Raw genomic sequence first — 72,089 nt, forward strand, 5'->3', positions numbered from 1 at the left:
GAATGACAGTAACGGACATTAAACTGTCACAGAATGGTTATGCAAGCACGACTTTATGTTTTATTACCAAAGTAAACTCATATGACAGTAGATAGCTTCCGTCATGTCATTTACATTACTGTCAGTGGGAACAAACACAGAATCAGTCGGTGAAAGTTTAATGTCCGTTACTGTCATTCTATAGCAGAAGACAGCAATGGACAATATCAATGGTAGTGGGAACTCCTCCTAATGATAAGATGTTACATGTGAAAATATCTTCTGCAGTTTAGTAATGAAATAATGAAGATGTTTATATATTATATATAACAGTATCACACCATATACATTACATAGTGAGGATCTGGATTCTTCTTTGGGTCACACAGCTACATGACGTCTTCTTGTCCATGTAACACACAGGACATCGGGATATTACTTGTTGTAGATTTTATAGATGAAATATTACAGAGATTGTGGTAACAAGGCTGGAGGGATCTCAGTAATGGTCTCTGGTGGGAGCAATCACAGAGATACATTTATAGATCTAATAATGATCTAGAAACTTAATATTTAGAATAATTCTTAAGACAAATTCACTTTTAATTTCACAGATTTCCTTTTTGAATATTGTAACTTCTGGTGATTCCAAAAAACTCATTGTCAAAGAAAAGGATATTGGGTAATCTGTATGATTGAGAGAATTTTCTAGGCTCCTGACTTATGGAGTCCAGTCTTTGTGTGCTTTCATGCTCCATACAGTTTCTTACATCTAGGCCTAAATGACACTGCACACATAGGGTATCACAGCTAGCAATATATGGACCAAACCCAGACCAGGTGTGGTTCCATACAATCTAATGAAGAGGGCTTTGTTTGCCTTCACATTTATGGACTCTCAGGTCTCCTCACTTCCCGTAAACCTCCCACTTGTGATAGTTTTATTGGAAATGTTGGACTTTTGATCAGCAAGCTCTGTTGCCCCAATGTCTGCAATGATCAGCAATCCTGGCCTGATTCATTAGAATTATCTACTGATACATCATTGCAGTCTTCAGCAGCTGAACAACATTATGCAGGTGCTGGGATGCAGAGCTGGTTTTGACTACAGCTGAAGCTCCCCACCAGTAAGCAGGAAAGGTTCACTATTGTCCCTGCCTTTGCCCTCACGGTGTACATATCGCTCAATGAGTGCTGTATACACCGCTTTGGGCGCTGCCATGATGCGGACAACTCTAGAAAAGAAAAGTTAAAATAAATAGATAAGTAAATAAAACAATCCACCATTAATACGCCTTTCTCACAGGTTCGAGCTCTACCACAAAGACACTATTCAAAGTTTTAAAAAATCTTTAGCAGAGAGGAAAACATATTTTAAAAAGTTTGTTAGTAGCACTTTGTGCTATTAAATAATAATAATAATAAAAAAAATTAAAGCTGAAAAAACAGACATTTTGGTTTTAGATCGGACTTCAACTCTCTCAGATGCACTGTTCCTGAGATACAGTATCCCCCCCCCAAAAAAAAAAATAGCGGCATTAGCCGATACACAGCTCAGTACAGAGTATCACACGTTGGAGGACTAGATACACAGCTCAGCACACAGTATCACACATTGGAGGACTAGATACACAGATCAGTAAACAGTATCAGATGTCGGAGGATTAGATACACAGCTCACCACACTTCTTCACACATCAGAGGATTAGATACACAGCTCAGCACACAGTATCACACGTCAGAGGATTACACACACAGCTCAGTACACAGTATCAGACGTCGTAGGTGTAAGGATTGGAGTCAGGGTCAGGCAGTGTAAAGTGACACAGCTGGGAAAGCAACACTGTGCAACTAATGACAAAAGGGGTCGCAGGCCCTGCAGCTATAACTATGCTGTAATATCTCAGATGAGGCAGACCAATGCACTTCCTAATTGAAGTGCGCCTACCACGGCTACTACACTTCTATCCGGCGGCTAGGATAAGGGGAGAGGAGGCCCTGAAAGTCCTAGGGACTGGAGTCACGGGGGTCACACCTAAACAGAAAGCACAGTGTAACTGCAATGCAAAACAAAAGACTAAAACAGCATGGAACCAGGGAGGACCACAAGTCCCAGCAAGACACAGAAGAGAAGGCGAGGTCAGACGAGCAAGAGGTCGAGCCAGGAGATATAATAAAGGTACCAAATCAAAAGACAAGGGATAGTCAAAAATACAAGCCGGGCAGATTAACCAAGAAAACAGACCGAATATTAACAGACAGGGAATCAGACTGAGCAGGGGGACCAGGAAACACAAAGTGAATGGCTGGCAAGGATCCATGCCTGGGTGGAGCTTAAATAGCAGCAGAGAACACACCTGATGGCTAATGACATGGAGACTGAAAGCAAGGAAAAGATTAACCCTTAATGACCTAATCACACCCAATAGAACTCCTAACACGTCTCCCAGGGAGACGCCGCGCAGCAAGGAGACCACGGCGACTCCGTATCCTGACAGTAGGATTACATACACAGTTCATCACACATCAGAGGTTTAGATACTCAGCTCAGCACACAGTATCACACATTGGAGGACTAGATACACAGATCAGTAAACAGTATCAGATGTCGGAGGATTAGATACACAGCTCACCACACTTCTTCACACATCAGAGGACTAGATACACAGCTCAGCACACAGTATCACACGTCAGAGGATTACACACACAGCTCAGTACACAGTATCAGATGTTGTAGGATTACATACACAGTTCATCACACTTCTTCACACATCAGAGGATTAGATACACAGCTCAGCACACAGTATCACAGATTAGAGGATGAAATTCACAGAATTTCACACGTCCGAGGAATAGATACACAGCTCAGTACACACTTTCACATGTTGTAGGATTAAAATATGGTTACCTGGCTCCTGTCTGGTGGTAATAGTAGACTCCAGTCAGGAGTCCACCAGGCCAATTGCAGCTCTTTCCCGGACACTGTCCCACACAGTGGGTGGCGATGCAAAATAGAAAGGATATATAGAAAAACCGGGAACTGGCAGAGTGCTAACGGCAGAAAAATCCGTAATAAACTTGAAAATAAAAATAACGATGTGCAAGGTTAAGATAAATTGGTTCTGTTTTATTGCTCCAAGGACATGAACAACAGCTTAAAACGGCTAAGTGTTTCGACACCGGGTGGGGGGGGGGGGTGTCTTCTTCAGGCCACTAAAATATGCAGTAACAGACAAATACTAGAATTACAATCAATCAAAACATGATAAAACCTAATCATAGATAAATACATACATAGATAAATAGAATAAAACAGTGGTAGTAATTAGAGATGAGCGAACAGTAAAATATTCGAGGTTCGAAATTCGATTCGAACAGCCGCTCAATGTTCGTGTGTTCGAACGGGTTTCGAACCCCATTATAGTCTATGGGGAACAGATACTCGTTAAGGGGGAAACCCAAATCCGTGTCTGGAGGGTCACCAAGTCCACTATGACACCCCAGGAAATGATGCCAACACCTCTGGAATGACACTGGGACAGCAGGGGAAGCATGTCTGGGGGCATCTAACACACCAAAGACCCTCTATTACCCCAACATCACAGCCTAACAACTACACACTATACACACTCAATACCACCTCTCTGACAGTAGGAAAACACCTTGAAACATGTGTATTTGGCACTTGCAGTGAGGAGAGCTTGTCACCAGCAGTGAATTTGGCCCTTGTAGTAAGTTGAGGTTGGCACCAACATTTGTTTTGAAAATCAGGGTGGATTGAGCCTCTAACCAGCAGAGTTTGGGCAAATTCATGGTGGAGGGAGACTCTAAAAACCCCAGTTTGGACCAATTCATGGTGGAGGGAGCCTCTAAAAACCCCAGTTTGGACCAATTCATGGTGGAGGGAGCCTCTAAACAGCCCAGTTTGGACCAATTCATGGTGGAGGGAGCCTCTAAAAACCCCAGTTTGGACCAATTCATGGTGGAGGGAGCCTCTAAACAGCCCAGTTTGGACCAATTCATGGTGGAGGGAGCCTCTAAAAACCCCAGTTTGGACCAATTCATGGTGGAGGGAGCCTCTAAAAACCCCAGTTTGGACCAATTCATGGTGGAGGGAGCCTCTAAAAACCCCAGTTTGGACCAATTCATGGTGGAGGGAGCCTCTAAACAGCCCAGTTTGGACCAATTCATGGTGGAGGGAGCCTCTAAAAACCCCAGTTTGGACCAATTCATGGTGGAGGGAGCCTCTAAACAGCCCAGTTTGGACCAATTCATGGTGGAGGGAGCCTCTAAAAACCCCAGTTTGGACCAATTCATGGTGGAGGGAGCCTCTAAAAACCCCAGTTTGGACCAATTCATGATGGAGGGAGCCTCTAAACAGCCCAGTTTGGGCAAATTCATGGTGGAGGGAGCCTCTAAACAGGCCAGTTTGGGCAAATTCATGGTGGAGGGAGCCTCTAAACAGCCCAGTTTGGGCAAATTCATGGTGGAGGGAGCCTCTAAAAACCCCAGTTTGGACCAATTCATGGTGGAGGGAGCCTCTAAACAGCCCAGTTTGGGCAAATTCATGGTGGAGGGAGCCTCTAAACAGGCCAGTTTGGGCAAATTCATGGTGGAGGGAGCCTCTAACCAGCCCAGTTTGGACCAATTCATGGTGGAGGGAGCCTCTAAAAACCCCAGTTTGGACCAATTCATGGTGGAGGGAGCCTCTAAAAACCCCCAGTTTGGACCAATTCATGGTGGAGGGAGCCTCTAAAAACCCCACTTTGGACCAATTCATGGTGGAGGGAGCCTCTAAAAACCCCAGTTTGGACCAATTCATGATGGAGGGAGCCTCTAAACAGCCCAGTTTGGACCAATTCATGGTGGAGGGAGCCTCTAAAAACCCCAGTTTGGACCAATTCATGGTGGAGGGAGCCTCTAAAAAACCCAGTTTGGACCAATTCATGGTGGAGGGAGCCTCTAAACAGCCCAGTTTGGACCAATTCATGGTGGAGGGAGCCTCTAAACAGCCCAGTTTGGACCAATTCATGGTGGAGGGAGCCTCTAAAAACCCCAGTTTGGACCAATTCATGGTGGAGGGAGCCTCTAAACAGCCCAGTTTGGACCAATTCATGGTGGAGGGAGCCTCTAAAAACCCCAGTTTGGACCAATTCATGGTGGAGGGAGCCGCTAAACAGCCCAGTTTGGACCAATTCATGGTGGAGGGAGCCTCTAACCAGCAGAGTTGGTGGAAATCAGGGTGGAGGGAGCCTCTAACCAGCAGAGTTGTGGGAAAGCAGGGTGGAGGGAGCCTCTAACCAGCAGAGTTGGGGGAAATCAGGGTGGAGGGAGCCTAGTATTAGCAGAATTGTGCAACGCTTATGGTGGATGAGTATGAGGATGCGGAGGAATTGGAGAGGTTGAGTACAGACATGGAGTTTCATGTTGGGGTGCTTTACACAGGTGGGCCCAAAAATGAAGGCTCTATCCAGTGGTGGTTCATTTTTATCAAAGTGAGCCGGTCGGCACTCTCAGCTGACAGACGGGTGCGCTTGTCAGTGATGATGCCACCGGCTGCACTGAACACCCTCTCAGATAGGACGCTGGCGGCAGGACAGGACAGCACCTCCAAGGCATATAGGGCAAGTTCAAGCCACAGGTCCAACTTCGACACCCAATACGTGTAGGGGCGCAGAGGGGTCGGAGAGGACAGGGCTGTGGTCGGAAAGGTATTCCCGCAACATGCGCCTATACTTCTCACGCCTGGTGACACTAGGACCCTCCGTGGCGGCACTTTGGCGAGGGGGTGCCATCAAGGTGTCCCAGACCTTAGACAGTGTGCCCCTCGTTTGTGTGGACCGGTGAGAACTTGGTTGCCTACTGGAGGAACTGCCCTCCCTGCCGCCAACGTCACATGCTGGAAACATCTCCATCATATTCTGCACCAATTGCCTGTGGCAAGCATTGATGCGATTGGCCCTCCCCTCTACCGGAATAAAAGACGAGATGTTGTTTTTATACCGGGGGTCAAGGATAGCAAAGATCCAGTACTGGTTGTCCTCCATGATTTTGACAATACGCTTGTCGGTTGTAAAGCACCCCAACATGAACTCAGCCATGTCTGCCACAGTGTTAGTTGGCATGACTCCTCTGGCCCCACCGGAAAGTTCAATCTCCATTTCCTCCTCATCCTCCATGTCTACCCATCCGCGCTGCAACAATGGGACGATTCGAAGTTGCCCGGAAGCCTCCTGTATCACCATCACATCATCGGACAACTCTTCTTCCTCCTCCTCCTCCTCCTCCTCCTCCTCCTCCTCCTCCTCCATTAAACGCAGTGAAGCGGACAGATGTGTGGACCTACTCTCCAGCTGTGACGGATCGGATGCTATCCCTAACTCCTCTGTGTGATCTGAGTTATCCCTGATGTCAATCAGGGATTCTCTCAGAACACACAAGAGCGGGATTGTAAGGCTCACCATCGCATCCTCAGAGCTCACCCTCCTTGTGGACTCCTCAAAGACCCGTAGGATGTCACAAAGGTCTCTCATCCATGGCCACTCATGGATGTGAAACTGAGGCAGCTGACTTTGTGGCACCCTAGGGTTTTGTAGCTGGTATTCCATCAAAGGTCTCTGCTGCTCAACCACTCTATTCAACATCTGAAACGTTGAGTTCCAGCGTGTGGGGACGTCGCACAAAAGCCGGTGTTGTGGCACATGCAGGCGTTGCTGGAGAGATTTTAAGCTAGCAGCGGCTACTGTCGACTTGCGAAAGTGGGCGCACATGCGCCGCACTTTCACCAGTAGCTCTGGAACATTGGGGTAGCTCTTTAGGAAACGTTGCACCACTAGGTTGAAGACGTGAGCCAGGCATGGAACATGTTGGAGTCCGGCAAGCTCCAGAGCTGCTACCAGGTTCCGGCCGTTATCACAAACGACCATGCCTGGGCCCAGGTGCAGCGGCTCAAACCATATTGCCGTCTCATCGAGGAGGGCATCCCTCACCTCGGAGGCAGTGTCCGAGGTGAGGGATGCCCTCCTCGATGAGACGGCAATATGGTTTGAGCCGCTGCACCTGGGCCCAGGCATGGCCCCTAATCAATTTCGAGAGGCAAATTGTGCAGACAACACTATATCTGTCCTCGGCGCATTCCTTGAAAAAACTCCACACCTTCGAGAAACGTGCCCTCGAGGTGGGAGTTTTTCGGGGCTGGGTACGAACTGGAACATCTTGGGAGATTCCGGGTGTGGCCTGGCTTCGCCTAAGCTGCTGACCTCTGCCTCTGCCTCTAGCTACCCTTTTTGGTGCTGCACTTGCCTCAACATCCACACTACTTTCCCCGCTTGACATCCCCCCTGTCCAGGTCGGGTCAGTGTCCTCATCATCCACCACTTCCTCTTCCAACTCCTGTCTCATCTCCTCCTCCCGCACAATGCGCCGGTCAACTGGATGCCCTGACGGCAACTGCGTCACATCATCGTCGATGAGGGTGGGTTGCTGGTCATCCACCACCAAATCGAACGGAGATGGAGGAGACTCTAGTGTTTGAGCATCTGGACACAGATGCTCCTCTGTTAGGTTCGTGGAATCGTGACGTGGAGAGGCAGGTTGAGGGACAATGAAAGGAGCGGAGAACAGCTCTGGGGAGCAGGGACAGTTGGGGTTATTGTTCTGTGAAGCTTGGGAATTTTGGGAGGAAGGAGGACAAGACTGTTGGGTAATAGGAGGAGAGGAGGCAGAGTCTGACTGGCTGCTGGACAATGTGCTGTAAGCGTTCTCTGACAGCCATTGCAAGACCTGTTCCTGGTTCACGGGCCTACTAAGGTTTGTACCCTGCAGTTTAGTTAATGTGGCAAGCAACCCTGGCACTGTGGAGCGGCGCAATGCTTGCTGCCCCACAGGAGTAGGCACGGGACGCCCTGTGGCTTCACCGCTAACTTACTCCCCAGAACCATTCCCCCGACCTCGCCCACGGCCTCGTCCACGTCCCTTTCCGGGAGCCTTGCGCATTTTGAATTCCCAGTTAGAAATTGGCACTATATACCAGTAGCAAAAATTGTGGGTGCACGTAACCCCAATATATTCTTTGAATTCCCAGTCAGACAATGGCACTATATACCAGTAGCAAGAAATGAGGGTATTTATAACCCCAATATATTCTTTGAATTCCCAGTCAGATAATGGCACTGTATACCAGTAGTACAAATTGTGGGTGCACGTAACCCCAATATATTCTTTGAATTCCCAGTCAGAAACTGGCACTATATGGCAGTAGCAAGAAATGAGGGTATTTATAACCCCAATATATTCTTTGAATTCCCAGTCAGACAATGGCACTGTATACCAGTAGTAAAAATTGTGGGTGCACGTAACCCCAATATATTCTTTGAATTACCAGTCAGAAATTGGCACTATATGGCAGTAGCAAGAAATGAGGGTATTTATAACCCCAATATATTCTTTGAATTCCCAGTCAGACAATGGCACTGTATACCAGTAGTAAAAATTGTGGGTGCACGTAACCCCAATATATTCTTTGAATTACCAGTCAGAAACTGGCACTATATGGCAGTAGCAAGAAATGAGGGTATTTGTAACCCCAATATATTCTTTGAATTCCCAGTCAGAAACTGGCACTGTATACCAGTAGTAAAAATTGTGGGTGCACGTAACCCCAATATATTCTTTGAATTCCCAGTCAGAAACTGGCACTGTATACCAGTAGTAAAAATTGTGGGTGCACGTAACCCCAATATATTCTTTGAATTCCCAGTCAGACAATGGCACTATATACCAGTAGTAAAAATTGTGGGTGCACGTAACCCCAATATATTCTTTGAATTACCAGTCAGAAACTGGCACTATATGGCAGTAGCAAGAAATGAGGGTATTTGTATTCCCAATATATTCTTTGAATTCCCAGTCAGAAACTGGCACTGTATACCAGTAGTAAAAATTGTGGGTGCACGTAACCCCAATATATTCTTTGAATTACCAGTCAGACACTGGCACTATATGGCAGTAGCAAGAAATGAGGGTATTTGTAACCCCAATATATTCTTTGAATTCCCAGTCAGACAATGGCACTATATACCAGTAGCAAAAATTGTGGGTGTATATAGCCCCAATTCTATTGCTAGGGGACTTGCAGGGTATTTCTGAGGTGAAGGTGGGGTGGCTGTCTGTCCCCCAAGCTGATCAGCTTCAGCACAGCCTGCTGACGTCTACCAACGCCAGTGCTGCAACGTTTCCAACTCGTAGCTGGGGTCAATCTAACAGCGGAGGAGGAGGCGGTGGCGGAGGAGGAGGCGGTGGCGGAGGAGGAGGCGGTAGAGGAGGAGGAGGAGGGGGGTGTTCTTCTCGTGTCCCTGCCAGGAATGTTAGGCGGGGAGACGAGGTACACCGGGCCAGTTTGGGAAGCAGTCCCAGCCTCAACTACATTCACCCAGTGTGCCGTCAGTGAAATGTAGCGTCCCTGTCCGCATGCACTTGTCCACGCGTCGGTGGTCAAGTGGACCTTTGTGCAAAGCGCGGAACTAAGGGCCCGCCTGATGTTGAGTGACACGTGCTCGTGCAAGGCGGGGACGACACACCGGGAGAAGTAGTGACGGCTAGGGACGGCATAGCGAGGTGCCGCAGTTGCCATCAGGTCTAGGAAGGTGGGAGTTTCAACAAGCCGGAATGCCAACATCTCCTGGGCCAGCAGTTTAGCGATGTTGGCGTTCAAGGCTTGCGCGTGTGGGTGGTTAGCAGTGTATTTCTGCCGCCGCTCCAATGTCTGAGAGATGGTGGGTTGTTGTAAAGAAGCGCCTGATGGTGCCTTTGATGGTGCAGGAGAAGGAGATAAGACAGGAACAGGGGAGGATGAGGGAGAAGTCAACAAAGTGGCGGAGGCAGATGAAGTGGTGTCCTGGCTCGTCCTCTGGAGTGCATCGCCAGCACAGTCAGCAGTGGCAGAGGCAGAGGCAGTGGCAGAGGCAGTGGCAGTGGCGTGAACGGCAGGCGGCCTTTGTCCTGCCGTTGCTGCCTGCCACTGATTCCAGTGCTTGGATTCCAAATGACGGCGCATTGAAGTGGTGGACAGGTTGCTCTTCTCAGAGCCCCTAATCAATTTCGAGAGGCAAATTGTGCAGACAACACTATATCTGTCCTCGGCGCATTCCTTGAAAAAACTCCACACCTTCGAGAAACGTGCCCTCGAGGTGGGAGTTTTTCGGGGCTGGGTACGAACTGGAACATCTTGGGAGATTCCGGGTGTGGCCTGGCTTCGCCTAAGCTGCTGACCTCTGCCTCTGCCTCTAGCTACCCTTTTTGGTGCTGCACTTGCCTCAACATCCACACTACTTTCCCCGCTTGACATCCCCCCTGTCCAGGTCGGGTCAGTGTCCTCATCATCCACCACTTCCTCTTCCAACTCCTGTCTCATCTCCTCCTCCCGCACAATGCGCCGGTCAACTGGATGCCCTGACGGCAACTGCGTCACATCATCGTCGATGAGGGTGGGTTGCTGGTCATCCACCACCAAATCGAACGGAGATGGAGGAGACTCTAGTGTTTGAGCATCTGGACACAGATGCTCCTCTGTTAGGTTCGTGGAATCGTGACGTGGAGAGGCAGGTTGAGGGACAATGAAAGGAGCGGAGAACAGCTCTGGGGAGCAGGGACAGTTGGGGTTATTGTTCTGTGAAGCTTGGGAATTTTGGGAGGAAGGAGGACAAGACTGTTGGGTAATAGGAGGAGAGGAGGCAGAGTCTGACTGGCTGCTGGACAATGTGCTGTAAGCGTTCTCTGACAGCCATTGCAAGACCTGTTCCTGGTTCACGGGCCTACTAAGGTTTGTACCCTGCAGTTTAGTTAATGTGGCAAGCAACCCTGGCACTGTGGAGCGGCGCAATGCTTGCTGCCCCACAGGAGTAGGCACGGGACGCCCTGTGGCTTCACCGCTAACTTACTCCCCAGAACCATTCCCCCGACCTCGCCCACGGCCTCGTCCACGTCCCTTTCCGGGAGCCTTGCGCATTTTGAATTCCCAGTTAGAAATTGGCACTATATACCAGTAGCAAAAATTGTGGGTGCACGTAACCCCAATATATTCTTTGAATTCCCAGTCAGACAATGGCACTATATACCAGTAGCAAGAAATGAGGGTATTTATAACCCCAATATATTCTTTGAATTCCCAGTCAGATAATGGCACTGTATACCAGTAGTACAAATTGTGGGTGCACGTAACCCCAATATATTCTTTGAATTCCCAGTCAGAAACTGGCACTATATGGCAGTAGCAAGAAATGAGGGTATTTATAACCCCAATATATTCTTTGAATTCCCAGTCAGACAATGGCACTGTATACCAGTAGTAAAAATTGTGGGTGCACGTAACCCCAATATATTCTTTGAATTACCAGTCAGAAATTGGCACTATATGGCAGTAGCAAGAAATGAGGGTATTTATAACCCCAATATATTCTTTGAATTCCCAGTCAGACAATGGCACTGTATACCAGTAGTAAAAATTGTGGGTGCACGTAACCCCAATATATTCTTTGAATTACCAGTCAGAAACTGGCACTATATGGCAGTAGCAAGAAATGAGGGTATTTGTAACCCCAATATATTCTTTGAATTCCCAGTCAGAAACTGGCACTGTATACCAGTAGTAAAAATTGTGGGTGCACGTAACCCCAATATATTCTTTGAATTCCCAGTCAGAAACTGGCACTGTATACCAGTAGTAAAAATTGTGGGTGCACGTAACCCCAATATATTCTTTGAATTCCCAGTCAGACAATGGCACTATATACCAGTAGTAAAAATTGTGGGTGCACGTAACCCCAATATATTCTTTGAATTACCAGTCAGAAACTGGCACTATATGGCAGTAGCAAGAAATGAGGGTATTTGTATTCCCAATATATTCTTTGAATTCCCAGTCAGAAACTGGCACTGTATACCAGTAGTAAAAATTGTGGGTGCACGTAACCCCAATATATTCTTTGAATTACCAGTCAGACACTGGCACTATATGGCAGTAGCAAGAAATGAGGGTATTTGTAACCCCAATATATTCTTTGAATTCCCAGTCAGACAATGGCACTATATACCAGTAGCAAAAATTGTGGGTGTATATAGCCCCAATTCTATTGCTAGGGGACTTGCAGGGTATTTCTGAGGTGAAGGTGGGGGGGCACACCGTTGGAACGGTGATTTGGGGTGTATATATGGGGTATACGGGAATACACTGTCAGTGTGTTCCATTCAGGATCCTGGGAAAGCTGGGTTGCGGCGATTGAGCCCGTCAGTGCCACGTTACACTGACAAGCTTCTCCCTGGAATTTAGCTCTTATAAGAGCTGTTGGTTGTCTTCTCCTTCCTATCCTAGCCTGTCCCTGCCTACCCAGAATCTAAGCCCTAGCTAGCTGGACGGAAACCTCCGTCCCCGGTGAATTGCAAGCTCAGAATGACGCGAACCTGGGCGTCGCTGTTCTTTTAAATTAGAGGTCACATGTTTTCGGCAGCCAATGGGTTTTGCCTACTTTTTTCAACGTCACCGGTGTCGTAGTTCCTGTCCCACCTACCCTGCGCTGTTATTGGAGCAAAAAAGGCGGCAGGGAAGGTGGGAGGGGAATCGAGTAATGGCGCACTTTACCACGCGGTCTTCGATTCGAACATGCCGAACAGCCTAATATCCGATCGAACATGAGTTCGATAGAACACTGTTCGCTCATCTCTAGTAGTAATCAGAATAACAGTCACATGGTACATATAAAATATCAGGTATAGGAGATAGGATTGTCTCAGCAGCTCTAAGCAAAAGTTTTTGGAAAAAGAAACAGAACCATGGTAACATTTGGTAGACAGATAAATAGATACATACATACATGAGTAAACAGATAGATGGAAAGGTGGTAATGGTTATAATAAAAAGTCATATGATAGATATCAAGTATCAGGTATAGGGGAGTATGCTTGTCCCAGCAAGCTCTGAATAAAGGAATTTTTTTTTTTTTTTTTTTTTTTTTTTTAAAGTACAGTCATGTACAGTTCTACATAGGCTAAATCAAAAACTTTGGACACATGGAAAGGTGGGGGGTCCCCAAAACCTAGACCAACATCCTAGTAAGATGGTGATGTGCAAACTTAAAGTTGCTAAGTAAGGTGGTAAAGTGGTAGTATACGGATAAACCAAGAAATCCCCATATAACATGTCATAGGTTGCAATAAACACATTCTTTTACATATTAGTTGTGGTTCCCTATAAGGGCTACAGTGTAATGCTAATGGGTAATGGAGAGTTACTTACAGCAGGAGGTGTCCAGCAATAGTCTTAGAACCAAGTCAGGCCCTGTATTGCCATGAGTGGTATATATATCCTGATGTGGGAGGGGGGAAAAGGAAAGAGGGGTCAGGTATAGGGGAGTAAGCTTGTCTCTGCAAGCTATAAATAAAGACAAAAAAAAAAAAAAAAAAAAAAGGAGGGGAACAGGACCAAAAAGTATCAAATATAATGTATTGCATGTAAGGGCATAAAGTGGATAAATAAGTAGATACATAATGCATGTATCTATCCTTTCCATGTTGTAGGATTAGATATACAGCTCAGAACACACCATTATACGTTACAGGATTAGATACACAGCTCGACATGCACCATCACACATAAGAGGATTAGATAAATAGCTCATTACACACCATCATACGTTAAAGGATTAGATAAACAACTCAGTATACAGTATCACACATCAGAGGATTAGATATACAGCTCAGCAGACTATGTTACGGTTCTGTGTATATACATAAGTCATTTTTTAAACTACAGAACCTCTTAGCTGCAAGTTACTGCAGCGAGGTCCACAGGCCCAATGGTGGGCGGCTGTATGTCCTAACTCAATGTGAACAGCTGCAAAGACACTGCAGCCTGAACTCAATGTGAACAGTGTGTACTGTGTGACACTCCATGTGAACAAGGTGCAACTAAAACCCTGCCAGTTTAGCTCACTGGCCAGGTGCACCAGTACAAGTGAAACACACACGGCTGCCAAGGGTTAACACTCACCCCAGGCCAGCAAACACACACACTTATCACTGCGACAGCTAGGGGCCACCACGGATGTTTAGAACATTCTCCTGCACACAGCTTGGAGTTACCAGGGGAATTAACATGGTCCTGCACACAGCTTGGAGACATCACACACCCATGCTCCCGCACACAGATAGGAGCCATACATGAAGTCAAACAGTACACATAGGCTATCTCACAGACCATACCTGCCGCAGATCTATAAGCTGGAACGGCGTCTACCGCTCCTAGCCCTGGTGTAGCTCTAACGGTTCATGGTTTACAGGCCCTACCTAACAGCACCCAGGAGAAGCAGAGGAACCCCACACAGAGGCCTAGATCTGACAACCTGCCTGAGTACTGGAGCCTATCCCTGCAAACTGCTGTCATTCACTCTGTGGACTTAGAGGAGATTTTAGTCAAAGTGTGAGAACCCAGCGGGTGTCGGCTCACACTATTTAAAGGGAAGTCCAATAGGGGTGGTGGCCATGACCTCACTACTCAGGCTCAGTAGGGGAGAAATGGCACTTAGCTTGTGAGCAGCTCCAATAGGTCTGAGCATGCTCAGTATGGTGGCAGCTGGATGGTTAGACTGACCCGCAGGTGGCGCTGTGCGCTATGATAGAAACCTGCGGGACACAATCCTAACACTGTATCACATGTCCTTCGGCTACTACATTATAAATAGCCCTACTTAGAGTCTCAAATTTAATTTATCAAGTGTTGTATTATTACAGATGGGCTCATAAAAACAGAATCGTCTTATCGGTGACCCCTATTCTCAGGAAGAGAAGATTCAGGCACAAAATTCCAGTCATTAATCCATATGAAATGGGGAGAGATATGTTACCCTTCATACACCCTAGTCCCCAAATTTCACTGCAGTCTTTTCAAGGACAGTCTCTGCTGTATATTACCTTAAATATTTAATTTCCATTTACTGTCACATTTCCAGCCCCCCTAAATAAAGGGGACATTCCTCAGGGAATTTTGTTAACAGGTCTAAGTCAAGAAACAGTTTGACAAATGCTTAACCCTAATTCGGGGGAGTCCCGAGCCCGGTCAATTGTTCAACCCCCTGGTTCAGGGAAACAAATCATCCACACAATGGGAGGACGCTACTCCATTACTACAGTAAATAGTTATGGTAACACAGGAAGGGTTATTGGTAGAGATGAGCGAACGGCGTTCAATCAAATTGATATTCGATTGAATATCAGGCCTTTCAAGGTATTCAATTCCAATCGAATACTACGAGGCACAACTCGCAACGAATATCAAATCTCGAATATTTCACTGTTCACTCATCTCTAGTTATTGGGACATTCCTTATAAAGACATGAGTCACATTTTGGGATATAGGGTAAGATAATATCCCTTCCCATTTAACATGGATTAATGGCAGAAATTTCACGTTTGCCTCTTCTCTTCCTAGGAGTTCAGGGGTCACTGATAAGACGGTTCTGTATTTATGAGCATGTCTTTATTAATATGAGATTTTTGATATTTTATATATGAGACCCTTAGGAGGACTATTTATACAAGTTATAAAAGTTACATTTTAATATTGATGTTATATTGCCGAAAAAATACTGGCACATACCTACCAATTTGATGGGGTTATGAGAAAATCCAGACCTTTTGGTCCCAAGTCCATCAAGTTTTTGCCCTGATATGTCGCCATACATATTTCTGGACCTTTGTCATACCTGTCCCAAAAGATTCCTTATACAATTGTGTTTTCAGTTGCTATCAGCGGCAAAATCCATTATCTTACTTTATTCTGACTCAAATTTCCTTCTCGAAATTTCCAACATACTTAGGAAGATTTCTCAGGTTGTGATTATGGAAGAGTTCTCATAACTGGAGCTACGATCCTACTGCAAATTAAAATCCATCTGGACACCAAAGTATTCCTTCATAGAAAGAGCAGCATGGGGTCATCTGCAGATTGGTCCTACTTAATATCACTCTACACTTCCCCATAACATATACTTATACAACATTTCATTTTACACATCTTTCTCTTCAGTTGGGCCCAACACAACAAAGACGATGAGATGCAAATGGTTGATTATTAGAGATGAGCGAATAGTATTCAAAAACTATAGTTTCAAATACCTCGCTCCATAGGAATGAATGGAAGCGGCCGGGGCCGGCAGCTGGAAATCAACCCCTTGCTGTTCGCCCGCTCCCATTCATTCCTATGGAGCGAGGTATTCAGGGAGGTTCAGGCTGTAGCCATTTAAGCGGAATCAAAAGTTTGGCAGCGGAGAGTCAATGATCTACTAGACCCTTATTGGAGGATCTCACGCAGGGACCGGGTGATCCAAGTGTGATCTAAGCAGGAGTGAGTTTAAAACCGACTCGACTTCAATTCAGAAGTGGAACAATTTAGGGAAAGACCACCCTATGTGTGAGAGAGAGCCAACTCCGTTCAAGCAACGCCAACAGGAATATGTGCATACAAAAACTCACCTGGAAAGTAGCTTAAAGTCATTTTCCTGGATTCTTACACAAAAGGAGAATCCGTGTGAAGTAGTCAACACTAACTTCCTCTCCTCAGAAGCCAAGGTGAGGTCCAATTCTTTTTCCAGGAGTTAATAAAGCCTGGACAAGTAAGCTCTCTCCCTAGAACATACAAACAGCGCAAGTTTGAGATTTTTCTCAACTTAGGTAACAACTGCTGTAAGTCGATAAAGGATGTGCAAGAGGCGTGTTGGGCTGCAAACATGGAGTATAGTTTATTGAAGTGAGCTCGATGGAGGTCAGTGAAGATGCTGAAGCTTTATAGAAGACAGAAGCCATTGAAATCCACAGAAAAGTAAACATTTTGGGCCACAGAGTCCCTAACACCTAAACCCCATGACAGTTTGGAACATTACCTGCTCAGGTTTTGATCATAGTGCATTATAGTTTAACCCGAGCATGAGATGTTCAGTGCAGCCACAAAAGCAGAAGTCACATAAATGGCTCTAACTCCAGAACCACATGGGATAGAGTCGCCTTCTAGGTCTTGTTTTCATCCACAAGTCATCATCAAACCTGTATCTCAAGTAGATCCTAAATCATAACTGGTTATACTGTAGTTGCGTATACATGCAGCATTCACTTCAGTCATTGTGCCGGAGAACACTGGCAACTGCAGGGAAAAGAGCATTATTCTCCTGTCCCTGTAACATCAGATGAATCTATTGGAGGGGGTGGTTTGGACTTGTGCTCATGATATCTCTTCTCATTATCCCCTTTTTTTTATTTAGCTTCCTCATATTGTGGCAGGAAACTCACACAAACACAGGGAGAACATACAAACTCCTTGCAGATGTTGTCTTTGATCGGAGTCAAGCCTAGAACTCCAATGCTGCGGTGCTAACCACTAAGCCACCGTGCTGCCCTTTGGATGCTGCAGTCATTGATAACTTCAGCACCTATGTGGATTTTCAGAAATAAACCAATAATAAACATTTTTTCCTATTACTATTAAAATTAACTACATTATTTATTGTACATGACAAATGCTTTAAACCTTAACTTTCAAATTCTAGAATTTATAGTTTTTGTTACCTCATCTCTCAAAAAAAAAAAAAAAAAGTCAATAAAAAGTCATATGTTACCCCTAAATACAAGAGTTTGTTAACATCAACAGTGATATAGAGTTTTTGAGATGATCTTGAATGACCGAGGGATAAAATGTTATAGGTTTAAGGCTAAAATGCATTAGAAATCTAAAGGGTTAAAATACATATAAGGCACTAGCCACCTGTGACTATGGATGGCTGAATAAATTTGCCACATCCAGAGAGATATGATATAATGTGTTAATGCTTACCAACCAGCACTGAATGCTTTTGGTTGCCCGGCCATTTGTTGGCACTAGGATGGTTATAAAACATGAATTATGACATCCATGCTTTAAAGAGAAGCCCTGAAAACTATAATCATATTACAACTCATTACCCAATAGACATAATGGCTTGTTAACCAAAAACAAATGTCAATTTGTAAGACCAATTTGAAAATTAATTTATTGGAAAAACAACATTTTGTTGCTCTTGAGCTTTATAAAGGCTTGCCTTATATCTCTATTACTCAGGCTGTAGATGATGGGATTGAGCAGAGGAGTTACTACAGTGTAGAACATGGACAGGATTTTCTTTACAGTTTGTGTACTTGGAAATAAATAGATAGTGAGAAGTGACCCATAAAATAAGGAGACCACGGCCAGGTGAGAGCTGCAGGTGGAGAAGGTCTTCTGTCTCCCAGTTACAGATGGGATCTTCAGTATAGTGAGGATTATATACACATAGGACACCACAATGACAGTAAATGGAGTGACTACATATACTACTATCAATATCATGTCTTCTAGTTTTATGAAAAAAGCGTCCGAGCAGGAAAGTTCAAGTAAAGGATCTAAATCACAGAAGAAATGGTCAATGGTGTTAGGCCCACAGAACTGCAGAAAGCTCATAGGTACTGAAAGACTGATAACAAGAACAAAGCTCATCACCCAACACAAGAGAACAGATGTTATACAAAATTTGAGGTCCATGACTAAACTGTAGTGTAGGGGGTGACAGATGGCCTGATACCGGTCATAGGACATCAATGTCAGGGAAAGACATTCTAGTGATTCTGAGGCCAAAAAAAAGTAAAATTGTATTAAGCAGCCAATAACAGTCACAGAACTCCCCTCATACAACACAACTTGGAGCATTATGGGGATTATGGTGGAGGAGAGCAGGATATCTGAGAAGGAGAGCTGTGTGAGGAAGAAGTACATGGGAGAGTGGAGGGATCTGCTGTAGGACACCACCAGGATGATCAGGAGGTTTCCACATAGAGTCACACAGTAGATGAGCAGCAGCAGGAGGAAGAAACAAATCCTAAAACTTTGTAAATTCTGAAATCCTAAAAGCCAAATCTCAGTCACTGTACTGGAATTGTTGTACGGCATATTCTGAAGGAAGAAGTTCTTGAGGGAAATTAAAGTTTCTCCTCTATGGTTTACTAACATGGAAGAATTGGAGAATAAATCTCATAAAGCAATTGACTCAATGTATTATCACATCAAGTATAGAAATCAATGAATGAATATAAAGTTTCTTTTTCTTACCTTTTCCACAAAGCAAGTGAAACATCTGGGTAAAGATAAAATAATAACATAAAATAATCCAGTGGAATGTATTATAATGTGATCTAAGTAATAAATATATGTATATAAACGTATAGATATAGACAACTACACAATATACGACCCACAACATTGCAGAACATGGCACATCATAGTATCAGATTGTTTACAAGTATTAGAAGTAGCAGGTTAATATACAGATGGTAAATGAGTATATATTGTGTACAGTATGGTATTATAACAATCTAAATGTTTTATTGAAAGATTATTGTTTAGAATTCAAGAATATATTATCACAAATCTTCTATATGTAATAGGAGTCACATGATATACATTACATAGTGAGGCTGAAGAGAACAATCTCCATTCTTGTAACACAGCTGTATCACATCTTCTTGTCCATGTAACACACAGGACATCAGGATATTACTTGTTGTAGCTTTTATAGATGAAATATTACAGAGATTGTGGTAACAAGGCCGGAGAGATCTCAGTAATGGTCTCCGGTGGGAGCAATCACAGAGATACATTTATAGATCTAATAATGTGTAAGTAATAATGATTAAGAAAATCATTAGGTGGAAGGGAATTGCTAGCTCTGCAATTCCCTAGTGCTGCTGCAGGAACAATAGAAGAAGGGGAGACAGTGAGCCCTAAACTCGACACAGTCCCTATCGCTAACTATTGCCAAAACTGTCCCAATGACAGAGACAACTGGGTGGTGATCCCTTCTACGAATAAGTGTCACATAGAACAAGACAGGACAAAACAACACAGAAGCAAAGTCAGCAAGCCGAGGTCAAGGGGTGATAATTTTGTTGCACATACTCGTTTGCTTGAAGTGAAAAAAGGATTCTTTATTTCACATGGTGTTGGTGAGCCTACATACAAGTGAGTATGGATCTAGCCAGACAAAGGTCATTGTAACATTTTGATCTATATTTCCACTTTTCTCTGTCTTTCTACATGCCGTGTACCTTAACATATTTGTGAAACATCTACTTGTCTTGGATTGATGAATAAAATAATACTTTTCTCACTTTAAGCAAACAAGTGTGTGCAACAAGATTATTACTCCTTGGATACGAGTTGGAGAACCTTTTATACTCAGCACCACCACCAAGATTATAGAGAGTGTGCGCTTCCACTGACATTACTACAAACAAGGTTCATAGCCAGAGAGACAAGGCAGTACAAAATTGTAATGCAAAAGAGTCGTCACAAAGGAATCCAAAGGTCAGAGGTCAGTAATACAATACCAAGAGCAAGTAGGAAGCTAGCGAGGGCAAAGTCACAGGACAGAGTGAACAGCCAGCAATCCTGTGTGGTCTGATGACTTCCATAGAGGAAGTCCAGGATCTGCACCAGACTTTATTGGTAGACAGGCTGTCCATTACACAGGTGAGGCTAAGATTAACTATTTGATGAACAGTGGAAAACAAGGTGCAGGAGATGGGTGTGGTGGAAATTCAATCACAGAGGAGAGGTGATAGAGCTATGTTCACACAGATCAACAAAAACTCTAAGGCCCTGTTCACATGGGGCAAGAGGAGGTGGATCATGGGGCTGAATCCACGTCACAATCTGCCCCTTACAATGAAGTTCTAGGCATGTTGCCATTCACGAAAAAAATAAATGAGCTGTCCTTTCTTCAGACGGACTCCAGCTGAGTGCAGGCATTATTGGATGATAACTCACTGTATTTGGCTGTAAAAGGCTTGTTGTGTTTCACCTTGTACACACAGGTATGAGTAATGAGCAGCAGTATAGGGGCAGTGAGTATTACAATGTATATTAACTTTCTTTCTGTCAATGATGCTGCAACCACCCCAAATTCTTATTTGATTTCCACCTTATACTTTCCCTACAATCCTCTTTCCCTGACGTTCTATCTGTTTTCTATCCCTGTCCCGAGCTCCTGCTGATGTCTGTCCCTGCAGTAAGAGCGATGTGAAATGACTGCAACTAAAATGGCTGCTGGTTTTTATAGGGCTGTGACATCACCGGAGCGGCTTCTAATTGGCTGCACACATTGAATTGTGGGTGATCCCGTGTTTCCACTTGGGTGGGTGATCCCTGCCACTTGTCCTACATGTGTAGTGGCCATGTTTTAAAAAAATGTGATTTGAAGCATTGAAGTGTGAGGCAATCGGGCTTCTTGGCGAATCAAATCCAACTTCTGCAGAATTGATTCGCTCATCTCTAGTGGCAATGATAGGGAAGAGTATCCAAATGCATTGGAGCAGTCGTTTGATCAAGGTTTTGGGATCTCTATTGGTATTAATTATTGGTTTGTTGCATAGGCTCAGATGGATTTGTGGTAATTCCAGTAGACAATGGTGGGAGGTGGATATTGACTTTACCCCCTTTGAATATGGAGGGCATCTGTGAATCTTGAAATTTAGCCTGCCTGGATTTCTGCTTTGTAGGATCAAAAAGACTGAAGACTTATAGTAGACTTGATCTATTTTGGGAGAGAGACACTCCATTTTATTTACTTTTTTTGGTGAAGGCTTGTGGGTGTTTGAGGTTTCTGTGATGCATTTCAACCAAAATTTCATATTATTTTCTTGGAGATCTAACTGATCCTTATCTAGTTTCTTGGTTTTGCGTTGCAGGCTCTCACATTCAATATTAAGCCTCCTGGTGCACAACACCTATTCATTCTAATACAGTCCGGACGGTGCACGTGTTTTTCTATTTCAGAGACATGATTATTTATCAAAATGTTCAGATTAAAGGCCAAATTTTGACAATTAAATGATAGTCTATCAGGAGTCCTTTACTGCAAATGAATAGATAATCCCATTCTTGTGAAAATATTTAGTCATTGGTAATAGAGTTGAGCGATCAGGATCGGAAAATATCAGATCCTGATCAGCGAGTAAATTTTAGAATTGCGATCGGGTTCCAATCCAACCTAAAAAGATTGTGAACGGAATTCCGATCCCGATTGCTCAACCCTTACCGGCCACTTAACTCAAATCTGAAATTTCCCCAATGTGGGACTATTAAAGGATTATCTTATCTTATCTTAACTGTAACTTAACTGCACAGAACCGATGCTGCTCCCCGGAGCTCCAGGCCGTTGTTCTCTGTCCTCTCCTCTCTCATTCACATGCCGGCAGAGTTCCTGTGCGCACCTCCACCTCCCTAGGCTAGTGTTACTGATGCTGGGAGTAGGTGGGTCTTGTTGTGGCTTAGGAGAGTGTGGGCGGAGAGATGTGAGTGATTCATTAGGGAGGCGGGGCCACGTACGAGACTCTGCTGGTGTCTAAATGAGAGCAGATAGAAACGGACAGAGAACAACGGCCCGGAGTTCCAGGAAGTGGCGTACACACTGGGAGGAGAGGCGGCACCGACTCTGTGCAGGTAAGTGTAAACCAGGGGGGACTAAGTAGCCGGTGGATTTTTCAAAATAAAATTGAAGCCTTCAATTTTGGGACTTCACGCTGTGTAGTGAATAGGATCATTTTTAAAACCTAATTTTCGATCATTAAAAAATCCCATTGACTTGCATCGGGATTGGAATTGGGATCGGGATCAGATGGAAAATGATCAGAAGTTGGATTTTAAAAACGATCGTGAAATCTCAAGATCGCCTCAACCCCACTCGGGAATGCTGAAGATTGGCTTATTTTTTTGCAGTAGCTGAAAAATCAGCTAGAAGAAAAAAAAATGGCATCTGCCTCCCAATCAAATGAATCAGGGTAGATTTCAGGTGGAATTAACCTCATATTCAGCTCCAAATATAACTGGCGTAAAATTTTGCATATACTTATCTTGGGTCGCGGATTGAAACATAGGCTACTTTGTAGAGCCCTACCCCACCGGACTTCACGGTAAATTACGCCGATGTTCGCTCGGGTATCCGCTTGAGGACCTGAGATGACGTCATCCCAGGTCCTTGAGAAGTCAGCAGATTGGCTCGCTCTGCAGTGTGGGCCAGCCTGCAAGCTAAAGAAGATGGCAGTGCTCACTCACTCGGGAGAGGACCGCACATACAGCCTGAGTTTCGGGCCACGTGCTTGGTGTATCAGCTATGGCTTTTTGGTGAGTACGTGGGAGGGGGGACTGGGGGTAGACATGGGGATCACCGAAGGAAGGGAGGCAGAGTGGGGAGGTGGGTGCCACGGTAGGGGGGTCGGAGGTCAGTGTTGAGGCCGAGGGGGGACGGGGGTTGCTGTTGAAGGGGGGCCAGAGTTGGTTGTGGGGCTGCCACGGGAGGGGGTGTGGTGGGGAAAAGGGGTGCCGACGGAGCTGGGAGCCGTGAGAAGGGGGGTAGCCTAGGCATAGCATACCATAACCAGAGTCAATTGCCTACATGTACGCGGGTTAGCGTTGGCGTTGGATGAAGTTGCGGAAAGATGCTAGTTTATTATATTTTTATTAAATGGTGGTTCTGTCTTTGCCACAGTAATTCTAACTTGGGACTTTAGCCTAATTGAGTTTTACTTTCCTGTCTATTAAAGTTGTCCTAGGTGGCCACAGATGACTGTTGCCTCTAGTAGACGTAACTCTTTAAGGCCAGGACCTAATGGGTTGGAAACGCAGCATTTTACAGTAAATGTAAAGTGGATGGAATTCATGAAAATCCCATGCCCACTTTGCGTTTGGACACACTGTGATTTCCAAAACTGGTGCGGTGAAAAATTCTGTGTAGATGGGAAAAGCCAGAATCGCATCCACTTTGCAGGTACTATAATACACAGCGTTTTTTGTCCACCCGCAGAATAAATCCTCACATTGCGGAAACATGTTTTGTTTTTGTTGCTGATTTTTCGGAGGTTTTTGAGCTAAGGCCAGAAGTGGATACAAAATGAATCATACTGGTTAGAATCTCTTCTAGTAGCCTCTAAGGACTATTCCCATCTCACATACTTATGTGCATATAAACCGTGTATGTCAAGAAATGTTTGGTAGGTGGTAATTCCACCTCCTGCACCTTTTTAGGGAAAGCAGTCCCCAGACCCAAGGGTGGAGGTTGCTGTCACATACAAGTGAAGAAAGAGTAGAATAGTGACCAATATTGTGCATGACTATCGCCATTAATGTGGGGATATTGTCACTCCTTAGGGAGAAACCACCATGTAGGTGTGTGGAGTCTTATAAAGCCATTTTCACTCCACTGTGGGGGATTATGGGAAGAATATGCAAATGTTTTTCCCAGGATGTAAATAGGGAAACACTGCCTCTGTATGCTGCCCTCTATTGGAAGCAGCTCCCTTGAACATCATACCTGACTTTCCAACAAGCCTTTAATTGCATTGATGCAGGAATTTGCCAAGTCAGTATCATCCCAAATGTGGATGGCGCTATTTCGATCTGATTGGATCTCATCAGCACAGTTAAAGGCTTGTTGGAAACCCAGGCATGATGTTCAAGGGAGCTGCTTCCAATGGAGGGAAGCATACAGATGCAGTGTTTCCCTATTTACATCCTGGGAAACACATTTGCATATTCTTCCCATAATCCCCCACAGTGGAGTGAAAATGGCTTTATAAGACTCCACACACCTACATGGTGGTCTCTCCCTAAGGAGTGACAATATTCCCATAAACTGGTCTAGAAGTCTCTCACCTCTGCCAAGTCAGTTCTCCCTAGACTGTGCTGATGAGACCTAATCAGATCGAAACGATGCTGTCCACAGTTGGGATGATACTGACTTTGCTAAATCCCGCATCATCGCAGCAAAGGCTTGTTGGAAAGTCGGGCATGATGTTCAAAGGATCTGCTTCCAATAGAGGGCAGCATACAGAGGCAGTGTTACCCTATTTACATCCTGGGAACACATTTGCATATTCTTCCCATAATCTCTCCATTAACGTATAAAGGTATTTATATAGCTCCAATAGAATGGAGAAGAGCAACATACATGCATGGCCAACTCTCCATCTTCTCTCTACGTAGATGTGGCTACCTCGCTAAGGAGCGTGACATTGGGTGGCTTTTCTTATTAAAATATTCTGAGATTGGAGAAAGGTAAACTCCATCCAGACTTCATTGTAAGAGTAAAGTGATCCAGCGAACGCCATCCACACATTACAGAGGAATGCCTGCAGCGGGAATACTGACATTTCCAATAACTGTTGTGTTTTTGGAAATGGCAGCATGCCAATAATATTTATGGAGGTATAAATGAAGAAAAAAAAGTCAGTAGATCAAGTCAGTAGAGGTGGACTTTCTGTGAAAAGCGTTACAGGAAAAAACGTAACTTGTTTTTGGTTCTTCTCGCAGTGCAAAGATCTACTATGTTGGGGCTATAAACAAGTTGTTAGGAGCCTGACGCAACAATAATCACTGTGAGTCTTGGACAACTAGAATCCCAAGGCACTGAATAAGATAAGATAAGATAAGATATTCCTTTAATAGTCCCACAATGGGGAAATTTCAGTGATACAGTTTCATAGATGGTACAGTAGTATATAACAAGAGAGAAACACATACAGCTCATGGCAGATAGAGAAATCCTAGGAATCATAGCAACTAAAAAAGAAAGAAACACAGACACACTGCAGGATCATTTAGTTCTCTGTGCAGATAGATGTTAATAATAATAATAATAATAATAATAATAATAATAATAATAATAATAATAATAATACAGCCGACTTGGTTGTAGGACACGAGGAGGGGGGTCACAGCATGTGGATATAACAAGCAGAAATTTTGCAGAGGTGGGGGACATATCATGATTAGAGATGAGCGAACAGTGTTCTATCGAACTCATGTTCGATCGGATATTAGGCTGTTCGGCATGTTCGAATCGAATCGAACACCGCGTGGTAAAGTGCGCCATTACTCGATTCCCCTCCCACCTTCCCTGGCGCCTTTTTTGCTCCAATAACAGCGCAGGGTAGGTGGGACAGGAACTACGACACCGGTGACGTTGAAAAAAGTAGGCAAAACCCATTGGCTGCCGAATACATGTGACCTCTAATTTAAAAGAACAGCGCCGCCCAGGTTCGCGTCATTCTGAGCTTGCAATTCACCGAGGACGGAGGTTTCCGTCCAGCTAGCTAGGGCTTAGATTCTGGGTAGGCAGGGACAGGCTAGGATAGGAAGGAGAAGACAACCAACAGCTCTTGTAAGAGCTAAATTCCAGGGAGAAGCTTGTCAGTGTAACGTGGCACTGACGGGCTCAATCGCCGCAACCCAGCTTTCCCAGGATCCTGAATGGAATACACTGTCAGTGTATTCCCGTATACCCGATATATACCCCGATACCCGTTCCAACGGTGTGCCCCCCCACCTTCACCCCAGAAATACCCTGCAAGTCCCCTAGCAATAGAATTGGGGCTATATACACCCACAATTTTTACTACTGGTATACAGTGCCATTGTCTGACTGGGAATTCAAAGAATATATTGGGAATACAAATACCCTCATTTCTTGCTACTGCCATATAGTGCCAGTTTCTGACTGGTAATTCAAAGAATATATTGGGGTTACGTGCACCCACAATTTTTACTACTGGTATACAGTGCCATTGTCTGACTGGGAATTCAAAGAATATATTGGGAATACAAATACCCTCATTTCTTGCTACTGCCATATAGTGCCAGTGTCTGACTGGGAATTCAAAGAATATATTGGGGTTACGTGCACCCACAATTTTTACTACTGGTATACAGTGCCATTGTCTGACTGGGAATTCAAAGAATATATTGGGGTTATAAATACCCTCATTTCTTGCTACTGCCATATAGTGCCAGTTTCTGACTGGTAATTCAAAGAATATATTGGGGTTACGTGCACCCACAATTTTTACTACTGGTATACAGTGCCATTGTTTGACTGGGAATTCAAAGAGTATATTGGGAATACAAATACCCTCATTTCTTGCTACTGCCATATAGTGCCAGTTTCTGACTGGTAATTCAAAGAATATATTGGGGTTACGTGCACCCACAATTTTTACTACTGGTATACAGTGCCATTGTCTGACTGGGAATTCAAAGAGTATATTGGGAATACAAATACCCTCATTTCTTGCTACTGCCATATAGTGCCAGTTTCTGACTGGTAATTCAAAGAATATATTGGGGTTACGTGCACCCACAATTTTTACTACTGGTATACAGTGCCATTGTCTGACTGGGAATTCAAAGAATATATTGGGGTTATAAATACCCTCATTTCTTGCTACTGCCATATAGTGCCAGTTTCTGACTGGTAATTCAAAGAATATATTGGGGTTACGTGCACCCACAATTTTTACTACTGGTATACAGTGCCATTGTCTGACTGGGAATTCAAAGAGTATATTGGGAATACAAATACCCTCATTTCTTGCTACTGCCATATAGTGCCAGTTTCTGACTGGGAATTCAAAGAATATATTGGGGTTACGTGCACCCACAATTTTTACTACTGGTATACAGTGCCATTGTCTGACTGGGAATTCAAAGAATATATTGGGGTTATAAATACCCTCATTTCTTGCTACTGCCATATAGTGCCAGTTTCTGACTGGTAATTCAAAGAATATATTGGGGTTACGTGCACCCACAATTTTTACTACTGGTATACAGTGCCATTGTCTGACTGGGAATTCAAAGAGTATATTGGGAATACAAATACCCTCATTTCTTGCTACTGCCATATAGTGCCAGTTTCTGACTGGGAATTCAAAGAATATATTGGGGTTACGTGCACCCACAATTTTTACTACTGGTATACAGTGCCATTGTCTGACTGGGAATTCAAAGAATATATTGGGGTTATAAATACCCTCATTTCTTGCTACTGCCATATAGTGCCAGTGTCTGACTGGGAATTCAAAGAATATATTGGGGTTACGTGCACCCACAATTTTTACTACTGGTATACAGTGCCATTGTCTGACTGGGAATTCAAAGAATATATTGGGGTTATAAATACCCTCATTTCTTGCTACTGCCATATAGTGCCAGTTTCTGACTGGTAATTCAAAGAATATATTGGGGTTACGTGCACCCACAATTTTTACTACTGGTATACAGTGCCATTGTTTGACTGGGAATTCAAAGAGTATATTGGGAATACAAATACCCTCATTTCTTGCTACTGCCATATAGTGCCAGTTTCTGACTGGTAATTCAAAGAATATATTGGGGTTACGTGCACCCACAATTTTTACTACTGGTATACAGTGCCATTGTCTGACTGGGAATTCAAAGAGTATATTGGGAATACAAATACCCTCATTTCTTGCTACTGCCATATAGTGCCAGTTTCTGACTGGTAATTCAAAGAATATATTGGGGTTACGTGCACCCACAATTTTTACTACTGGTATACAGTGCCATTGTCTGACTGGGAATTCAAAGAATATATTGGGGTTATAAATACCCTCATTTCTTGCTACTGCCATATAGTGCCAGTTTCTGACTGGTAATTCAAAGAATATATTGGGGTTACGTGCACCCACAATTTTTACTACTGGTATACAGTGCCATTGTCTGACTGGGAATTCAAAGAGTATATTGGGAATACAAATACCCTCATTTCTTGCTACTGCCATATAGTGCCAGTTTCTGACTGGGAATTCAAAGAATATATTGGGGTTACGTGCACCCACAATTTTTACTACTGGTATACAGTGCCATTGTCTGACTGGGAATTCAAAGAATATATTGGGGTTATAAATACCCTCATTTCTTGCTACTGCCATATAGTGCCAGTTTCTGACTGGTAATTCAAAGAATATATTGGGGTTACGTGCACCCACAATTTTTACTACTGGTATACAGTGCCATTGTCTGACTGGGAATTCAAAGAGTATATTGGGAATACAAATACCCTCATTTCTTGCTACTGCCATATAGTGCCAGTTTCTGACTGGGAATTCAAAGAATATATTGGGGTTACGTGCACCCACAATTTTTACTACTGGTATACAGTGCCATTGTCTGACTGGGAATTCAAAGAATATATTGGGGTTATAAATACCCTCATTTCTTGCTACTGCCATATAGTGCCAGTTTCTGACTGGTAATTCAAAGAATATATTGGGGTTACGTGCACCCACAATTTTTACTACTGGTATACAGTGCCATTGTCTGACTGGGAATTCAAAGAGTATATTGGGAATACAAATACCCTCATTTCTTGCTACTGCCATATAGTGCCAGTTTCTGACTGGGAATTCATAGAATATATTGGGGTTACGTGCACCCACAATTTTTACTACTGGTATACAGTGCCATTGTCTGACTGGGAATTCAAAGAATATATTGGGGTTATAAATACCCTCATTTCTTGCTACTGCCATATAGTGCCAGTTTCTGACTGGTAATTCAAAGAATATATTGGGGTTACGTGCACCCACAATTTTTACTACTGGTATACAGTGCCATTGTCTGACTGGGAATTCAAAGAGTATATTGGGAATACAAATACCCTCATTTCTTGCTACTGCCATATAGTGCCAGTTTCTGACTGGGAATTCAAAGAATATATTGGGGTTACGTGCACCCACAATTTTTACTACTGGTATACAGTGCCATTGTCTGACTGGGAATTTAAAGAGTATATTGGGAATACAAATACCCTCATTTCTTGCTACTGCCATATAGTGCCAGTGTCTGACTGGGAATTCAAAGAATATATTGGGGTTACGTGCACCCACAATTTTTACTACTGGTATACAGTGCCAATTTCTAACTAGGAATTCAAAATGCGCAAGGCTCCCGGAAAGGGACGTGGACGAGGCCGTGGGCGAGGTCGGGGGAATGGTTCTGGGGAGCAAGGTAGCAGTGAAGCCACAGGGCGTCCCGTGCCTACTCCTGTGGGGCAGCAAGCATTGCGCCACTCCACAGTGCCAGGGTTGCTTGCCACATTAACTAAACTGCAGGGTACAAACCTTAGTAGGCCCGAGAACCAGGAACAGGTCTTGCAATGGCTGTCAGAGAACGCTTACAGCACATTGTCCAGCAGCCAGTCAGACTCTGCCTCCTCTCCTCCTATTACCCAACAGTCTTGTCTTCCTTCCTCCCAAAATTCCGAAGCTTTACAGAACAATAACCCAAACTGTCCCTGCTCCCCAGAGCTGTTCTCCGCTCCTTTCATTGTCCCTCAACCTGCCTCTCCACGTCACGATTCCACGAACCTAACAGAGGAGCATCTGTGTCCAGATGCTCAAACACTAGAGTCTCCTCCATCTCCGTTCGATTTGGTGGTGGATGACCAGCAACCCACCCTCATCGACGATGATGTGACGCAGTTGCCGTCAGGGCATCCAGTTGACCGGCGCATTGTGCGGGAGGAGGAGATGAGACAGGAGTTGGAAGAGGAAGTGGTGGATGATGAGGACACTGACCCGACCTGGACAGGGGGGATGTCAAGCGGGGAAAGTAGTGTGGATGTTGAGGCAGGTGCAGCACCAAAAAGGGTAGCTAGAGGCAGAGGCAGAGGTCAGCAGCTTAGGCGAAGCCAGGCCACACCCGGAATCTCCCAAGATGTTCCAGTTCGTACCCAGCCCCGAAAAACTCCCACCTCGAGGGCACGTTTCTCGAAGGTGTGGAGTTTTTTCAAGGAATGCGCCGAGGACAGATATAGTGTTGTCTGCACAATTTGCCTCTCGAAATTGATTAGGGGCTCTGAGAAGAGCAACCTGTCCACGACTTCAATGCGCCGTCATTTGGAATCCAAGCACTGGAATCAGTGGCAGGCAGCAACGGCAGGACAAAGGCCGCCTGCCGTTCACGCCACTGCCACTGCCTCTGCCACTGCCTCTGCCTCTGCCACTGCCACTGCTGACTGTGCTGGCGATGCACTCCAGAGGACGAGCCAGGACACCACTTCATCTGCCTCCGCCACTTTGTTGACTTCTACCTCATCCTCCCCTGGTCCTGTCTTATCTCCTTCTCCTGCACCATCAAAGGCACCATCAGGCGTTTCTTTACAACAACCCACCATCTCTCAGACATTGGAGCGGCGGCAGAAATACACTGCTAACCACCCACACGCGCAAGCCTTGAACGCCAACATCGCTAAACTGCTGGCCCAGGAGATGTTGGCGTTCCGGCTTGTTGAAACTCCCGCCTTCCTGGACCTGATGGCAACTGCGGCACCTCGCTATGCCGTCCCTAGCCGTCACTACTTCTCCCGGTGTGCCGTCCCCGCCTTGCACCAGCACGTGTCACTCAACATCAGGCGGGCCCTTAGTTCCGCGCTTTGCACAAAGGTCCACTTGACCACCGACGCGTGGACAAGTGCATGCGGACAGGGACGCTACATTTCACTGACGGCACACTGGGTGAATGTAGTTGAGGCTGGGACTGCTTCCCAAACTGGCCCGGTGTACCTCGTCTCCCCGCCTAACATTCCTGGCAGGGACACGAGAAGAACACCCCCCTCCTCCTCCTCCTCTACCGCCTCCTCCTCCGCCACCGCCTCCTCCTCCGCCACCGCCTCCTCCTCCGCTGTTAGATTGACCCCAGCTACGAGTTGGAAACGTTGCAGCACTGGCGTTGGTAGACGTCAGCAGGCTGTGCTGAAGCTGATCAGCTTGGGGGACAGACAGCACACTGCCTCCGAGGTGAGGGATGCCCTCCTCGATGAGACGGCAATATGGTTTGAGCCGCTGCACCTGGGCCCAGGCATGGTCGTTTGTGATAACGGCCGGAACCTGGTAGCAGCTCTGGAGCTTGCCGGACTCCAACATGTTCCATGCCTGGCCCACGTCTTCAACCTAGTGGTGCAACGTTTCCTAAAGAGCTACCCCAATGTTCCAGAGCTACTGGTGAAAGTGCGGCGCATGTGCGCCCACTTTCGCAAGTCGATAGTAGCCGCTGCTAGCTTAAAATCTCTCCAGCAACGCCTGCATGTGCCACAACACCGGCTTTTGTGCGACGTCCCCACACGCTGGAACTCAACGTTTCAGATGTTGAATAGAGTGGTTGAGCAGCAGAGACCTTTGATGGAATACCAGCTACAAAACCCTAGGGTGCCACAAAGTCAGCTGCCTCAGTTTCACATCCATGAGTGGCCATGGATGAGAGACCTTTGTGACATCCTACGGGTCTTTGAGGAGTCCACAAGGAGGGTGAGCTCTGAGGATGCGATGGTGAGCCTTACAATCCCGCTCTTGTGTGTTCTGAGAGAATCCCTGATTGACATCAGGGATAACTCAGATCACACAGAGGAGTTAGGGATAGCATCCGATCCGTCACAGCTGGAGAGTAGGTCCACACATCTGTCCGCTTCACTGCGTTTAATGGAGGAGGAGGAGGAGGAGGAGGAGGAAGAAGAGTTGTCCGATGATGTGATGGTGATACAGGAGGCTTCCGGGCAACTTCGAATCGTCCCATTGTTGCAGCGCGGATGGGTAGACATGGAGGATGAGGAGGAAATGGAGATTGAACTTTCCGGTGGGGCCAGAGGAGTCATGCCAACTAACACTGTGGCAGACATGGCTGAGTTCATGTTGGGGTGCTTTACAACCGACAAGCGTATTGTCAAAATCATGGAGGACAACCAGTACTGGATCTTTGCTATCCTTGACCCCCGGTATAAAAACAACATCTCGTCTTTTATTCCGGTAGAGGGGAGGGCCAATCGCATCAATGCTTGCCACAGGCAATTGGTGCAGAATATGATGGAGATGTTTCCAGCATGTGACGTTGGCGGCAGGGAGGGCAGTTCCTCCAGTAGGCAACCAAGTTCTCACCGGTCCACACAAACGAGGGGCACACTGTCTAAGGTCTGGGACACCTTGATGGCACCCCCTCGCCAAAGTGCCGCCACGGAGGGTCCTAGTGTCACCAGGCGTGAGAAGTATAGGCGCATGTTGCGGGAATACCTTTCCGACCACAGCCCTGTCCTCTCCGACCCCTCTGCGCCCTACACGTATTGGGTGTCGAAGTTGGACCTGTGGCTTGAACTTGCCCTATATGCCTTGGAGGTGCTGTCCTGTCCTGCCGCCAGCGTCCTATCTGAGAGGGTGTTCAGTGCAGCCGGTGGCATCATCACTGACAAGCGCACCCGTCTGTCAGCTGAGAGTGCCGACCGGCTCACTTTGATAAAAATGAACCACCACTGGATAGAGCCTTCATTTTTGTGCCCACCTGTGTAAAGCACCCCAACATGAAACTCCATGTCTGTACTCAACCTCTCCAATTCCTCCGCATCCTCATACTCATCCACCATAAGCGTTGCACAATTCTGCTAATACTAGGCTCCCTCCAACATGATTTCCCCCAACTCTGCTGGTTAGAGGCTCCCTCCACCCTGATTTCCACCAACTCTGCTGGTTAGAGGCTCCCTCCACCCTGCTTTCCCACAACTCTGCTGGTTAGAGGCTCCTTCCACCATGAATTTGCCAAAACTGGGCTGTTTAGAGGCTCCCTCCACCATGAATTGGTCCAAACTGGGCTGGTTAGAGGCTCCCTCCACCATTAATTGGTCCAAACTGGGCTGGTTAGAGGCTCCCTCCACCATGAATTTGCCCAAACTGTGCTAGTTAGAGGCTCCCTCCACCATGAATTTGCCCAAACTGGGCTGTTTAGAGGCTCCCTCCACCATGAATTGGTCCAAACTGGGTTTTTTAGAGGCTCCCTCCACCATGAATTGGTCCAAACTGGGCTGGTTAGAGGCTCCCTCCACCATGAATTGATCCAAACTGGGGTGGTTAGAGGCTCCCTCCACCATTAATTGGTCCAAACTGGGCTGGTTAGAGGCTCCCTCCACCATTAATTGGTCCAAACTGGGCTGGTTAGAGGCTCCCTCCACCATTAATTGGTCCAAACTGGGCTGGTTAGAGGCTCCCTCCACCATGAATTTGCCCAAACTGGGCTGTTTAGAGGCTCCCTCCACCATGAATTTGCCCAAACTGGGCTGGTTAGAGGCTCCCTCCACCATGAATTGGTCCAAACTGGGGTTTTTAGAGGCTCCCTCCACCATGAATTGGTCCAAACTTGGCTGTTTAGAGGCTCCCTCCACCATTAATTGGTCCAAACTGGGCTGGTTAGAGGCTCCCTCCACCATGAATTGGTCCAAACTGGGTTTTTTAGAGGCTCCCTCCACCATGAATTTGCCCAAACTGGGCTGTTTAGAGGCTCCCTCCACCATGAATTTGCCCAAACTGGGCTGGTTAGAGGCTCCCTCCACCATGAATTGGTCCAAACTGGGGTTTTTAGAGGCTCCCTCCACCATGAATTGGTCCAAACTTGGCTGTTTAGAGGCTCCCTCCACCATGAATTGGTCCAAACTGGGGTGGTTAGAGGCTCCCTCCACCATTAATTGGTCCAAACTGGGCTGGTTAGAGGCTCCCTCCACCATTAATTGGTCCAAACTGGGCTGGTTAGAGGCTCCCTCCACCATGAATTGGTCCAAACTGGGGTGGTTAGAGGCTCCCTCCACCATTAATTGGTCCAAACTGGGCTGGTTAGAGGCTCCCTCCACCATGAATTTCCCAACACTTGGCTGTTTAGAGGCTCCCTCCACCATTAATTGGTCCAAACTGGGCTGGTTAGAGGCTCCCTCCACCATGAATTGGTCCAAACTGGGGTTTTTAGAGGCTCCCTCCACCATGAATTGGTCCAAACTTGGCTGTTTAGAGGCTCCCTCCACCATGAATTGGTCCAAACTGGGGTGGTTAGAGGCTCCCTCCACCATTAATTGGTCCAAACTGGGCTGGTTAGAGGCTCCCTCCACCATTAATTGGTCCAAACTGGGCTGGTTAGAGGCTCCCTCCACCATGAATTTGCCCAAACTGGGCTGTTTAGAGGCTCCCTCCACCATGAATTTGCCCAAACTGGGCTGGTTAGAGGCTCCCTCCACCATGAATTGGTCCAAACGGGTTTTTAGAGGCTCCCTTCACCATGAATTGGTCCAAACTTGGCTGTTTAGAGGCTCCCTCCACCATGAATTGGTCCAAACTGGGTTTTTTAGAGGCTCCCTCCACCATGAATTTGCCCAAACTGGGCTGTTTAGAGGCTCCCTCCACCATGAATTTGCCCAAACTGGGCTGGTTAGAGGCTCCCTCCACCATGAATTGGTCCAAACTGGGGTTTTTAGAGGCTCCCTCCACCATGAATTGGTCCAAACTTGGCTGTTTAGAGGCTCCCTCCACCATGAATTGGTCCAAACTGGGGTGGTTAGAGGCTCCCTCCACCATTAATTGGTCCAAACTGGGCTGGTTAGAGGCTCCCTCCACCATTAATTGGTCCAAACTGGGCTGGTTAGAGGCTCCCTCCACCATGAATTGGTCCAAACTGGGTTTTTTAGAGGCTCCCTCCACCATGAATTTGCCCAAACTGGGCTGTTTAGAGGCTCCCTCCACCATGAATTGGTCCAAACTGGGCTGGTTAGAGGCTCCCTCCACCATGAATTTCCCAAAACTTGGCTGTTTAGAGGCTCCCTCCACCATTAATTGGTCCAAACTGGGCTGGTTAGAGGCTCCCTCCACCATGAATTGGTCCAAACTGGGGTTTTTAGAGGCTCCCTCCACCATGAATTGGTCCAAACTTGGCTGTTTAGAGGCTCCCTCCACCATGAATTGGTCCAAACTGGGGTGGTTAGAAGCTCCCTCCACCATTAATTGGTCCAAACTGGGCTGGTTAGAGGCTCCCTCCACCATTAATTGGTCCAAACTGGGCTGGTTAGAGGCTCCCTCCACCATGAATTTGCCCAAACTGGGCTGTTTAGAGGCTCCCTCCACCATGAATTTGCCCAAACTGGGCTGGTTAGAGGCTCCCTCCACCATGAATTGGTCCAAACGGGTTTTTAGAGGCTCCCTTCACCATGAGTTGGTCCAAACTTGGCTGTTTAGAGGCTCCCTCCACCATGAATTGGTCCAAACTGGGGTGGTTAGAGGCTCCCTCCACCATTAATTGGTCCAAACTGGGCTGGTTAGAGGCTCCCTCCACCATTAATTGGTCCAAACTGGGCTGGTTAGAGGCTCCCTCCACCATGAATTGGTCCAAACTGGGGTTTTTAGAGGCTCCCTCCACCATGAATTGGTCCAAACTTGGCTGTTTAGAGGCTCCCTCCACCATTAATTGGTCCAAACTGGGCTGGTTAGAGGCTCCCTCCACCATGAATTGGTCCAAACTGGGTTTTTTAGAGGCTCCCTCCACCATGAATTGGTCCAAACTGGGCTGGTTAGAGGCTCCCTCCACCATGAATTGGTCCAAACTGGGGTGGTTAGAGGCTCCCTCCACCATTAATTGGTCCAAACTGGGCTGGTTAGAGGCTCCCTCCACCATTAATTGGTCCAAACTGGGCTGGTTAGAGGCTCCCTCCACCATGAATTTGCCCAAACTGGGCTGTTTAGAGGCTCCCTCCACCATGAATTTGCCCAAACTGGGCTGGTTAGAGGCTCCCTCCACCATGAATTGGTCCAAACTGGGGTTTTTAGAGGCTCCCTCCACCATGAATTGGTCCAAACTTGGCTGTTTAGAGGCTCCCTCCACCATTAATTGGTCCAAACTGGGCTGGTTAGAGGCTCCCTCCACCATGAATTGGTCCAAACTGGGTTTTTTAGAGGCTCCCTCCACCATGAATTTGCCCAAACTGGGCTGTTTAGAGGCTCCCTCCACCATGAATTGGTCCAAACTGGGGTGGTTAGAGGCTCCCTCCACCATTAATTGGTCCAAACTGGGCTGGTTAGAGGCTCCCTCCACCATTAATTGGTCCAAACTGGGCTGGTTAGAGGCTCCCTCCACCATGAATTTGCCCAAACTGGGCTGGTTAGAGGCTCCCTCCACCATGAATTGGTCCAAACTGGGTTTTTTAGAGGCTCCCTCCACCATGAATTTGCCCAAACTGGGCTGGTTAGAGGCTCCCTCCACCATGAATTGGTCCAAACTGGGGTTTTTAGAGGCTCCCTCCACCATGAATTTGCCCAAACTCTGCTGGTTAGAGGCTCAATCCACCCTGATTTTCAAAACAAATGTTGGTGCCAACCTCAACTTACTACAAGGGCCAAATTCACTGCTGGTGACAAGCTCTCCTCACTGCAAGTGCCAAATACACATGTTTCAAGGTGTTTTCCTACTGTCAGAGAGGTGGTATTGAGTGTGTAAAGTGTGTAGTTGTTAGGCTGTGATGTTGGGGTAATAGAGGGTCTTTGGTGTGTTAGATGCCCCCAGACATGCTTCCCCTGCTGTCCCAGTGTCATTCCAGAGGTGTTGGCATCATTTCCTGGGGTGTCATAGTGGACTTGGTGACCCTCCAGACACGGATTTGGGTTTCCCCCTTAACGAGTATCTGTTCCCCATAGACTATAATGGGGTTCGAAACCCGTTCGAACACACGAACATTGAGCGGCTGTTCGAATCGAATTTCGAACCTCGAACATTTTAGTGTTCGCTCATCTCTAATCATGATAACATGTGGTAGTTCCTTTGGTAGGTGGTGAGATCTCCTGCTCACAGCTGATAGTTCAGTATCTTGCATCAGCACTATTGTCCTTTTAACCACAAAAAATGCCCAAAATGTCCTTCATCACAAGCCGTCCTCCTCCTCCTTACCACAGTGTTCTACTGCCCCAAGGAAGTCAGAGACCATCCAGGTATACAGGGTGCTGCTCTCTTGCCAAGCTTCCATAACTCCTGGGGGTAGGTGGGTGATGGTAGGTTCCCAGGCTGTAGCAGAGTCCCACGTGTCCACAGTAATAGAAAGAAATACCAGTTAGCTGTAGCATCTTCACACATCAGCAATTGACGCCAGAAATCATCTCCTTGAACGAAGAAGTCCGCATTTCCATGTAGGTTTCTCTTCCATGCCGCATGTTGAGCCATGCTGTCCTAGCTGGGGGGATGGTAACAGGCACATGTGGAAACCAGCTGAACCAGGTCTTGAGTCCATGCTTTACAATGGAAACAAAAGGAACAAAAAAACTCCACAGGGTCTTCCATTCAATTTATAGTTGCTAAATTCATAGTGCTAGATTGGTTACCGGATTCTTGAAGATACAGAGAAAAAGAGTGAAAAAGGAAAGAAAAAGTTTGCTCCCAGCTTGGAGCACTGCATCAAAGGCAGCCAGCCTCTCAGGGGGCGGCGCCTATGAATGTACTATTCTCTCCTAACTAGAGTGGAACCAGACCCCAGAGTTCCTCACCAGAGCTCCTGATGGTGGAGATGGACTTCGTAAAACCAGGGGTCCGGTTCCACAGCCGCCCAGAGAGCACTGCACACCCAGTGAACCCCAAGTAAGGAGGACCCAGAAAAACCCAGACACTAACCTCAGTGGATAAAAATTCCGGAGAGCAGGCCAGCAACAGAAACAGACGTACAGAGCAAGCAGGTAATCCAGAGGTCAAAGTACGTTCCAAGGGAAGCCAAAGCATAGTCAATCAAGCAAGTCGGTAATAGGAGGTCACGTGATAGCAGAAGGTAGAGGCAGAAGCATAGTCAGGAGCGCCGGGTCATACACAGAAGGTTGCGGAGCAGCCAAAACAGGATCCAAAAAGGGAAGGTCAGGAACAAGCCAAAGGTCTTGCACAGGAGATCAAGAAATCTGGAGATCAAGAAGGAGATGTCTGTAAAGCAAGCTGAAGTCATACATGTGCAGAGGGGGTGATCAGGAACAGCAGGGGCAGGAGTACAAGGCAGGGTGAATCGCAGGAAGCTGATGCCATTAAACAAATATCTAGCGGCCAAAATAGTCCCCCGACTCACCAATCCCAGAAATGGAAGGTCCCATTACTATAAGGAGGCTGGAACTCCCGTAGAGTCAAGCAGAGGTTCCGGCCCCCCTCCACGAGGGACTAGAAGTGTCATTCCGATGCTGAACAAAGAGCGGGCCGGGAGCCTCACCGAGCACAGAGGAGGCCCTGGCCCACTGTAACACAAATTATTGGACATATATCACTTTGCTCTTGAGCTTTATAAAGGCTTGCTTCATCTCTCTATTACTCAGACTGTAGATCAGGGGTAGGGAACCTTTGGCTCTCCAGCTGCTGTGAAACTACAACTCCCAGCATGCTCCATTCACTTCCATGGGAGTTCCCAGAACAGCAGAACCAGTATGCATGCTGGGAGTTGTAGTTTTGCAACAGCTGGAGAGCCATACGTTCCCTACCCCTGCTGTAGATGATGGGATTAAGCAGAGGAGTTACTACAGTGTAGAGCATGGACAGGATTTTCTTTACATTGCCCGTATTTGGAAATAGATAGATAGTGACGATTGACCCATAATATAAGGAGACCACGGCCAGGTGAGAGCTGCAGGTGGAGAAGGTCTTCTGTCTCCCAGTTACAGATGGGATCTTCAGTATAGTGAGGATTATATACACATAGGACATCACAATGACAATCAGTGGTAAGACAGCAAATGGTATGCCCAATAGAATGTCTTCTACTTTTACGAAGAAAGTGTCTGAGCAGGAAAGTTCAAGTAAAGGATCAAAATCACAGAAGTAATGGTCAATGGTGTTTGGTCCACAGAATCTCAGATAACTTATAGATACCGAAATATCTAAAATAGCAACAAATGTCATCACCCAACACAAGAGAACAGATCTTATACAAAATGTGAGGTTCATGACTGAGGAGTAATGTAGGGGGTGACAGATGGCCTGATACCGGTCATAGGACATCAATGTCAGAAAAAGACTTTCCAAGGATTCTGAGGCTGCAAAAATACAAAATTGTAGCAAACAGCCAATAAAAGACACAAAACTCCCATCATACAACACAACATGGAGCATGAGAGGTACAATGGTGGAAGAAAGAAGGATATCTGAGAAGGAGAGCTGTGTGAGGAAGAAGTACATGGGAGAGTGGAGGGATCTGCTGTAGGACACCACCAGGATGATCAGGAGGTTTCCACATATTGTCACACAGTAGATGAGCAGCAGCAGGAGGAAGAAATAGATCTTTACATTTTGAAAATTTTGAAATCCTAAAAGCCAAATCTCAGTCACATTGTTGGAATTGCTGCTCAGCATATTCAGAGAGATTATAACAGAGGACCTAGAACCCCTGGGGTACACCACATATACCAGAGGACCCGGCACTGACCCCTGGGGTACACCACATATACCAGAGGACCCAGCACTGACCCTGGGGGTATACCACATATACCAGAGGACCCAGCACTGACCCCTGGGGTACACCACATATACCAGAGGACCAGCACTGACCCTGGGGGTATACCACATATACCAGAGGACCCAGCACTGACCCCTGGGGTACACCACATATACCAGAGGACCCAGCACTGATCCCTGGGGTACACCACATATACCAGAGGACCCAGCACTGACCCCTGGGGTACACCACATATACCAGAGGACCCGGCACTGATCCCTGGGGTACACCACATATACCAGAGGACCCAGCACTGACCCCTGGGGTACACCACATATACCAGAGGACCCGACACTGATCCCTGGGGTACACCACATATAACAGAGGACCCAGCACTGACCCCTGGGGTACACCACATATACCAGAGGACCCAGCACTGACCCCTGGGGTACACCACATATACCAGAGGACCCAGCACTGACCCCTGGGGTACACCACATATACCAGAGGACCCGACACTGATCCCTGGGGTACACCACATATAACAGAGGACCCAGCACTGACCCCTGGGGTACATCACATATACCAGAGGACCCAGCACTGACCCCAGGGGTACACCACATATACCAGAGGACCCGGCACTGACCCCTGGGGTACACCACATATACAAGAGGACCCTGCACTGACCCCTGGGGTACACCACATATACAAGAGGACCAAGCACTGACCCCTGGGGTACACCACATATACCAGAGGACCCAGTACTGACCCCTGGGGTACACCACATATAACAGAGGACCCAGCACTGACCCCTGGGGTACACCACATATACAAGAGGACCAAGCACTGACCCCTGGGGTACACCACATATACCAGAGGACCCAGTACTGACCCCTGGGGTACACCACATATAACAGAGGACCAGCACTGACCCCTGGGGTACACCACATATACCAGAGGACCCAGTACTGACCCCTGGGGTACACCACATATAACAGAGGACCCAGCACTGACCCCAGGGGTACACCACATATACCAGAGGACCAGCACTGACCCTGGGGTACACCACATATAACAGAGGACCAGCACTGACCCCTGGGGTACATCACATATAACAGAGGACCCAGCACTGACCCCTGGGATACACCACATATAACAGAGGACCCAGCACTGACCCCTGGGGTACACCATATATACCAGAGGACCCAGCACTGACCCCTGGGGTACACCACATATAACAGAGGACCCAGCACTGACCCCTGGGGTACACCACATATAACAGAGGACCCAGCACTGACCCCTGGGGTATACCACATATACCAGAGGACCCAGCACTGACCCCTGGGGTACACCATATATACCAGAGGACCCAGCACTGACCCCAGGGGTACACCACATATACCAGAGGACCCAGCACTGACCCCAGGGGTACACCACATATACCAGAGGACCCAGAACTGACCCTGGGGGTATACCACATATACCAGAGGACCCAGCACTGACCCCTGGGGTACACCGCATATACCATCCAGGCGCTACCTGCCCTCACCCCCCCATCCTTTGAAGTGCATGCTGTTCGTATCTACTCACCCTCCAACCTCCAACTGGCCGTCATATATCGACCGCCGGGACCTACCGCTGCCTTTATCGACCACTTCACCACCTGGCTTACACACTTCCTATCCACAGACACCCCCACCATCATCATGGGTGACTTCAACATCCCCATTAACACAGACCACCCCTCCGCCTCCAGTCTCCTATCCCTCACCGCCTCCTTTGGTCTCTCCCAATGGTCCTCCTCTGCCACCCACATAAAAGGGGGCACACTAGACCTAATATTCACCCGCCTCTGCTCCATATGCAACCTCTCTAACTCTCCATCCACGCTCTCTGACCACAACCTGCTGACATTCTCTGCCCTCTCCTCTCCAATAGACACCCCAACCTCTAAACCAACACGCCCCCACAGGAACCTCAACCGGCTTGACACCTGCACCCTCTCAGACTCTCTCCTACCACTCGCTGACATATCCTCACTCCAGGACACAGATGCCGCTGCTGCCTTCTATAACAACACCATTACCTCAGCTCTTGATTCTGTGGCCCCCTACACATACACCAGAGCTCGACCGATCAATAGACAACCCTGGCACACTGACCTGACTAAAAAACTGAGACGTGCCTCGCGGGTTGCAGAACGCCTCTGGAAGAAAAGCCACTCCCAGGAGGATTTCCTCAGGTACAAAGAAGCAGTTCTCTCATTTAAGAACGCACTCACCTGTGCAAAGCAGGTCTACTTCACCACACTCATATCTGCACTCTCTCGCAACCCCAAACAGCTCTTCTCCACCTTCAACTCCCTCCTCCGTCCTCCCGCCCCCCCCCCCTCCGACATCACTTATCTCCGCTGACGACTTTGCCGCTTACTTTAAAACTAAAATTGACACCATCAGACAGTCTCACCCCACTCCCCCGACAACCCCTCTACCCAACTACTTACTGTTCCTCATCCCTGACCTGTTTCTCCTCCATAACTGACGAAAAACTGTCCTCCCTAATATCCAAATCCCACCTCACCTCCTGCGTGCTCGACCCGATCCAGTCACACCTCATCCCCAAACTCGCTGAAGTCATTACTCCAGCCCTAACCCATCTTTTCAATCTATCCCTAACCAATGGATCCTTCCCCTCAGCCTTCAAGCACGCCACTGTCACTCCTATACTTAAGAAACCATCCCTCGACCCGTCCTCTCCTGCCAACTATCGTCCCATCTCACTGCTCCCGTACGCCTCAAAATTCTTGAGCAGCATGTCCACTCCGAACTCTCCTCCTATCTCTCGTCCAACCTGCTCTTTGACAGACTTCAGTCAGGCTTCAGACCCCGGCACTCCACTGAAACTGCCCTAACAAAAGTCACCAATGACCTGCTAACCGCCAAAGCCAAGCGCCACTACTCTGTCCTCCTCCTCCTCGACCTCTCCTCTGCCTTTGACACAGTTGACCACTCCCTCCTGTTAGAAATTCTCTCATCCCTTGGTATCTCAGACCTGGCCCATTCCTGGATCTCCTCATACCTCACCGACCGCACATTCAGCGTCTCCCACTCGCACACCACCTCCTCACCACGCCCTCTATCTGTAGGTGTTCCCCAGGGCTCCGTCCTAGGACCCCTCCTGTTCTCCATCTACACCCTTGGCCTGGGCCAACTCATAGAATCTCATGGCTTTCAGTACCACTGCTATGCCGATGACACCCAAATCTACATCTCTGGACCTGACATTACCTCCCTGCTGGCCAGAGTTCCAGATTGTTTAGCGGCCGTAGCCTCCTTCCTCTCCTCCCGCTTTCTCAAACTCAACATGGAGAAATCAGAGTTTATCATCTTCAGCCCATCCTGTATGGCCCCTCCACCTGACCCATCTATCAAAGTTAATGGAACCACAATTACCCCTGTCCCACAGGCCCGATGCCTTGGGGTAACCCTGGACTCTGACCTATCCTTCAAGCCACATATTCAAGCCCTCAACACCTCCTGCCGCCTCCAGCTCAAGAACATCCACCAAATTCGCCCCTTCCTCACCCAGGAAACTACCAAGATGCTTGTCCAGGCCCTCATAATCTCCCGCTTAGACTACTGCAACACCCTTCTCCATGGACTCCCAGCAAACACCCTCGCCCCCCTCCAGTCCACCTTAAACTGCGCTGCTCGCTTAATCCACCTCACCCCCCGATCTTCATCGGCTGCTCCCCTCTGCCAGTCCCTCCACTGGCTACCTATTGCCCAGCGAATTGAGTTCAAGCTACTAACACTAACATACAAAGCCATCCACAACCTGTCCCCTCCATATATCTCTGACCTAATCTCACGCTACCTGCCCACGCGTAACCTCAGATCCTCCAATGATCTCCTACTCCGCTCTGCTCTCATCCGCTCCTCACACAACCTTCTCCAAGATTTCTCCCGTGCATCCCCCATACTCTGGAACTCCTTACCACAACACATAAGACTGATCCCCACAATCACAGGCTTCAAGAAGGCCCTGAAGACTCACCTATTCAGGAAGGCCTACAACCTCCAATAACACTATCACCGCACCACCATCTGTACTGTCTCCCCCTCTCCTTCTGTCTCTACCCCCCTTCCCTCATATATTGTAAGCCCTCGCGGGCAGGGCCCTCTACCCCACTGTGCAAGTCGGTCATTGTTAGCATTATATCTACCTGTATATTCTGTGTATTGTATGTAACCCCCAAATGTAAAGCACCATGGAATTAATGGTGCTATATAAATAAATAAATAAATAATAATAATAATAATAATAATAATAATAATAATAATAATAATAATAATAATAATAATACCAGAGGACCCGGCACTGACCCCTGGGGTACATCACATATACCAGAGGACCCAGCACTGACCCCTGGGGTACATCACATATACCAGAGGACCCAGCACTGACCCCTGGGGTACACCACAGATACCAGAGGACCCAGCACTGACCCCTGGGGTACACCACATATAACAGAGGACCAGCACTGACCCTGGAGTACAGCACATATAACAGGACCCAGCACTGACCCCTGGGGTACACCACATAGAACAGGACCCAGCACTGACCCCTGGGGTACACCACATATACCAGAGGACCCAGCACTGACCTCTGGGGTACACCACATAGAACAGGACCCAGCACTGACCCCTGGGGTACACCACATATACCAGAGGACCCAGCACTGACCTCTGGGGTACACCACATATACCAGAGGACCCAGCACTGACCCCTGGGGTACATCACATATACCAGAGGACCCAGCACTGAACCCTGGGGTACACCACATATACCAGAGGACCCAGCACTGACCCCTGGGGTACACCACATATAACAGAGGAGCCAGCACTGACCCCTGGGGTACACCACATATAACAGATGACCCAGCACTGACCCCTGGGGTACACCACATATACCAGAGGACCAGCACTGACTCCTGGGGTACATCACATATACCAGAGGACCCAGCACTGACCCCTGGGATACACCACATATACCAGAGGACCCGGCACTGACCCTGGGGTACACCACATATAACAGAGGACCAGCACTGACCCCTGTGGTACACCACATATAACAGAGGACCCAGCACTGACCCCTGGGGTACACCACATATAACAGAGGACCCAGCACTGACCCCTGGGGTACACCACATATACCAGAGGCCCTGGCAATGACTTCTTGTGTACACCACATATAATAGAGGACCCAGCACTGAATCCTGGGGTACACCACTTAAAACAGATAATGTAACATTGGACACTTGGGTCTATACACCACTTATAACAGAGGACCCAGGACTGAATCCTAGCGTACACTACTTTTAAAAGGGGAGCCAACACTGAACCCTGTGGTAAATCACTTATAGCAGAGGAGCCAGTTGTGATCCCTTTGGGTACATACACCACTTATGAAAGAGGACCCATGCCCTGACACCTAGTGTAAACCACATATAACAGAGGAGACAGCACTGACCCCTGGGGTACACCACATATAACAGAGGACCTAAAACCAAATCCTGCACTGAGCCCTGGCACTTATAATATAGGACCCAACAGAGCACTGAACTCTGGGATACATACACCACTTATCACAGAGGACCCAACAATAAGCATTGTGTTATATCAATTACAACAGAGAGCACTGTATCCTGGGGTACACTTCTTATAGCAATGGTCAACAGTGAGACCCTACTGTAGTGGGAACATCACTATTCAGCAGTTATTGTCTGCGGTGCTGGACAGAAGACTATCAATGCTTTTTATTTGGTATTTATGGCATTGTGGTCTTATTGCCCCACTTAATGATGGTGGTGGCTCATTTGTTAATGACTGACATGTCACTCTGATTACAGTTATGCACTATTGCACGGGCCCTCAAGGTCCAGCAGTGTCCAGTAGTTTGCTGTTCATCCAGGGCAGTCCTGTTTCTCTTTAGGCTTCAGACATGTTATATAGAGTCCTAGGAGCCCTGACAATGTCATGCATTATGTTTTAAGCCAACTTCAATTCTAGTCTATTTTTTTAAACTGAAAAAATCTTTTGGTCAAACCAAAATCTTCGGAAATTCCCCCATCTCTACTTAGGATTAGATTCTCTTTGTATTTCTTGGTATGTCCCACCATAACATTCAAGGTAAGGTTAGATACATGACGTCAATGGAGTCTGTCAGTTCTAAAATACCCTCCAAAATAATAATGGTGTTGATTGGTTGTGACAGTATGGTTGCATGATAGTGAGTGTTAATTGGGTCACAGGTTCCTCACCATTCTTGGAGCTTTATTGCTACTTTGTTTTTAGATTTTTTTTTTTTAATTCAAACGTTTTATTGAAATTTTTGATTTATACAGAAAAAAACTAAGATATAGAAACAGCAATATTAACAAGAACAGAATCTGATAAGTGAAAGTCAAGTCCAAAATTTGCTAAGTCCTGCGAGAGAGCGTTCGACATCCAATTCAGAAGGTGTAATACAGCTTAACCGGAGTTGAGATAACCTATGAAGTGCGATAAGGAACAAATACAAATAAGCATGAAGGCAACAATCAAACATATCATCTGCTCTCTGAACTGGTGAAAATAGCTCATGTGAGTCCAAAAGTAGGCAAATTTCGAAAAAGCGGTGATTCGTCAACCAGTGAAACCGGGAACCAGAGAGTAAAGAAGAAAAAGCGAGAAGGAGAAGAGAAAGAGCAGAAGGAAGATAAGAGAAGTAGAAAAAGAGAGGGGAATGGGAGCAAAGAATGAAGAGAACAAAAAAGAGGGGGAAGACGGTATGTTAGTATAGGGAGACTGGGTTGGGAAGACGGTCCTGTGTATGAGGCTCAACAGAGTATACTACCAACAAGAGAAAAGAAGAAAGATACTAACCACTCAGAATCCACATAGGCCTAGAAGGGCACCCAGATTATAGTATAAAGGTCATACCTGCGGCGCGATTTGCTGAGGAGTTTCTCAAATCGAGACAGTTCACAAATGTTTTCCCACCACAATGATATGGGCGAGGCAGAAGTCTGCAGCCAAAATCTAGGAATCAAACCCCATGACAGTTTTGAACATTTCTTGTCACATTAATGGCTCTAACTCCAGAGCCACGGGGGCTAGAGTCGCAATCTCGATCTTGTTTTAAGCCACAACTCATGTTCAAGTAGATTGTGAAATTTAACTGGTGAAACTGTAGCTGCATGTACTTGCAGCATTCACTTCAGTCATTGTGCAGGAGAACACGGGCAACTGCAGGGAAAAGAGCATTATACTTCATTCGTCTTTGCCTGTAACTACAGATGACCCCAGGAGAGGGGCTGCCATGGACTTGTGTCCATTAAAAATCTTCTCAGTATCAATGAGATAGCACAATAGCACTATTATTCCACACTGCTTTATAGACATTGTACATCACTGTCCCATATAGGGCTCATAATCTACATTCCCTATCAGTATATCCTTGGAGTGTGGGAGGAGGAAACCAGAGTACTTGGAGGAAACCCAAACAAACACACGGAGAACATATAAAATCCTTGCAGATGTTGTCTTTGATTGGAGTCGAGCCTAGAACTCCAGTTCTGCGGTGTTACCCACTGAGCCACCATGCTGCCCTTTGGATGCTGCAGTCATTGATAACTGCAGCACCTATGCAATATTTTTGAGAATTAAAACAATAATAAACATTTTTTCCCATTACTATAAAAAAGACCGACATTATTTATTGTACATGACAAACTCCATAAACCTTATTCTTTAGATGCCAGAATTTATAGTTTTTGTTCATCTCATCTCTCGAAATCTAAAAATAATAAACACTGATCCAAAAGTCATATGTACCCACAAAATACAGTAGGATTGGAAAATCAACCGTGATATAGAATTTTTTGAGAAGTTTTGAGAAGCTATTGAATGAAGAGAAGGATAGAATGTTATTGAGATAAGGCTAAAATGCATTAGAAATTTAAAGGGTTAAAATGTATATAAAGGAAGAAGTCACCTGTGACTATTAGAGATGAGTGAATAGTATTCAAAACTCTAGTTTTGAATACTTAGCTCCCATAGGAATGAATGGAAGAGGGCAAACTGCAATGGGTTAAGCGTTGGGCGCCGACCGACACGCAGCCGCTCCCATTCATTCTTAGGAGCAAGCTATTTGAAACTGCAGTTTCAAATACTATTCACTCATCTCTAGTGACTATGGATGGCTGACTATATTTGCCACATCCAGAGAGATAGGATATAATCTATCAATGCTTACAAACCAGATTTTTAAGGTCACTGAATGCTTTTGGTTCCCTGGCCATTTTTTGACCTATGGATGGTTATCAAACAGGAATTATGACGTCCATGATTTTGATGTTATAATAGTAAAGAGAAACCCTGAAAACTAAAATGATAAGGGCGGGTATTAGACCTCATCACCTAAAAGACATAACAAATCTATATTTGTAAGACCAATTTAGACATTAATTTATTATATAAACAAAATTTTGCTGTTCTTGAGCCTCTTAAAGGCTTGCTTAATCTCTCCATTGCTCAGACTGTATATGATGGGATTGAGCAGAGGAGTAACTACAGTGTAGAGCAGGGACAGGATTTTCTTTACATTGCCTGTATTTGGAAATAAGTATATACTGAGAAGTGACCCATAAAATAAGGAGACCACGGCCAGGTGAGAGCTGCAGGTGGAGAAGGTCTTCTGTCTCCCAGTTACAGATGGGATCTTCAGTATAGTGAGGATTATATACACATAGGACACCACAATGATAATAAATGGAAAAACTATAAATGGTACAACAAATATCATGTCCTCTAGTTTTATGAAGAAAGTGTCTGAGCAGGAAAGTTCAAGTAAAGGATCAAAGTCACAGAAGAAATGGTCAATGGTGTTAGGCCCACAGAACTGCAGAAAACTCATAGATACCGAAAGACTGAAAACAAGGACAAAAGTCATCACCCAACACATGAGAACAGATTTTATACAAAATTTGGGGTCCATGACTAAGCTGTAATGTAGAGGGTGACAGATGGCCTGATACCGGTCATAGGACATCAATGTCAGGGAAAGACATTCTAGTGATTCTGAGGCCAAAAAAAAGTAAAATTGTATTAAGCAGCCAATAAAAGACACAAAACTTCCCTCATACAATATAACTTGGAGCATTACGGGGATTATGGTGGTGGAGAGAAGAATATCTGAGAAGGAGAGTTGTGTGAGGAAGAAGTACATGGGAGAGTGGAGGGATCTGCTGTAGGACACCACCAGGATGATCAGGAGGTTTCCACATACAGTCACACAGTAGATGAGCAGCAGCACGAGGAAGAAATAGATCTTGAAACTTTGTAAACTCTGAAATCCTAAAAGCAAAATCTCCGTCACGGTGTTGGAATTGTTGTACGGCATTTTCCGAAGGAAGAATTTCTTGAGGGAAATTAAAGTTTTGCCTTTCTAGTTTGCTAGCATGGAAGAAAAGTAATGGAGTCATTTGGTTAATGAGACATTCTCCAATGTATTATCACATCTAGTACAGATATCAATGAATGAATACAAAGTTTCTTTTTCTTACCTTTCCCACAAAACAAGTGAAACATCTGAGTAAAGATAAAATAATAGAGTAAAATAACCCAGTGGAATGTATTATAATGTGATCTGACTAAGTAATACATCTAAGTATATAAATGTATAGATATAGACACATATAAAATATACGACCCACAACATTGCAGAACATGTCACATCATAGTATCAGATTGTTCTTGTAAAATCAAAATAATCTGAAGTCGAAGGTCAATGTTCAGATGCCAAATGAGTAAATATTGTTTACAGAATAGAATAATAATAAAAAAGTTTAATTGAAAGATTATTGTTTAGAATTGAAAAATAAATTAGCACAAATCTCCTGTATATATATAATAGGAGTCACATGATATACATTACATAGTGAGGCTGAAGAGGACAATCTCCATTCTTGTAACACAGCACAATCACGTCTTGTGTCACACAGTAACACACAGGACATCAGGATATTACTTGGTGTAGCTTTTATAGATGAAATATTACAGAGATTGTGGTAACAAGGCCGGAGAGATCTCAGTAATGGTCTCCAGTGGGAGCAGTCACAGAGATACATTTATAGATCTAATAATGTGTAAGGAATAATGACTTTAAAAAAAATCCAGTTGAGTGTAAGAGTCACAGTAAAAAGAAAGATTCCCTTCAATTCCATAGCTGTATTTATCAAATATTGTATTGTATAGTCCCAAGTAGAGATCAGTGAATCTATGAAGATTTGTTTTGGGTGGTTCGGTCCAAAGAACAGGAAGCCGCACCAAGTAAACAAATGCAGAAGATGTCAGGAGCTCACAGAGAAACCCAGAATTCACTCAAAACACTGCTAAAGGTATTTAGGCGCACTTATTAACCTAATAATAGCACTAGCAGACATTGTATTAGAATATATATATATATATATATATATATATATATATATATATATATATATATTCTAATACAATGTCTGCTAGTGCTATTATTAGGTTAATAAGTTAAGTTAATAAGTATAATAAGTTAATAAGTATATATATACTGTATATATACTGTATATATATTGTGTTAGAAAATGGACCAATCCCACACTAGATGTGGCTCCAAGAACCCAACGAAGAGGGCAGGGATATCCTCACCTTTATGGATTGTCAAGTGTCCTCATTCCTGTAACATCCAAACTGTGATGTCACAATTTATTTGCAAATATAAGGCTTTTGATCAGCCAGTTCAAGTGCTGCAATGTCTGCAGTAATCAGGAACCCAGACCTGCTAATTAGACCTGCAATGCCTATTATCCGTGGCTGCTAATTAGATAATCACTAATTGAATTAACACCAGAGACCGGTTCTCTCTCAGCTTCCTGGACTGGACATTACAACATCCTTCCCTTATTTTCGTATGATACAATTAGCGATTTATGAGTACGTGACATTGTGGCTCCAAGGCTGAATAAGAGAGGACTATGTGGAATCGGTGGAATCTCCTCTACAGGGTTCTGGAATGAACACACTTATACATAATAATGAATAAATTCTGGTATGGGCGCTACATGTAGATATGTTATCAACTCTGATGAATTTGCAAGCAATGTCTCGGATTTTGTTATCAAAGTGAAAGAACATTGATTGTAACAGTGAAAATGTGATTTACTGTATCAGATGTATAGACTGCGCTAAAGACGATATAGGATGTGCTTCTAGAATGCTGAAAACACGTATCATAGAACATTGAAGGGACAGTAAAAAACGAACAGCAGAAAATGGCTCAGGAGCCACAAAACACTTTGCCTCAGTACACAAAGGCTATGTAAATTAATTGCGGTTTTTTTGGTATTGAGAAAATAAGTAATAGATACCAGAGCGAAGAATAGACATCACAGCATTTCAGGTATAAATGGAGATGTTCACCTGAATAGATTAGATCTAAACTTTGAGTGAAATAAGATTAGATATAAGGCAATATTAAACTGAAAAGAAGGATTGCAATCTATACTAAGGGTCCATTCACACGGTGTAACGCGAGGCGTTTTTTGTGCTTATTTTTACGGCTGTAAAAAGACGTTTCCATTGAGTTCTATAGTAAAATATGCTGTTATTTTACACGTGAGCGCTTCCCATTCACTTCAATGGGAGCGCTCGTAGAGAAAAAAATCAGCCCATTCATTTCAATGGGGAGCGCTCATATGCCGGCTCCCATTGAAATGGGATCTGCTTTATACGCGCTGATTCTGACCGTGTTTTAATGTTCAGAATCAGGCAGCATATCCGTAGTGTGAAGGGGCCCTAAGACTAACTAAGGCAACAGAAAAACAGGCTATGACTAAGGGGTAGTTGTACCCAGAAACGTGTCAGCCAGTCGCATGGGTTTTTAATTCACTTGTGTGCTTTCACCTTCACTTTTTTGGAGTGTTGATTTTTGTATACCCTATTTTAATATGATATATTAAAAGTTAGATTTTAAGGGTTATCAAGGAGTGCGGATAGATTTTTTTTCAAGTTTTCATCATATTTGGAGCTCCGTGAGTCCAGAGCATTCTTGGGCGTGCACCCTGAAGACTCTGGAAGATATGGTGAGCTACAGTGTTTTTTACATTGTTTATTGTGTATCTGTTACATTTGTGTCTATGCTCAGACCCAGAATCTGGACTGCAGACTGCACCACTAAGGGAACAGTGGAAGGAGACTTTCCCTGACACTACAGCGGCTAGCTAGGTCCTGCCTGCGGGTGGTGGTCAGCTGTATCCAAGCTAGCCTTGGCCCTGACAACTCCTGACTCTCTAACACGAAGGCCTAGCCAACAGATAGGGTGAGAGCTACAAAGAGTTAGGGGCTGGGGATACTAAGGTGGTCACCCCTATAGAAACCAAGATGCAATTGCAGACAAAACAGGATAGGATGTGCTGGACAACAGACACGCAGCACAACACAATGCTCAACAAGAGAATGAGGAGAGGGACATTGGAGAGGTGAGGAAAGGGTTACACAGGACTGGGGCAAAACAAACTGGAACCCAAACCTCACAAATGACCAGATAGTGCCAGGCAACCAGAACTGAGGGACAGGGCAGAGGAGAAGTGTGGAGGGACAAACCAGACTCACACAAGGTAACACTCACACCACTTCCTAGTCAGTTGTAATTTCCCAAAACAATCCTCCTCCCTGAGCCACGAATTCCAGTTGGTAACAACGACAAAAGGCAACTAGTGAAGTCAGCCCTCCTCCTAATAAAGGCCCCAGAATCGTCCCATAGGATAATGGTAACAACCAGCACCTGAGGTTCGATCCAAAAACCTCAAGTAAATTCTGAAGGCCGATACTCAATGCCCAAACAGATGGCCCAATGGCAAGGAAACAACCAGAAGACTCCAGACCACCAGATCCAATCCCCACCAGAAACACACACATTTTTTATACAAGTCTTCAGGTCGTGACAGTATCTAATCATTTATGTGTGATGGTGTGTGTTATGGTCAGCAGGGTTATTAAAAAAAACTAATAAACAAAAACCCTGTGGAACCTAACTGGGCTCTGAACCGCAGGAACACCCTAGTGTGAACAAGGTCTGGCAGTTAGTGTCACTGCCAGATCACTACACCAACCGGGTGTGCTCTGTTATATCACAGAGGAGGCCTGTGCAGCTCAGAGCAAGACAGTCTAGTCAGAGCCACTGAGCTAGACAGAGACCAGGACACAGTGTGTGCTACCAGTGCAACCAGAACAAGGCAAACTACTGCCCAACTAACTGTGTGATTCTGTCTCAGGGGTAGATTCTAGCTAAGTCCAGATAAACAGTAATCATACTGGAACCCATTCACACACAACAAAAATGAGGATCTGGAATGAGACTAGGGCAGCGGGCGAAGTTACCAGGTCCCTTAAATAGGGAAATGGCGGTCCCAACCAACCAGCCCAGCTGCCCACGCCAGGTGCACATTGGCTGACACCCTAGTCAGTCAGACAACCAGCCACGCCCCACTGCTGCAAGGGAAGTTAACCCCTGCTAAGCAGGTCTGCATCAAGTAGGGAAATGTTACAGCCGGCAAAACACAACAACCGAAGAGCAGACTGCGACCCGTCCCCTTGGCCGCAGCTGCTGAACTGTCCTAACAGTATGTGCTGAGCTGTGTATATAATCCTCTGATGTGTGATAATGTGTTCTGAGCTGTGTATCCAATCCTTTATGTGTGCTGAGCTGTATATCTAACCCTCTGTTTTGTGATAGTGTGTGCTGAGCTGTATATCTAATTTCCTGATAGTGATGCTGTGTGCTGAGCGGTGAATCTAATCCACTGATGTGTGATGGTGTGTACTGAGTTGTGTAGAGTTGGGAGACTTTTTTTGGAGGCTGATTTGGAGGCCGATTCAGTGTCAAAATCCTCACCAACAAACTCAGGGTGAACTGACCCTAGGTGTTAGCTAACATGTGGGGGTGGGGGAGGGGGCATTCTGGGGTCTGATTCATGCTGTCCTTCTGTTTGTTAGAGTTGAGCAAATCAACTCATTCAACCCAAATACTCCAAATTGTTTGATTTGTAACAAAACCAAATAAATGGCAATTTGTCTCATGTGTCACCTGGCACCAGCTGACAGCCCCAAAGTCAATAGTCAGTGGTAGGTAATGATTCTGTGCGCAGGAACACAAGGTTTTTCAATGATGATGAAAGCATTATCTCATCTATTATTCTAATGAATCTCCTCAACTCTACAGCTCATCAACTAGTAGACACAAAACAAGTGTATTTATGTAAGACCAAGATGGACACTAATTTAATAGAAAAAAAGACACTTTGCTCTTGATCTTTATAAAGGCTTTCCTTATATCTCTATTACTCAGACTGTAGATGATGGGATTGAGCAGAGGAGTTACTACAGTGTAGAGCATGGACAGGATTTTCTTTGCATTGCGCGTATTTGGAAATAAATAGATAGTGAGAAGTGACCCATAATATAAGGAGACCACGGCCAGGTGAGAGCTGCAGGTGGAGAAGGTCTTCTGTCTCCCAGTTACAGATGGGATCTTCAGTATAGTGAGGATTATATACACATAGGACACCACAATGACAGTAAATGGAGAAACTGCAAATGGAACGGCCATTATCATGTCTATTAGTTTTATGAAGAAAGTGTCTGAGCAGGAAAGTTCAAGTAAAGGATCTAAATCACAGAAGTAATGGTCAATGGTGTTCGGTCCACAGAACTGCAGAGAACTTATAGATACTGAAAGAGTCAAAATAACAGCAAATATCATCCCCCAACACAAGAGAACAGACTTTATACAGAATGTGAGGTCCATGACCAAGGTGTAATGTAGAGGGTGACAGATGGCCTGATACCGGTCATAGGACATCACACTCAGGAGAAGACTTTCCATTGTTTCTGAGGCTGAAAAGAAATAAAATTGTATCAAACAGCCAATAAAAGATACAGAACTCCCATCATACAGAACAACATGGAGTATGAGGGGTATGATGATTGTACTGAGCAAAATGTCTAAAGCAGAGAGTTGTGTGAGGAAGAAGTACATGGGAGAGTGGAGGGATCTGCTGTAGGACACCACCAGGATGATCAGGAGGTTTCCACATAGAGTCACACAGAAGATGAGCAGCAGCAGGAGGAAGAAATAAGTCTTGAAACTTTGTAAATTCTGAAATCCTAAAAGCAAAATCTCAGTCACGGTGTTGGAATTGTTGTATTGCATCTTCTGAGAGTTGAATCATAAGAGATAACTCTGTAGATATCTGGAGTGTTTAAGCAGAGATTGGGTTATTTGGATCATTCTCCTTATTCACATCATATACATTACATAGTGAGGCTGAGGAGGACAATCTGGATTCTTCTTTGGATCACACAGCTACATGACGTCTTCTTGTCCATGTAACACTCAGGACATCAGGATATTACTTGTTGTAGCTTTTATAGATGAAATATTACAGAGATTGTGGTAACAAGGCCGGAGAGATCTCAGTAATGGTCTCTGGTGGGAGCAATCACAGAGATACATTTATAGATCTAATAATGTGTAAGTAATAATGACTTTAAAAAAATCCAGTTATTTAATTAAGTAAAATCTAGTTAAGTGTAAGAGTCATGTTAAAAAGAAAGATTCCCTTCAATTCCATAGCTGTAATTATCAAATATTGTAACTTCTGGTGATTCCAAAAAAACGTAACTCCTTATGACCTTTGTGGACATCGTCTATGTGGTCTCAATCTGGCCGCCAAGCAGTGACCCGTAAGGAGTGTTGATGTTGTTACCTTTGTCTGATTTGTCTCCTTTCAACAACTTTACAAGACAATGATTGAGAATTATTGGACACATCACTGTTAAGCTACTTATGAGATATGGCAGGATGATAGACCGTCATAATAATCTCATATATGAGGCAATAACAACATCAGGCGATAGAATCCATCATGTCATTATCTTCTGGATAACTTTATCGGTCTCTTAGAGAATATTGGCCACTCTTCTGTACAATGTTGCTGATTTTCATCGAGGTTTGTCGACTTTTTTTTTCTGCACGTTCTCTTAAAACGCTCAGCATCGTTGTACTGCCGGTCTACTGTATTGAATGTTTCTTACTGTATAATGGCAGACCTATACTCATTCCCAGACTGATAAGCAGCAGCTATTTCTTCTTTAAGATCATTAATGATGTCTTTCCTCCTTGACATTCTTTTCTTTTTTAAAATGTAATATTTATTACATTTTTCAAGAAAATATTCTAATAAATACACAAGGGGCGGCCCAGAATGGTATACAGCGCAAGTGGGTAGCCCAGTAATAATGTAGAAGATGTGGGACCCCGAGACCGCCCTCAGCCTTGCCTGCCAACATAACAGGGGGAGCCTGAGCCACACGGTGGCTCAATGGTTAGCACTGCAGCCTTGCAGCGCTGGAGTCCTGGTGTTCAAATCCCACCAAGGACAAAAAAACATCTGCAACAAGTTTGTATGTTCTCCCCGTGTTTGCATGGATTTCCATCCCATATTCCAAAGACATACTGATAGGGAAAAATGTACATGGTGAGCTCTGTGTGGGCCTACAATCTACATGTAAAAAAAAAACAAAACAAAAAAACATAACAGAGCGGGGGATGTGGTGACGCTTCCTATTCCATATAAAATGAAAGACGGCCTTCTGAAGGGATCAAAGTTCAGAGCAGGGAACAGTGACAGGAGGAGTCTCAAAGAAATATAGAAGCTTGGGAAGAAGGGTAATTTTAACCGCCGTACTATGACCAATAAGGGAAATACAGTGTTGGCCAAAAGTATTGGCCCTCTGCAATTCTGTCAGATAATACTCGTTGTCTTCGAGATAATGATTACAAGCACAAACTCTTTGGTAATATCTTCATTTATTTTGCTTGCAATGAAAAAAAAAAACACAAAAGAGAATGAAAAAAAAAGTCAAATCATTGATCATTTTACACAAAACTCCAAAAATGGTGCGGACCGAAGTATTGGCCCCCTCAGCCTAATACTTGGTCGCACAACCTTTAGACACAATAACTGCGCACAACCGCTTCCGCTAACCAGCAATGAGTTTCTTACAAGGCTCTGCTGGAATTTTAGACCATTCTTCTTTGGCAAACTGCTCCAGGTCCCTGAGGTGTAGAGGACATCCCCTTGTCACTATCACTGATCTAGGTGTAGAGGACATCCCCTTGTCACTATCACTGATCTAGGTGTAGAGGACGTCCCCTTGTCACTGTCACTGGTGTAGGTGTAGAGGACGTCCCCTTGTCACTATCACTGATCTAGGTGTAGAGGACATCCCCTTGTCACTGTCACTGGTCTAGGTGTAGAGGACGTCCCCTTGTCACTATCACTGATCTAGGTGTAGAGGACGTCCCCTTGTCACTGTCACTGGTGTAGGTGTAGAGGACGTCCCCTTGTCACTATCACTGATCTAGGTGTAGAGGACATCCCCTTGTCACTGCCACTGGCCTAGGTGTAGAGGATGTCCCATTGTCACTGTCACTGGTCTAGGTGTAGAGGACGTCCCCTTGTCACTGTCACTGGTCTAGGTGTAGAGGATGTCCCCTTGTCACTATCACTGATCTAGGTGTAGAGGACATCCCCTTGTCACTGTCACTGGTCTAGGTGTAGAGGACGTCCCCTTGTCACTGGCCTAGGTGTAGAGGACGTCCCCTTGTCACTGGCCTAGGTGTAGAGGACGTCCCCTTGTCACTGTCACCGGTCTAGGTGTAGAGGATGTCCCCTTGTCACTGGTCTAGGTGTAGAGGACGTCCCCTTGTCACCGGTCTAGGTGTAGAGGACGTCCCCTTGTCACTGTCACTGGTCTAGGTGTAGAGGACGTCCCCTTGTCACTGTCACTGGTCTAGGTGTAGAGGATGTCCCCTTGTCACTGGCCTAGGTGTAGAGGACGTCCCCTTGTCACTGTCACTGGCCTAGGAGTAACAAGATCCTTAGAAAGTTCTTTGTATTGTCCCTTCATGTATTTGTACATTGTTATTAGATCTCCCCGTAGACGTCTTTTCTCTAAACTGAATAACCCCAAATTTGTTACTCTATCATTGTCCTCCAGTCCACCCATTCCCCTAATCATTTTGGTTGCCTGTGTTTGCAATTTTTCAAGTTCACTTATGTCTTTCTTGGGCTCAAAATTGTGTGCAATATTGTAAGTGTGGCCGTACCAGTGATTTGTACAGAGGCATAACTACTTAAAAAGCTCTTAACAGATTTTGTAGATTAGCACAAGATGTATCTATTAAGATGGCAGTTGGTATGTATTAAACATTAAATTAATATACCTTTTCTCCTCCCCCCCAAAAAAACCCTAAGAATTATTCTTCAATACCGGGACTGATTTTTCAGTCAAAACAACATAAAACATTGTTTGGACAGTCACAGATGGAATTGCTCTATTGCAAAACAGATTGTTGTCAATGGAAGGGTTAACAGTCCTTTGTCAGTCAGTATTGCTGTAGGCTCACTCAGACTAGATATTCTCCTTCATTCCTATATGAGATTTCTATTATTGATCTTCCTGCCATTACTTCTATGTGACTAAACTTGGTTCTACTTCTCCTACTTCTCTGGTTCTGTAGTTCTATTCCCAGGTATCTCTGCTGTGTATTGTAGTAGAGGAGAAATCGCTTTGGGTCATGCAGTATAGAATATGAGAAGCAGCAGCTGAGAGATGGTATAGGGAATGTGGGGGATTATTGAGTGTCCTGTAATGTGGGGGCGCAGTGTATATTATTATTATTATTATTATTATTATTATTATTATTATTATTATTATTATATGTATTTATTATTAAGTATATAGAAGTGTAGCGATATATCCAGCCGGCACAATCACACCTGATACCCATTGGGCAGGAGAGTTGGACACAATTTGATCTCTTTGCTTCCACATTACTTTGGAAACTTACAGTCATGGAAAAAACAATGAATTTGACTTCTAGTATTCTGGTGGGTTAAGCTCAGGATGCCGTGTTATTATTTGCAGAAGGAGACAATAACGTCTATCCCAGTTCCCAGTAATGAATCCCTCAGGTCACTCCCAGCCCTCTAATCTCTCATTTGTTGATCAATGTATCACTAACAAGCAGATGAAGTTACTGTACATCTGTATATTGTACCCTCTATAGGGAATAACAGGTGAGAGAAGAGATTCCCATATGTGACAGTAAATGGTTGTTTGTAGACGGAACCTACAATGTAGTGAACATGTCTCTGCTCTTATGGAGCTTCTGGCTTTCTATTGACCTCATCCAGTGTGATTTCAAGGTTATTTGCACCACCAATTTAGGGCACGGAATAGAGGTGGAGCAAAGAAATAGGAAATACAATTAATAATATCTAATAGGGATGCAAATATTCAGAACACAGGAGTTTTTGAGAATTTTTTCAAAATATGGCACCCATGGTCTACATACATAAACTCCCTTACCCTAAGTGCGTCTTCCAGCCACTCCTAGACTCTGAATGCATTTCCCCACTTTTTATCCAGCATAAGATACACACTATCCCTATGCTAGTCCCAAACATGGGCAGGGCCTCTCTATAGAACACTCTCTGATGATGGAGGTTTTTTTGTACTCTCTAGAAAGCTGTGTTACAGATTTATTGAATGACCAGCTCTCATATTTTTGTTGTAGTAACTGTGTCTGATTTCTTTATGTATACCTATTCTAGTCATTAACCCTTATACTGGGGAACAAAAAAGTACAGGCCCAAAAAAATGGAAGTTATGGTATCTATGGTAAGGAATAGTGTTGAGTGAATAGTATTTGAATCCTAATTTCGAATACCTCCGCTCCCATAGGAATGCATTGAAGCCAGCCGGCTCTTAACCCCTTCGCGATCGGCCGCTCCCATGCATTCCTATGGGAGCGGAGGTATTTGACTTTTGGATTTGAATACTATTCGCTCAACAATAGTAAGGAAAACTCTTTCTCCATGCCTTGCCACATGGATGTAATAAAGTCATCTGGTTATTTTGTTTTTTTTCTTTAGTAAAACATTTCGGTTATGTCGAAAGTATCAGAGGTCTGGCCGTGAATATAATTAGAGATGAGTGAACACTAAAATGTTCGGGGTTCAAACTCCGATTCGAACAGCCGCTCACTGTTTGACTGTTCGAACGGGTTTTGAACCCCATTATAGTCTATGGGGGAAATGCTTGTTTCAGGGGTACGCAACATTTGATCAAATTCTACTTACCAAGTCCATGAGTGAGGGTCAGGCTGGATTCTTCTCCCTGCGCAGCGTCCCCGTGTCCTCTTCCGGCCTTGAATTCACTCTGCTAGGCATCGGGCCTGGGTAGAGCCGACTGCGCATGCCCGCACTACAAGCGGACATGTGCAGTTGGCTCTGCCCAGGCCGGATGCCTGGCAGAGTGAATTCAGAGCCGGAAGAGGACGCGGGGAAGATGCGCAGGGAGAAGACTTCTAAAGGTAGGAGAAGAACCAGCGTTGATTGGCAATGTATAGCATTCTGCCAATCAACACTGGTTCTGCATCGAATCTTAACTTCGAACAGCTAGTAGTACTCGATCAAACACTACTCGCTCATCTCTAATTATTGTGTTTAACATCAAAATAAAGCACGGAGTAACTTTTAACACTTTGTGAACATTGTAAAAACAGTTTTTTCTTCATTTACACCCCAATAATCTTTTTTCTTTTGTCCAGAGACCCAGCACATTGTATGGAATATTACTTTTTTTATGTAGATTGTGAGCCCCATATACAGCCCCACATAGAGCTCACAATGTACATTTTTCTCCTGTCAGTATGTCTTTGGAATATGGGATGGAAATCCATGCAAACACGGGGCGAACATACAAACTCCTTGCAGATGGTTTTTTGCCCTTGGCGGGATTTGAACACCAGCACTCCAGCGCTGCAAGGCTGCACTGCTAACCACTGAGCCACCGTGTGGCCCCCATGGAATATTACTTTTTGTCATTGGAAATATAACTCGCTCTACACAAAAAATAAGCTCTAATACAGATGTATGAATGTAATTTTTTAAAAAAAGTTATGGCTTTTTGAATTCTTAAAATTACAAATGGCTGTCGCAGGAATGACAATGTTATGTAAAAAATGTGACAATCTGAAGATAAAAACAAAACATTAATAGATTATTTTAAACTATGGAGAACCTGGACAGTGTCAATGGTTGGTTCCATACTAATGTCTATAAATATTGCAATATGTATCCATAACATTACATTCTCTGGCACGACCCAAACTCTCCCCAGATAGATACAAAGATTTAATTTCCATATTTATTTCTTTACCTTCTGGCCAGCCCATAAGGTGGATTTGGGTATTCAATATCTAATGCAATAAATTATTTTGCTCATTTTCTATAAATATATTATATGTTATATCTCACAAAACATTATATAGATATTGATGCTTAAGACATATCATGCACAGTCAATAACCATATGACTCCCCCTGATAGGAGTCTTCTGGTTTCAGAACCAAGTGGTGTCATATATGTCCTTCAGACCCATCAACTGGAACCAAATGCCAAAGTCCCTGTAAGGGAATTGCTAGACCAGCAATTCCCCAGTAGCTGGTGGTTAACCCTGGGGGAAGGGCACAAGACATAGTGAGCCCTAAGCTGAAACCCCCCGCTGTCCCTTCCTGCTTGCTGGTCCTATCCTAAGTAGAGATGAGCGAACACTAAAATGTTCGAGGTTCGAAATTCGATTCGAACAGCCGCTCAATGTTCGTGTGTTCGAACGGGTTTCGAACCCCATTATAGTCTATGGGGAACAGATACTCGTTAAGGGGGAAACCCAAATCCGTGTCTGGAGGGTCACCAAGTCCACTATGACACCCCAGGAAATGATGCCAACACCTCTGGAATGACACTGGGACAGCAGGGGAAGCATGTCTGGGGGCATCTAACACACCAAAGACCCTCTATTACCCCAACATCACAGCCTAACAACTACACACTTTACACACTCAATACCACCTCTCTGACAGTAGGAAAACACCTTGAAACATGTGTATTTGGCACTTGCAGTGAGGAGAGCTTGTCACCAGCAGTGAATTTGGCCCTTGTAGTAAGTTGAGGTTGGCACCAACATTTGTTTTGAAAATCAGGGTGGATTGAGCCTCTAACCAGCAGAGTTTGGGCAAATTCATGGTGGAGGGAGCCTCTAAAAACCCCAGTTTGGACCAATTCATGGTGGAGGGAGCCTCTAAAAACCCCAGTTTGGACCAATTCATGGTGGAGGGAGCCTCTAAAAACCCCAGTTTGGACCAATTCATGGTGGAGGGAGCCTCTAACCAGCCCAGTTTGGGCAAATTCATGGTGGAGGGAGCCTCTAAACAGCCCAGTTTGGACCAATTAATGGTGGAGGGAGCCTCTAACCAGCCCAGTTTGGACCAATTAATGGTGGAGGGAGCCTCTAACCACCCCAGTTTGGACCAATTCATGGTGGAGGGAGCCTCTAACCAGCCAAGTTTGGACCAATTCATGGTGGAGGGAGCCTCTAAAAAACCCAGTTTGGACCAATTCATGGTGGAGGGAGCCTCTAAACAGCCCAGTTTGGGCAAATTCATGGTGGAGGGAGCCTCTAACCACCCCAGTTTGGACCAATTCATGGTGGAGGGAGCCTCTAAACAGCCAAGTTTGGACCAATTCATGGTGAAGGGAGCCTCTAAAAACCCGTTTGGACCAATTCATGGTGGAGGGAGCCTCTAAAAACCCCAGTTTGGACCAATTCATGGTGGAGGGAGCCTCTAACCAGCCCAGTTTGGGCAAATTCATGGTGGAGGGAGCCTCTAACCAGCCCAGTTTGGACCAATTAATGGTGGAGGGAGCCTCTAACCAGCCCAGTTTGGACCAATTCATGGTGGAGGGAGCCTCTAACCACCCCAGTTTGGACCAATTCATGGTGGAGGGAGCCTCTAACCAGCCCAGTTTGGACCAATTCATGGTGGAGGGAGCCTCTAAAAAACCCAGTTTGGACCAATTCATGGTGGAGGGAGCCTCTAAACAGCCCAGTTTGGGCAAATTCATGGTGGAGGGAGCCTCTAACCACCCCAGTTTGGACCAATTCATGGTGGAGGGAGCCTCTAAACAGCCAAGTTTGGACCAATTCATGGTGAAGGGAGCCTCTAAAAACCCGTTTGGACCAATTCATGGTGGAGGGAGCCTCTAAAAACCCCAGTTTGGACCAATTCATGGTGGAGGGAGCCTCTAACCAGCCCAGTTTGGGCAAATTCATGGTGGAGGGAGCCTCTAACCAGCCCAGTTTGGACCAATTAATGGTGGAGGGAGCCTCTAACCAGCCCAGTTTGGACCAATTAATGGTGGAGGGAGCCTCTAACCACCCCAGTTTGGACCAATTCATGGTGGAGGGAGCCTCTAACCAGCCCAGTTTGGACCAATTCATGGTGGAGGGAGCCTCTAAAAAACCCAGTTTGGACCAATTCATGGTGGAGGGAGCCTCTAAACAGCCCAGTTTGGGCAAATTCATGGTGGAGGGAGCCTCTAACCACCCCAGTTTGGACCAATTCATGGTGGAGGGAGCCTCTAAACAGCCAAGTTTGGACCAATTCATGGTGAAGGGAGCCTCTAAAAACCCGTTTGGACCAATTCATGGTGGAGGGAGCCTCTAAAAACCCCAGTTTGGACCAATTCATGGTGGAGGGAGCCTCTAACCAGCCCAGTTTGGGCAAATTCATGGTGGAGGGAGCCTCTAACCAGCCCAGTTTGGACCAATTAATGGTGGAGGGAGCCTCTAACCAGCCCAGTTTGGACCAATTAATGGTGGAGGGAGCCTCTAACCAGCCCAGTTTGGACCAATTCATGGTGGAGGGAGCCTCTAAAAAACCCAGTTTGGACCAATTCATGGTGGAGGGAGCCTCTAAACAGCCCAGTTTGGGCAAATTCATGGTGGAGGGAGCCTCTAACCACCCCAGTTTGGACCAATTCATGGTGGAGGGAGCCTCTAAACAGCCAAGTTTGGACCAATTCATGGTGAAGGGAGCCTCTAAAAACCCGTTTGGACCAATTCATGGTGGAGGGAGCCTCTAAAAACCCCAGTTTGGACCAATTCATGGTGGAGGGAGCCTCTAACCAGCCCAGTTTGGGCAAATTCATGGTGGAGGGAGCCTCTAACCAGCCCAGTTTGGACCAATTAATGGTGGAGGGAGCCTCTAACCAGCCCAGTTTGGACCAATTAATGGTGGAGGGAGCCTCTAACCACCCCAGTTTGGACCAATTCATGGTGGAGGGAGCCTCTAACCAGCCCAGTTTGGACCAATTCATGGTGGAGGGAGCCTCTAAAAAACCCAGTTTGGACCAATTCATGGTGGAGGGAGCCTCTAAACAGCCCAGTTTGGGCAAATTCATGGTGGAGGGAGCCTCTAACCACCCCAGTTTGGACCAATTCATGGTGGAGGGAGCCTCTAAACAGCCAAGTTTGGACCAATTCATGGTGAAGGGAGCCTCTAAAAACCCGTTTGGACCAATTCATGGTGGAGGGAGCCTCTAACCAGCCCAGTTTGGGCAAATTCATGGTGGAGGGAGCCTCTAAACAGCCCAGTTTGGGCAAATTCATGGTGGAGGGAGCCTCTAATCAGCCCAGTTTGGACCAATTCATGGTGGAGGGAGCCTCTAACCAGCCCAGTTTGGGCAAATTCATGGTGGAGGGAGCCTCTAAACAGCCCAGTTTGGGCAAATTCATGGTGGAGGGAGCCTCTAACCAGCCCAGTTTGGACCAATTAATGGTGGAGGGAGCCTCTAAACAGCCAAGTTTTGGGAAATTCATGGTGGAGGGAGCCTCTAACCAGCCCAGTTTGGACCAATTAATGGTGGAGGGAGCCTCTAACCACCCCAGTTTGGACCAATTCATGGTGGAGGGAGCCTCTAAACAGCCAAGTTTGGACCAATTCATGGTGGAGGGAGCCTCTAAAAACCCCAGTTTGGACCAATTCATGGTGGAGGGAGCCTCTAACCAGCCCAATTTGGGCAAATTCATGGTGGAGGGAGCCTCTAAACAGCCCAGTTTGGGCAAATTCATGGTGGAGGGAGCCTCTAACCAGCCCAGTTTGGACCAATTCATGGTGGAGGGAGCCTCTAACCAGCCCAGTTTGGACCAATTCATGGTGGAGGGAGCCTCTAAAAAACCCAGTTTGGACCAATTCATGGTGGAGGGAGCCTCTAAACAGCCCAGTTTGGGCAAATTCATGGTGGAAGGAGCCTCTAACCAGCAGAGTTGTGGGAAAGCAGGGTGGAGGGAGCCTCTAACCAGCAGAGTTGGTGGAAATCAGGGTGGAGGGAGCCTCTAACCAGCAGAGTTGGGGGAAATCATGTTGGAGGGAGCCTAGTATTAGCAGAATTGTGCAACGCTTATGGTGGATGAGTATGAGGATGCGGAGGAATTGGAGAGGTTGAGTACAGACATGGAGTTTCATGTTGGGGTGCTTTACACAGGTGGGCACAAAAATGAAGGCTCTATCCAGTGGTGGTTCATTTTTATCAAAGTGAGCCGGTCGGCACTCTCAGCTGACAGACGGGTGCGCTTGTCAGTGATGATGCCACCGGCTGCACTGAACACCCTCTCAGATAGGACGCTGGCGGCAGGACAGGACAGCACCTCCAAGGCATATAGGGCAAGTTCAAGCCACAGGTCCAACTTCGACACCCAATACGTGTAGGGCGCAGAGGGGTCGGAGAGGACAGGGCTGTGGTCGGAAAGGTATTCCCGCAACATGCGCCTATACTTCTCACGCCTGGTGACACTAGGACCCTCCGTGGCGGCACTTTGGCGAGGGGGTGCCATCAAGGTGTCCCAGACCTTAGACAGTGTGCCCCTCGTTTGTGTGGACCGGTGAGAACTTGGTTGCCTACTGGAGGAACTGCCCTCCCTGCCGCCAACGTCACATGCTGGAAACATCTCCATCATATTCTGCACCAATTGCCTGTGGCAAGCATTGATGCGATTGGCCCTCCCCTCTACCGGAATAAAAGACGAGATGTTGTTTTTATACCGGGGGTCAAGGATAGCAAAGATCCAGTACTGGTTGTCCTCCATGATTTTGACAATACGCTTGTCGGTTGTAAAGCACCCCAACATGAACTCAGCCATGTCTGCCACAGTGTTAGTTGGCATGACTCCTCTGGCCCTACCGGAAAGTTCAATCTCCATTTCCTCCTCATCCTCCATGTCTACCCATCCGCGCTGCAACAATGGGACGATTCAAAGTTGCCCGGAAGCCTCCTGTATCACCATCACATCATCGGACAACTCTTCTTCCTCCTCCTCCTCCTCCTCCTCCTCCATTAAACGCAGTGAAGCGGACAGATGTGTGGACCTACTCTCCAGCTGTGACGGATCGGATGCTATCCCTAACTCCTCTGTGTGATCTGAGTTATCCCTGATGTCAATCAGGGATTCTCTCAGAACACACAAGAGCGGGATTGTAAGGCTCACCATCGCATCCTCAGAGCTCACCCTCCTTGTGGACTCCTCAAAGACCCGTAGGATGTCACAAAGGTCTCTCATCCATGGCCACTCATGGATGTGAAACTGAGGCAGCTGACTTTGTGGCACCCTAGGGTTTTGTAGCTGGTATTCCATCAAAGGTCTCTGCTGCTCAACCACTCTATTCAACATCTGAAACGTTGAGTTCCAGCGTGTGGGGACGTCGCACAAAAGCCGGTGTTGTGGCACATGCAGGCGTTGCTGGAGAGATTTTAAGCTAGCAGCGGCTACTGTCGACTTGCGAAAGTGGGCGCACATGCGCCGCACTTTCACCAGTAGCTCTGGAACATTGGGGTAGCTCTTTAGGAAACGTTGCACCACTAGGTTGAAGACGTGGGCCAGGCATGGAACATGTTGGAGTCCGGCAAGCTCCAGAGCTGCTACCAGGTTCCGGCCGTTATCACAAACGACCATGCCTGGGCCCAGGTGCAGCGGCTCAAACCATATTGCCGTCTCATCGAGGAGGGCATCCCTCACCTCGGAGGCAGTGTGCTGTCTGTCCCCCAAGCTGATCAGCTTCAGCACAGCCTGCTGACGTCTACCAACGCCAGTGCTGCAACGTTTCCAACTCGTAGCTGGGGTCAATCTAACAGCGGAGGAGGAGGCGGTGGCGGAGGAGGAGGCGGTGGCGGAGGAGGAGGCGGTAGAGGAGGAGGAGGAGGGGGGTGTTCTTCTCGTGTCCCTGCCAGGAATGTTAGGCGGGGAGACGAGGTACACCGGGCCAGTTTGGGAAGCAGTCCCAGCCTCAACTACATTCACCCAGTGTGCCGTCAGTGAAATGTAGCGTCCCTGTCCGCATGCACTTGTCCACGCGTCGGTGGTCAAGTGGACCTTTGTGCAAAGCGCGGAACTAAGGGCCCGCCTGATGTTGAGTGACACGTGCTGGTGCAAGGCGGGGACGGCACACCGGGAGAAGTAGTGACGGCTAGGGACGGCATAGCGAGGTGCCGCAGTTGCCATCAGGTCCAGGAAGGCGGGAGTTTCAACAAGCCGGAACGCCAACATCTCCTGGGCCAGCAGTTTAGCGATGTTGGCGTTCAAGGCTTGCGCGTGTGGGTGGTTAGCAGTGTATTTCTGCCGCCGCTCCAATGTCTGAGAGATGGTGGGTTGTTGTAAAGAAACGCCTGATGGTGCCTTTGATGGTGCAGGAGAAGGAGATAAGACAGGACCAGGGGAGGATGAGGTAGAAGTCAACAAAGTGGCGGAGGCAGATGAAGTGGTGTCCTGGCTCGTCCTCTGGAGTGCATCGCCAGCACAGTCAGCAGTGGCAGTGGCAGAGGCAGAGGCAGAGGCAGTGGCAGTGGCGTGAACGGCAGGCGGCCTTTGTCCTGCCGTTGCTGCCTGCCACTGATTCCAGTGCTTGGATTCCAAATGACGGCGCATTGAAGTGGTGGACAGGTTGCTCTTCTCAGAGCCCCTAATCAATTTCGAGAGGCAAATTGTGCAGACAACACTATATCTGTCCTCGGCGCATTCCTTGAAAAAACTCCACACCTTCGAGAAACGTGCCCTCGAGGTGGGAGTTTTTCGGGGCTGGGTACGAACTGGAACATCTTGGGAGATTCCGGGTGTGGCCTGGCTTCGTCTAAGCTGCTGACCTCTGCCTCTGCCTCTAGCTACCCTTTTTGGTGCTGCACCTGCCTCAACATCCACACTACTTTCCCCGCTTGACATCCCCCCTGTCCAGGTCGGGTCAGTGTCCTCATCATCCACCACTTCCTCTTCCAACTCCTGTCTCATCTCCTCCTCCCGCACAATGCGCCGGTCAACTGGATGCCCTGACGGCAACTGCGTCACATCATCGTCGATGAGGGTGGGTTGCTGGTCATCCACCACCAAATCGAACGGAGATGGAGGAGACTCTAGTGTTTGAGCATCTGGACACAGATGCTCCTCTGTTAGGTTCGTGGAATCGTGACGTGGAGAGGCAGGTTGAGGGACAATGAAAGGAGCGGAGAACAGCTCTGGGGAGCAGGGACAGTTTGGGTTATTGTTCTGTAAAGCTTCGGAATTTTGGGAGGAAGGAAGACAAGACTGTTGGGTAATAGGAGGAGAGGAGGCAGAGTCTGACTGGCTGCTGGACAATGTGCTGTAAGCGTTCTCTGACAGCCATTGCAAGACCTGTTCCTGGTTCTCGGGCCTACTAAGGTTTGTACCCTGCAGTTTAGTTAATGTGGCAAGCAACCCTGGCACTGTGGAGTGGCGCAATGCTTGCTGCCCCACAGGAGTAGGCACGGGACGCCCTGTGGCTTCACTGCTACCTTGCTCCCCAGAACCATTCCCCCGACCTCGCCCACGGCCTCGTCCACGTCCCTTTCCGGGAGCCTTGCGCATTTTGAATTCCTAGTTAGAAATTGGCACTGTATACCAGTAGTAAAAATTGTGGGTGCACGTAACCCCAATATATTCTTTGAATTCCCAGTCAGAAACTGGCACTATATGGCAGTAGCAAGAAATGAGGGTATTTGTATTCCCAATATACTCTTTGAATTCCCAGTCAGACAATGGCACTGTATACCAGTAGTAAAAATTGTGGGTGCACGTAACCCCAATATATTCTTTGAATTACCAGTCAGAAACTGGCACTATATGGCAGTAGCAAGAAATGAGGGTATTTGTATTCCCAATATACTCTTTGAATTCCCAGTCAGACAATGGCACTGTATACCAGTAGTAAAAATTGTGGGTGCACGTAACCCCAATATATTCTTTGAATTACCAGTCAGAAACTGGCACTATATGGCAGTAGCAAGAAATGAGGGTATTTATAACCCCAATATATTCTTTGAATTCCCAGTCAGACAATGGCACTGTATACCAGTAGTAAAAATTGGGGGTGCACGTAACCCCAATATATTCTTTGAATTCCCAGTCAGAAACTGGCACTATATGGCAGTAGCAAGAAATGAGGGTATTTGTATTCCCAATATACTCTTTGAATTCCCAGTCAGACAATGGCACTGTATACCAGTAGTAAAAATTGTGGGTGCACGTAACCCCAATATATTCTTTGAATTACCAGTCAGACACTGGCACTATATGGCAGTAGCAAGAAATGAGGGTATTTGTATTCCCAATATATTCTTTGAATTCCCAGTCAGACAATGGCACTGTATACCAGTAGTAAAAATTGTGGGTGCACGTAACCCCAATATATTCTTTGAATTCCCAGTCAGAAACTGGCACTATATGGCAGTAGCAAGAAATGAGGGTATTTGTATTCCCAATATACTCTTTGAATTCCCAGTCAGACAATGGCACTGTATACCAGTAGTAAAAATTGTGGGTGCACGTAACCCCAATATATTCTTTGAATTACCAGTCAGAAACTGGCACTATATGGCAGTAGCAAGAAATGAGGGTATTTGTATTCCCAATATACTCTTTGAATTCCCAGTCAGACAATGGCACTGTATACCAGTAGTAAAAATTGTGGGTGCACGTAACCCCAATATATTCTTTGAATTACCAGTCAGAAACTGGCACTATATGGCAGTAGCAAGAAATGAGGGTATTTGTATTCCCAATATACTCTTTGAATTCCCAGTCAGACAATGGCACTGTATACCAGTAGTAAAAATTGTGGGTGCACGTAACCCCAATATATTCTTTGAATTACCAGTCAGAAACTGGCACTATATGGCAGTAGCAAGAAATGAGGGTATTTATAACCCCAATATATTCTTTGAATTCCCAGTCAGACAATGGCACTGTATACCAGTAGTAAAAATTGTGGGTGCACGTAACCCCAATATATTCTTTGAATTCCCAGTCAGAAACTGGCACTATATGGCAGTAGCAAGAAATGAGGGTATTTGTATTCCCAATATACTCTTTGAATTCCCAGTCAGACAATGGCACTGTATACCAGTAGTAAAAATTGTGGGTGCACGTAACCCCAATATATTCTTTGAATTACCAGTCAGAAACTGGCACTATATGGCAGTAGCAAGAAATGAGGGTATTTATAACCCCAATATATTCTTTGAATTCCCAGTCAGACAATGGCACTGTATACCAGTAGTAAAAATTGGGGGTGCACGTAACCCCAATATATTCTTTGAATTCCCAGTCAGAAACTGGCACTATATGGCAGTAGCAAGAAATGAGGGTATTTGTATTCCCAATATACTCTTTGAATTCCCAGTCAGACAATGGCACTGTATACCAGTAGTAAAAATTGTGGGTGCACGTAACCCCAATATATTCTTTGAATTACCAGTCAGAAACTGGCACTATATGGCAGTAGCAAGAAATGAGGGTATTTATAACCCCAATATATTCTTTGAATTCCCAGTCAGACAATGGCACTGTATACCAGTAGTAAAAATTGTGGGTGCACGTAACCCCAATATATTCTTTGAATTCCCAGTCAGACACTGGCACTATATGGCAGTAGCAAGAAATGAGGGTATTTGTATTCCCAATATACTCTTTGAATTCCCAGTCAGACAATGGCACTGTATACCAGTAGTAAAAATTGTGGGTGCACGTAACCCCAATATATTCTTTGAATTACCAGTCAGAAACTGGCACTATATGGCAGTAGCAAGAAATGAGGGTATTTGTATTCCCAATATATTCTTTGAATTCCCAGTCAGACAATGGCACTGTATACCAGTAGTAAAAATTGTGGGTGTATATAGCCCCAATTCTATTGCTAGGGGACTTGCAGGGTATTTCTGGGGTGAAGGTGGGGGGGCACACCGTTGGAACGGGTATCGGGGTATATATCGGGTATACGGGAATACACTGACAGTGTATTCCATTCAGGATCCTGGGAAAGCTGGGTTGCGGCGATTGAGCCCGTCAGTGCCACGTTACACTGACAAGCTTCTCCCTGGAATTTAGCTCTTACAAGAGCTGTTGGTTGTCTTCTCCTTCCTATCCTAGCCTGTCCCTGCCTACCCAGAATCTAAGCCCTAGCTAGCTGGACGGAAACCTCCGTCCTCGGTGAATTGCAAGCTCAGAATGACGCGAACCTGGGCGGCGCTGTTCTTTTAAATTAGAGGTCACGTGTATTCGGCAGCCAATGGGTTTTGCCTACTTTTTTCAACGTCACCGGTGTCGTAGTTCCTGTCCCACCTACCCTGCGCTGTTATTGGAGCAAAAAAGGCGCCAGGGAAGGTGGGAGGGGAATCGAGTAATGGCGCACTTTACCACGCAGTGTTCGATTCGATTCGAACATGCCGAACAGCCTAATATCCGATCGAACATGAGTTCGATAGAACACTGTTCGCTCATCTCTAATCCTAAGTAATAGGTGACAACTGGTCGATGGGCCCTTCCTGTATAAGTGACAACATGGAACACATACAAGACAAACAACAACAAAGGGAGGTCAGCTAGGCAAGGGTCCAATAACAGCAGCACAGTACAGAATCAAAA

At 45.9% G+C, this 72,089-nt stretch overlaps 4 protein-coding genes across 4 annotated transcripts; all 4 read right to left on the minus strand.

Moving 5' to 3' along the window:
* Nucleotides 1–18,047: 18,047 nt before the first annotated feature.
* Nucleotides 18,048–18,980, minus strand: LOC142204257 (olfactory receptor 11L1-like). Its single transcript, XM_075275567.1, has one exon. The coding sequence runs from the start codon at nt 18,978–18,980 to the stop codon at nt 18,048–18,050; it is 933 nt and encodes a 310-aa protein (XP_075131668.1).
* Nucleotides 18,981–19,023: 43 nt separating this feature from the next.
* LOC142204258 (olfactory receptor 11L1-like) lies at nt 19,024–40,037 on the minus strand. The gene is made up of 3 exons (XM_075275568.1): nt 39,170–40,037; nt 19,140–19,164; nt 19,024–19,033 (listed from the first exon to the last, which is right to left on the minus strand). Exons 1-3 carry the CDS (start codon nt 40,035–40,037, stop codon nt 19,024–19,026), a joined length of 903 nt encoding a protein of 300 aa, XP_075131669.1.
* An 8,596-nt stretch (nt 40,038–48,633) lies between these two features.
* Nucleotides 48,634–49,563, minus strand: LOC142204259 (olfactory receptor 11L1-like). Its single transcript, XM_075275569.1, has one exon. The coding sequence runs from the start codon at nt 49,561–49,563 to the stop codon at nt 48,634–48,636; it is 930 nt and encodes a 309-aa protein (XP_075131670.1).
* Nucleotides 49,564–54,468: 4,905 nt separating this feature from the next.
* LOC142204261 (olfactory receptor 11L1-like) lies at nt 54,469–55,404 on the minus strand. The gene has a single exon (XM_075275570.1). It carries the CDS (start codon nt 55,402–55,404, stop codon nt 54,469–54,471), a length of 936 nt encoding a protein of 311 aa, XP_075131671.1.
* Nucleotides 55,405–72,089: the final 16,685 nt, after the last annotated feature.

The sequence above is a fragment of the Leptodactylus fuscus genome, chromosome 5, assembly GCF_031893055.1.
Source record: "Leptodactylus fuscus isolate aLepFus1 chromosome 5, aLepFus1.hap2, whole genome shotgun sequence".
NCBI lineage: Eukaryota > Metazoa > Chordata > Amphibia > Anura > Leptodactylidae > Leptodactylus > Leptodactylus fuscus.

What these genes read in the sequence shown, in the direction of transcription:
- LOC142204257 (XM_075275567.1), bottom strand. Translation starts at nt 18,980, where the DNA reads ATGCCGTACAACAATTCCAGTACAGTGACTGAGATTTGGCTTTTAGGA.
- LOC142204259 (XM_075275569.1), bottom strand. Translation starts at nt 49,563, where the DNA reads ATGCCGTACAACAATTCCAACACCGTGACGGAGATTTTGCTTTTAGGA.
- LOC142204258 (XM_075275568.1), bottom strand. Translation starts at nt 40,037, where the DNA reads ATGCTGAGCAGCAATTCCAACAATGTGACTGAGATTTGGCTTTTAGGA. An exon ending in TCCCATCATCTACAGCAGGG is followed by an intron (nt 19,165 to 39,169) that starts GTAGGGAACGTA and finishes ATCTTTACCCAG; the next exon opens with ATGTTTCACTTGCTTTGTGG.
- LOC142204261 (XM_075275570.1), bottom strand. Translation starts at nt 55,404, where the DNA reads ATGCAATACAACAATTCCAACACCGTGACTGAGATTTTGCTTTTAGGA.